At 37.1% G+C, this 60,948-nt stretch overlaps 1 pseudogene; it reads left to right on the top strand.

Moving 5' to 3' along the window:
• Positions 1 to 34,246: 34,246 nt before the first annotated feature.
• On the top strand, positions 34,247 to 60,496 carry LOC124022286 (annotated as a pseudogene).
• Positions 60,497 to 60,948: the final 452 nt, after the last annotated feature.

Below are 60,948 nucleotides of genomic sequence, written 5' to 3' on the forward strand. Positions count from 1 at the left end.
TACAGTATGTTAGAGGTAGAGTTTTACCCTCCTATATACAGTATGTTAGAGGTAGAGTTTTACTCTCCTATATACAGTATGTTAGAGGTAGAGTTTTCCTCTCCTATATACAGTATGTTAGAGGTAGAGTTTTACTCTCCTATATACAGTATGTTAGAGGTAGAGTTTTACTCTCCTATATACAGTATGTTAGAGGTAGAGTTTTACTCTCCTATATACAGTATGTTAGAGCTAGAGTTTTACTCTCCTATATACAGTATATTAGTGGTAGTTTTTACTCTCCTATATACAGTATGTTAGTATTTACTCTCCTATATACAGTATGTTAGTGGTAGAGTATTTACTCTCCTATATACAGTATGTTAGTGGTAGAATATTTACTCTCCTATATACAGTATGTTAGTGGTAGAGTATTTACTCTCCTATATACAGTATGTTAGTGGTAGAGTATTTACTCTCCTATATACAGTATGTTAGTGGTAGAGTATTTACTCTCCTATATACAGTATGTTAGTGGTAGAGTATTTACTCTCCTATATACAGTATGTTAGTGGTAGAGTATTTACTCTCCTATATACAGTATGTTAGTGGTAGAGTATTTACTCTCCTATATACAGTATGTTAGTGGTAGAGTATTTACTCTCCTATATACAGTATGTTAGTGGTAGAGTATTTACTCTCCTATATACAGTATGTTAGTGGTAGAGTATTTACTCTCCTATATACAGTATATTAGTGGTAGAGTATTTACTCTCCTATATACAGTATATTAGTGGTAGAGTATTTACTATCCTATATACAGTATATTAGTGGTAGAGTTTTTACTCTCCTATATACAGTATATTAGTGGTAGAGTATTTACTCTCCTATATACAGTATATTAGTGGTAGAGTATTTACTCTCCTATATACAGTATATTAGTGGTAGAGTATTTACTATCCTATATACAGTATATTAGTGGTAGAGTATTTACTCTCCTATATACAGTATGTTAGTGGTAGAGTATTTACTCTCCTATATACAGTATGTTAGTGGTAGAGTATTTACTCTCCTATATACAGTATGTTAGTGGTAGAGTATTTACTCTCCTATATACAGTATGTTAGTGGTAGAGTATTTATATTAGTATGTTAGTGGTAGAGTATTTACTCTCCTATATACAGTATGTTAGTGGTAGAGTATTTACTCTCCTATATACAGTATATTAGTGGTAGAGTATTTACTCTCCTATATACAGTATATTAGTGGTAGAGTATTTACTCTCCTATATACAGTATGTTAGTGGTAGAGTATTTACTCTCCTATATACAGTATATTAGTGGTAGAGTATTTACTCTCCTATATACAGTATATTAGTGGTAGAGTATTTACTATCCTATATACAGTATATTAGTGGTAGAGTATTTACTCTCCTATATACAGTATGTTAGTGGTAGAGTATTTACTCTCCTATATACAGTATGTTAGTGGTAGAGTATTTACTCTCCTATATACAGTATGTTAGTGGTAGAGTATTTACTCTCCTATATACAGTATGTTAGTGGTAGAGTATTTACTCTCCTATATACAGTATGTTAGTGGTAGAGTATTTACTCTCCTATATACAGTATGTTAGTGGTAGAGTATTTACTCTCCTATATACAGTATATTAGTGGTAGAGTATTTACTCTCCTATATACAGTATATTAGTGGTAGAGTATTTACTCTCCTATATACAGTATGTTAGTGGTAGAGTATTTACTCTCCTATATACAGTATGTTAGTGGTAAAGTATTTACTCTCCTATATACAGTATGTTAGTGGTAGAGTATTTACTCTCCTATATACAGTATGTTAGTGGTAGAGTATTTACTCTCCTATATACAGTATGTTAGTGGTAGAGTATTTACTCTCCTATATACAGTATGTTAGTGGTAGAGTATTTACTCTCCTATATACAGTATGTTAGTGGTAGAGTATTTACTCTCCTATATACAGTATGTTAGTGGTAGAGTATTTACTCTCCTATATACAGTATGTTAGTGGTAGAGTATTTACTCTCCTATATACAGTATGTTAGTGGTAGAGTATTTACTATCCTATATACAGTATATTAGTGGTAGAGTATTTACTCTCCTATATACAGTATGTTAGTGGTAGAGTATTTACTCTCCTATATACAGTATGTTAGTGGTAGAGTATTTACTCTCCTATATACAGTATGTTAGTGGTAGAGTATTTACTCTCCTATATACAGTATGTTAGTGGTAGAGTATTTACTCTCCTATATACAGTATGTTAGTGGTAGAGTATTTACTCTCCTATATACAGTATATTAGTGGTAGAGTATTTACTCTCCTATATACAGTATATTAGTGGTAGAGTATTTACTCTCCTATATACAGTATATTAGTGGTAGAGTATTTACTCTCCTATATACAGTATATTAGTGGTAGAGTATTTACTCTCCTATATACAGTATATTAGTGGTAGTTTTTACTCTCCTCCTATATACAGTATATTAGTGGTAGTTTTTACTCTCCTCCTATATACAGTATATTAGTGGTAGTTTTTACTCTCCTATATACAGTATATTAGTGGTAGTTTTTACTCTCCTATATACAGTATATTAGTGGTAGTTTTTACTCTCCTATATACAGTATATTAGTGGTAGTTTTTACTCTCCTATATACAGTATATTAGTGGTGGAGTATTTACTCTCCTATATACAGTATATTAGTGGTAGTTTCTACTCTCCTATATACAGTATGTTAGTGGTAGTTTTCACTCTCCTATATACAGTATATTAGTGGTAGTTTTTTCTCTCCTATATACAGTATATTAGTGGTGGAGTATTTACTCTCCTATATACAGTATATTAGTGGTAGTTTTTACTCTCCTATATACAGTATATTAGTGGTAGTTTCTACTCTCCTATATACAGTATATTAGTGGTAGTTTCTACTCTCCTATATACAGTATATTAGTGGTAGTTTTTACTCTCCTATATACAGTATGTTAGTGGTAGAGTATTTACTCTCCTATATACAGTATGTTAGTGGTAGAGTATTTACTCTCCTATATACAGTATGTTAGTGGTAGAGTATTTTCTCTCCTATATACAGTATGTTAGTGGTAGAGTATTTACTCTCCTATATACAGTATGTTAGTGGTAGAGTATTTACTCTCCTATATACAGTATGTTAGTGGTAGAGTATTTACTCTCCTATATACAGTATGTTAGTGGTAGAGTATTTACTCTCCTATATACAGTATGTTAGTGGTAGAGTATTTACTCTCCTATATACAGTATGTTAGTGGTAGAGTATTTACTCTCCTATATACAGTATGTTAGTGGTAGAGTATTTACTCTCCTATATACAGTATGTTAGTGGTAGAGTATTTACTCTCCTATATACAGTATATTAGTGGTAGAGTATTTACTCTCCTATATACAGTATATTAGTGGTAGAGTATTTACTCTCCTATATACAGTATATTAGTGGTAGAGTATTTACTCTCCTATATGCAGTATATTAGTGGTAGAGTATTTACTCTCCTATATACAGTATATTAGTGGTAGTTTTTACTCTCCTCCTATATACAGTATATTAGTGGTAGTTTTTACTCTCCTCCTATATACAGTATATTAGTGGTAGTTTTTACTCTCCTATATACAGTATATTAGTGGTAGTTTTTACCCTCCTATATACAGTATATTAGTGGTAGTTTTTACTCTCCTATATACAGTATATTAGTGGTAGAGTATTTACTCTCCTATATACAGTATATTAGTGGTAGTTTTTACTCTCCTATATACAGTATGTTAGAGGTAGAGTTTTACTCTCCTATATACAGTATGTTAGAGGTAGTTTCTACTCTCCTATATACAGTATGTTAGAGGTAGAGTTTTACTCTCCTATATACAGTATATTAGTGGTAGTTTTTACTCTCCTATATACAGTATATTAGTGGTGGAGTATTTACTCTCCTATATACAGTATATTAGTGGTAGTTTCTACTCTCCTATATACAGTATGTTAGTGGTAGTTTTCACTCTCCTATATACAGTATATTAGTGGTAGTTTTCACTCCCCTATATACAGTATATTAGTGGTAGTTTCTACTCTCCTATATACAGTATATTAGTGGTAGTTTTTACTCTCCTATATACAGTATGTTAGTGGTAGAGTATTTACTCTCCTATATACAGTATGTTAGTGGTAGAGTATTTACTCTCCTATATACTGTATGTTAGTGGTAGAGTATTTACTCTCCTATATACAGTATGTTAGTGGTAGAGTATTTACTCTCCTATATACAGTATGTTAGTGGTAGAGTATTTACTCTCCTATATACAGTATATTAGTGGTAGTTTTTACTCTCCTATATACAGTATATTAGTGGTAGAGTATTTACTCTCCTATATACAGTATGTTAGTGGTAGAGTATTTACTCTCCTATATACAGTATGTTAGTAGTAGAGTATTTACTCTCCTATATACAGTATGTTAGTGGTAGAGTATTTACTCTCCTATATACAGTATGTTAGTGGTAGAGTATTTACTCTCCTATATACAGTATATTAGTGGTAGAGTATTTACTCTCCTATATACAGTATATTAGTGGTAGAGTATTTACTCTCCTATATACAGTATGTTAGAGGTAGAGTTTTACTCTCCTATATACAGTATGTTAGAGGTAGTTTCTACTCTCCTATATACAGTATGTTAGAGGTAGAGTTTTACTCTCCTATATACAGTATATTAGTGGTAGTTTTTACTCTCCTATATACAGTATATTAGTGGTGGAGTATTTACTCTCCTATATACAGTATATTAGTGGTAGTTTCTACTCTCCTATATACAGTATGTTAGTGGTAGAGTATTTACTCTCCTATATACAGTATGTTAGTGGTAGAGTATTTACTCTCCTATATACAGTATATTGGTGGTAGTTTTTACTCTCCTCCTATATACAGTATATTAGTGGTAGTTTTTACTCTCCTCCTATATACAGTATATTAGTGGTAGTTTTTACTCTCCTATATACAGTATATTAGTGGTAGTTTTTACTCTCCTATATACAGTATATTAGTGGTAGTTTTTACTCTCCTATATACAGTATATTAGTGGTAGTTTTTACTCTCCTATATACAGTATATTAGTGGTGGAGTATTTCGCTCCTATATACAGTATATTAGTGGTAGTTTCTACTCTCCTATATACAGTATGTTAGTGGTAGTTTTCACTCTCCTATATACAGTATATTAGTGGTAGTTTTACTCTCCTATATACAGTATATTAGTGGTGGAGTATTTACTCTCCTATATACAGTATATTAGTGGTAGTTTTCACTCTCCTATATACAGTATATTAGTGGTAGTTTCTACTCTCCTATATACAGTATATTAGTGGTAGTTTCTACTCTCCTATATACAGTATATTAGTGGTAGTTTTTACTCTCCTATATACAGTATGTTAGTGGTAGAGTATTTACTCTCCTATATACAGTATATTAGTGGTAGTTTTACTCTCCTATATACAGTATGTTAGTGGTAGAGTATTTACTCTCCTATATACAGTATGTTAGTGGTAGAGTATTTACTCTCCTATATACAGTATGTTAGTGGTAGAGTATTTTCTCTCCTATATACAGTATGTTAGTGGTAGAGTATTTACTCTCCTATATACAGTATGTTAGTGGTAGAGTATTTACTCTCCTATATACAGTATGTTAGTGGTAGAGTATTTACTCTCCTATATACAGTATGTTAGTGGTAGAGTATTTACTCTCCTATATACAGTATGTTAGTGGTAGAGTATTTACTCTCCTATATACAGTATGTTAGTGGTAGAGTATTTACTCTAATATATATAGTATGTTAGTGGTAGAGTATTTACTCTCTATATACAGTATGTTAGTGGTAGAGTATTTACTCTCCTATATACAGTATATTAGTGGTAGAGTATTTACTCTCCTATATACAGTATATTAGTGGTAGAGTATTTACTCTCCTATATACAGTATATTAGTGGTAGAGTATTTACTCTCCTATATGCAGTATATTAGTGGTAGAGTATTTACTCTCCTATATACAGTATATTAGTGGTAGTTTTTACTCTCCTCCTATATACAGTATATTAGTGGTAGTTTTACTCTCCTCCTATATACAGTATATTAGTGGTAGTTTTTACTCTCCTATATACAGTATATTAGTGGTAGTTTTTACTCTCCTATATACAGTATATTAGTGGTAGTTTTACTCTCCTATATACAGTATATTAGTGGTAGAGTATTTACTCTCCTATATACAGTATATTAGTGGTAGTTTTTACTCTCCTATATACAGTATGTTAGAGGTAGAGTTTTACTCTCCTATATACAGTATGTTAGAGGTAGTTTCTACTCTCCTATATACAGTATGTTAGAGGTAGAGTTTTACTCTCCTATATACAGTATATTAGTGGTAGTTTTTACTCTCCTATATACAGTATATTAGTGGTGGAGTATTTACTCTCCTATATACAGTATATTAGTGGTAGTTTCTACTCTCCTATATACAGTATGTTAGTGGTAGTTTTCACTCTCCTATATACAGTATATTAGTGGTAGTTTTCACTCTCCTATATACAGTATATTAGTGGTAGTTTCTACTCTCCTATATACAGTATATTAGTGGTAGTTTTACTCTCCTATATACAGTATGTTAGTGGTAGAGTATTTACTCTCCTATATACAGTATGTTAGTGGTAGAGTATTTACTCTCCTATATACTGTATGTTAGTGGTAGAGTATTTACTCTCCTATATACAGTATGTTAGTGGTAGAGTATTTACTCTCCTATATACAGTATGCTAGTGGTAGAGTATTTACTCTCCTATATACAGTATGTTAGTGGTAGAGTATTTACTCTCCTATATACAGTATGTTAGTGGTAGAGTATTTACTCTCCTATATACAGTATGTTAGTGGTAGAGTATTTACTCTCCTATATACAGTATGTTAGTGGTAGAGTATTTACTCTCCTATATACAGTATGTTAGTGGTAGAGTATTTACTCTCCTATATACAGTATGTTAGTGGTAGAGTATTTACTCTCCTATATACAGTATGTTAGTGGTAGAGTATTTACTCTCCTATATACAGTATATTAGTGGTAGAGTATTTACTCTCCTATATACAGTATATTAGTGGTAGAGTATTTACTCTCCTATATACAGTATATTAGTGGTAGAGTATTTACTCTCCTATATGCAGTATATTAGTGGTAGAGTATTTACTCTCCTATATACAGTATATTAGTGGTAGTTTTTACTCTCCTCCTATATACAGTATATTAGTGGTAGTTTTACTCTCCTCCTATATACAGTATATTAGTGGTAGTTTTTACTCTCCTATATACAGTATATTAGTGGTAGTTTTACTCTCCTATATACAGTATATTAGTGGTAGTTTTTACTCTCCTATATACAGTATATTAGTGGTAGAGTATTTACTCTCCTATATACAGTATATTAGTGGTAGTTTTTACTCTCCTATATACAGTATGTTAGAGGTAGAGTTTTACTCTCCTATATACAGTATGTTAGAGGTAGTACTCTCCTATATACAGTATGTTAGAGGTAGAGTTTTACTCTCCTATATACAGTATATTAGTGGTAGTTTTACTCTCCTATATACAGTATATTAGTGGTGGAGTATTTACTCTCCTATATACAGTATATTAGTGGTAGTTTTACTCTCCTATATACAGTATGTTAGTGGTAGTTTTCACTCTCCTATATACAGTATATTAGTGGTAGTTTTCACTCTCCTATATACAGTATATTAGTGGTAGTTTCTACTCTCCTATATACAGTATATTAGTGGTAGTTTTTACTCTCCTATATACAGTATGTTAGTGGTAGAGTATTTACTCTCCTATATACAGTATGTTAGTGGTAGAGTATTTACTCTCCTATATACTGTATGTTAGTGGTAGAGTATTTACTCTCCTATATACAGTATGTTAGTGGTAGAGTATTTACTCTCCTATATACAGTATGCTAGTGGTAGAGTATTTACTCTCCTATATACAGTATATTAGTGGTAGTTTTTACTCTCCTATATACAGTATATTAGTGGTAGAGTATTTACTCTCCTATATACAGTATGTTAGTGGTAGAGTATTTACTCTCCTATATACAGTATGTTAGTGGTAGAGTATTTACTCTCCTATATACAGTATGTTAGAGGTAGAGTTTTACTCTACTATATACAGTATGTTAGTGGTAGAGTATTTACTCTCCTATATACAGTATGTTAGTGGTAGAGTATTTACTCTCCTATATACAGTATATTAGTGGTAATATTTACTCTCCTATATACAGTATGTTAGTGGTAGAGTATTTACTCTCCTGTATACAGTATGTTAGTGGTAGAGTATTTACTCTCCTATATACAGTATGTTAGTGGTAGAGTATTTACTCTCCTATATACAGTATGTTAGTGGTAGAGTATTTACTCTCCTATATACAGTATGTTAGTGGTAGAGTATTTACTCTCCTATATACAGTATGTTAGTGGTAGAGTATTTACTCTCCTATATACAGTATGTTAGTGGTAGAGTATTTACTCTCCTATATACAGTATGTTAGTGGTAGAGTATTTACTCTCCTATATACAGTATATTAGTGGTAGAGTATTTACTCTCCTATATACAGTATATTAGTGGTAGAGTATTTACTCTCCTATATACAGTATATTAGTGGTAGAGTATTTACTCTCCTATATGCAGTATGTTAGTGGTAGAGTATTTACTCTCCTATATACAGTATATTAGTGGTAGTTTTTACTCTCCTCCTATATACAGTATATTAGTGGTAGTTTTTACTCTCCTATATACAGTATGTTAGTGGTAGTTTCTACTCTCCTATATACAGTATATTAGTGGTAGTTTTTACTCTCATATATACAGTATATTAGTGGTGGAGTATTTACTCTCCTATATACAGTATATTAGTGGTAGTTTCTACTCTCCTATATACAGTATGTTAGTGGTAGTTTTCACTCTCTATATACAGTATATTATACAGTATGTATATTAGTGGTAGTTTCTACTCTCCTATATACAGTATATTAGTGGTAGTTTTTACTCTCCTATATACAGTATGTTAGTGGTAGAGTATTTACTCTCCTATATACAGTATGTTAGTGGTAGAGTATTTACTCTCCTATATACTGTATGTTAGTGGTAGAGTATTTACTCTCCTATATACAGTATGTTAGTGGTAGAGTATTTACTCTCCTATATACAGTATAGTGGTAGAGTATTTACTCTCCTATATACAGTATATTAGTGGTAGTTTTTACTCTCCTATATACAGTATATTAGTGGTAGAGTATTTACTCTCCTATATACAGTATGTTAGTGGTAGAGTATTTACTCTCCTATATACAGTATGTTAGTAGTAGAGTATTTACTCTCCTATATACAGTATGTTAGTGGTAGAGTATTTACTCTCCTATATACAGTATGTTAGTGGTAGAGTATTTACTCTCCTATATACAGTATATTAGTGGTAGAGTATTTACTCTCCTATATACAGTATATTAGTGGTAGAGTATTTACTCTCCTATATACAGTATGTTAGTTTTACTCTCCTATATACAGTATGTTAGAGGTAGTTTTACTCTCCTATATACAGTATGTTAGTGGTAGAGTTTTACTCTCCTATATACAGTATATTAGTGGTAGTTTTTACTCTCCTATATACAGTATATTAGTGGTAGTATTTACTCTCCTATATACAGTATATTAGTTAGTTTCTACTCTCCTATATACAGTATGTTAGTGGTAGAGTATTTACTCTCTATATACAGTATGTTAGTGGTAGAGTATTTACTCTCCTATATACAGTATATTGGTTAGTACTCTCCTCCTATATACAGTATATTAGTGGTAGTTTTACTCTCCTATATACAGTATATTAGTGGTAGTTTTTACTCTCCTATATACAGTATATTAGTGGTAGTTTTTACTCTCCTATATACAGTATATTAGTGGTAGTTTTACTCTCCTATATACAGTATATTAGTGGTAGTTTTTACTCTCCTATATACAGTATATTAGTGGTGGAGTATTTCGCTCCTATATACAGTATATTAGTGGTAGTTTCTACTCTCCTATATACAGTATGTTGGTGGTAGTTTTCACTCTCCTATATACAGTATATTAGTGGTAGTTTTTACTCTCCTATATACAGTATATTAGTGGTGGAGTATTTACTCTCCTATATACAGTATATTAGTGGTAGTTTTCACTCTCCTATATACAGTATATTAGTGGTAGTTTTACTCTCCTATATACAGTATATTAGTGGTAGTTTCTACTCTCCTATATACAGTATATTAGTGGTAGTTTTTACTCTCCTATATACAGTATGTTAGTGGTAGAGTATTTACTCTCCTATATACAGTATATTAGTGGTAGTTTTTACTCTCCTATATACAGTATGTTAGTGGTAGAGTATTTACTCTCCTATATACAGTATGTTAGTGGTAGAGTATTTACTCTCCTATATACAGTATGTTAGTGGTAGAGTATTTTCTCTCCTATATACAGTATGTTAGTGGTAGAGTATTTACTCTCCTATATACAGTATGTTAGTGGTAGAGTATTTACTCTCCTATATACAGTATGTTAGTGGTAGAGTATTTACTCTCCTATATACAGTATGTTAGTGGTAGAGTATTTACTCTCCTATATACAGTATGTTAGTGGTAGAGTATTTACTCTCCTATATACAGTATGTTAGTGGTAGAGTATTTACTCTCCTATATACAGTATGTTAGTGGTAGAGTATTTACTCTCCTATATACAGTATGTTAGTGGTAGAGTATTTACTCTCCTATATACAGTATATTAGTGGTAGAGTATTTACTCTCCTATATACAGTATATTAGTGGTAGAGTATTTACTCTCCTATATACAGTATATTAGTGGTAGAGTATTTACTCTCCTATATGCAGTATATTAGTGGTAGAGTATTTACTCTCCTATATACAGTATATTAGTGGTAGTTTTTACTCTCCTCCTATATACAGTATATTAGTGGTAGTTTTTACTCTCCTCCTATATACAGTATATTAGTGGTAGTTTTTACTCTCCTATATACAGTATATTAGTGGTAGTTTTTACTCTCCTATATACAGTATATTAGTGGTAGTTTTTACTCTCCTATATACAGTATATTAGTGGTAGAGTATTTACTCTCCTATATACAGTATATTAGTGGTAGTTTTTACTCTCCTATATACAGTATGTTAGAGGTAGAGTTTTACTCTCCTATATACAGTATGTTAGAGGTAGTTTCTACTCTCCTATATACAGTATGTTAGAGGTAGAGTTTTACTCTCCTATATACAGTATATTAGTGGTAGTTTTTACTCTCCTATATACAGTATATTAGTGGTGGAGTATTTACTCTCCTATATACAGTATATTAGTGGTAGTTTCTACTCTCCTATATACAGTATGTTAGTGGTAGTTTTCACTCTCCTATATACAGTATATTAGTGGTAGTTTTCACTCTCCTATATACAGTATATTAGTGGTAGTTTCTACTCTCCTATATACAGTATATTAGTGGTAGTTTTACTCTCCTATATACAGTATGTTAGTGGTAGAGTATTTACTCTCCTATATACAGTATGTTAGTGGTAGAGTATTTACTCTCCTATATACAGTATGTTAGTGGTAGAGTATTTACTCTCCTATATACAGTATGTTAGTGGTAGAGTATTTACTCTCCTATATACAGTATGTTAGTGGTAGAGTATTTACTCTCCTATATACAGTATGTTAGTGGTAGAGTATTTACTCTCCTATATACAGTATGTTAGTGGTAGAGTATTTACTCTCCTATATACAGTATGTTAGTGGTAGAGTATTTACTCTCCTATATACAGTATGTTAGTGGTAGAGTATTTACTCTCCTATATACAGTATGTTAGTGGTAGAGTATTTACTCTCCTATATACAGTATGTTAGTGGTAGAGTATTTACTCTCCTATATACAGTATGTTAGTGGTAGAGTATTTACTCTCCTATATACAGTATATTAGTGGTAGAGTATTTACTCTCCTATATACAGTATATTAGTGGTAGAGTATTTACTCTCCTATATACAGTATATTAGTGGTAGAGTATTTACTCTCCTATATGCAGTATATTAGTGGTAGAGTATTTACTCTCCTATATACAGTATATTAGTGGTAGTTTTTACTCTCCTCCTATATACAGTATATTAGTGGTAGTTTTTACTCTCCTCCTATATACAGTATATTAGTGGTAGTTTTACTCTCCTATATACAGTATATTAGTGGTAGTTTTTACTCTCCTATATACAGTATATTAGTGGTAGTTTTTACTCTCCTATATACAGTATATTAGTGGTAGAGTATTTACTCTCCTATATACAGTATATTAGTGGTAGTTTTTACTCTCCTATATACAGTATGTTAGAGGTAGAGTTTTACTCTCCTATATACAGTATGTTAGAGGTAGTTTCTACTCTCCTATATACAGTATGTTAGTGGTAGAGTTTTACTCTCCTATATACAGTATATTAGTGGTAGTTTTTACTCTCCTATATACAGTATATTAGTGGTGGAGTATTTACTCTCCTATATACAGTATATTAGTGGTAGTTTCTACTCTCCTATATACAGTATGTTAGTGGTAGTTTTCACTCTCCTATATACAGTATATTAGTGGTAGTTTTCACTCTCCTATATACAGTATATTAGTGGTAGTTTCTACTCTCCTATATACAGTATATTAGTGGTAGTTTTTACTCTCCTATATACAGTATGTTAGTGGTAGAGTATTTACTCTCCTATATACAGTATGTTAGTGGTAGAGTATTTACTCTCCTATATACTGTATGTTAGTGGTAGAGTATTTACTCTCCTATATACAGTATGTTAGTGGTAGAGTATTTACTCTCCTATATACAGTATGCTAGTGGTAGAGTATTTACTCTCCTATATACAGTATATTAGTGGTAGTTTTTACTCTCCTATATACAGTATATTAGTGGTAGTTTTTACTCTCCTATATACAGTATGTTAGTGGTAGAGTATTTACTCTCCTATATACAGTATGTTAGTGGTAGAGTATTTACTCTCCTATATACAGTATGTTAGTGGTAGAGTTTTACTCTCCTATATACAGTATGTTAGTGGTAGAGTATTTACTCTCCTATATACAGTATGTTAGTGGTAGAGTATTTACTCTCCTATATACAGTATGTTAGTGGTAGAGTATTTACTCTCCTATATACAGTATGTTAGTGGTAGAGTATATACAGTATGTTAGTGGTAGAGTATTTACTCTCCTATATACAGTATGTTAGTGGTAGAGTATTTACTCTCCTATATACAGTATGTTAGTGGTAGAGTATTTACTCTCCTATATACAGTATGTTAGTGGTAGAGTATTTACTCTCCTATATACAGTATGTTAGTGGTAGAGTATTTACTCTCCTATATACAGTATGTTAGTGGTAGAGTATTTACTCTCCTATATACAGTATATTAGTGGTAGAGTATTTACTCTCCTATATACAGTATATTAGTGGTAGAGTATTTACTCTCCTATATACAGTATATTAGTGGTAGAGTATTTACTCTCCTATATGCAGTATATTAGTGGTAGAGTATTTACTCTCCTATATACAGTATATTAGTGGTAGTTTTTACTCTCCTCCTATATACAGTATATTAGTGGTAGTTTTACTCTCCTCCTATATACAGTATATTAGTGGTAGTTTTTACTCTCCTATATACAGTATATTAGTGGTAGTTTTTACCCTCCTATATACAGTATATTAGTGGTAGTTTTTACTCTCCTATATACAGTATATTAGTGGTAGAGTATTTACTCTCCTATATACAGTATATTAGTGGTAGTTTTTACTCTCCTATATACAGTATGTTAGAGGTAGAGTTTTACTCTCCTATATACAGTATGTTAGAGGTAGTTTCTACTCTCCTATATACAGTATGTTAGAGGTAGAGTTTTACTCTCCTATATACAGTATATTAGTGGTAGTTTTTACTCTCCTATATACAGTATATTAGTGGTGGAGTATTTACTCTCCTATATACAGTATATTAGTGGTAGTTTCTACTCTCCTATATACAGTATGTTAGTGGTAGTTTTCACTCTCCTATATACAGTATATTAGTGGTAGTTTTCACTCCCCTATATACAGTATATTAGTGGTAGTTTCTACTCTCCTATATACAGTATATTAGTGGTAGTTTTTACTCTCCTATATACAGTATGTTAGTGGTAGAGTATTTACTCTCCTATATACAGTATGTTAGTGGTAGAGTATTTACTCTCCTATATACTGTATGTTAGTGGTAGAGTATTTACTCTCCTATATACAGTATGTTAGTGGTAGAGTATTTACTCTCCTATATACAGTATGCTAGTGGTAGAGTATTTACTCTCCTATATACAGTATATTAGTGGTAGTTTTTACTCTCCTATATACAGTATATTAGTGGTAGAGTATTTACTCTCCTATATACAGTATGTTAGTGGTAGAGTATTTACTCTCCTATATACAGTATGTTAGTAGTAGAGTATTTACTCTCCTATATACAGTATGTTAGTGGTAGAGTATTTACTCTCCTATATACAGTATGTTAGTGGTAGAGTATTTACTCTCCTATATACAGTATATTAGTGGTAGAGTATTTACTCTCCTATATACAGTATATTAGTGGTAGAGTATTTACTCTCCTATATACAGTATGTTAGAGGTAGAGTTTTACTCTCCTATATACAGTATGTTAGAGGTAGTTTCTACTCTCCTATATACAGTATGTTAGAGGTAGAGTTTTACTCTCCTATATACAGTATATTAGTGGTAGTTTTTACTCTCCTATATACAGTATATTAGTGGTGGAGTATTTACTCTCCTATATACAGTATATTAGTGGTAGTTTCTACTCTCCTATATACAGTATGTTAGTGGTAGAGTATTTACTCTCCTATATACAGTATGTTAGTGGTAGAGTATTTACTCTCCTATATACAGTATATTGGTGGTAGTTTTTACTCTCCTCCTATATACAGTATATTAGTGGTAGTTTTTACTCTCCTCCTATATACAGTATATTAGTGGTAGTTTTTACTCTCCTATATACAGTATATTAGTGGTAGTTTTTACTCTCCTATATACAGTATATTAGTGGTAGTTTCTACTCTCCTATATACAGTATATTAGTGGTAGTTTTTACTCTCCTATATACAGTATATTAGTGGTGGAGTATTTCGCTCCTATATACAGTATATTAGTGGTAGTTTCTACTCTCCTATATACAGTATGTTAGTGGTAGTTTTCACTCTCCTATATACAGTATATTAGTGGTAGTTTTTACTCTCCTATATACAGTATATTAGTGGTGGAGTATTTACTCTCCTATATACAGTATATTAGTGGTAGTTTTCACTCTCCTATATACAGTATATTAGTGGTAGTTTCTACTCTCCTATATACAGTATATTAGTGGTAGTTTCTACTCTCCTATATACAGTATATTAGTGGTAGTTTTTACTCTCCTATATACAGTATGTTAGTGGTAGAGTATTTACTCTCCTATATACAGTATATTAGTGGTAGTTTTTACTCTCCTATATACAGTATGTTAGTGGTAGAGTATTTACTCTCCTATATACAGTATGTTAGTGGTAGAGTATTTACTCTCCTATATACAGTATGTTAGTGGTAGAGTATTTTCTCTCCTATATACAGTATGTTAGTGGTAGAGTATTTACTCTCCTATATACAGTATGTTAGTGGTAGAGTATTTACTCTCCTATATACAGTATGTTAGTGGTAGAGTATTTACTCTCCTATATACAGTATGTTAGTGGTAGAGTATTTACTCTCCTATATACAGTATGTTAGTGGTAGAGTATTTACTCTCCTATATACAGTATGTTAGTGGTAGAGTATTTACTCTAATATATATAGTATGTTAGTGGTAGAGTATTTACTCTCCTATATACAGTATGTTAGTGGTAGAGTATTTACTCTCCTATATACAGTATATTAGTGGTAGAGTATTTACTCTCCTATATACAGTATATTAGTGGTAGAGTATTTACTCTCCTATATACAGTATATTAGTGGTAGAGTATTTACTCTCCTATATGCAGTATATTAGTGGTAGAGTATTTACTCTCCTATATACAGTATATTAGTGGTAGTTTTTACTCTCCTCCTATATACAGTATATTAGTGGTAGTTTTTACTCTCCTCCTATATACAGTATATTAGTGGTAGTTTTTACTCTCCTATATACAGTATATTAGTGGTAGTTTTTACTCTCCTATATACAGTATATTAGTGGTAGTTTTTACTCTCCTATATACAGTATATTAGTGGTAGAGTATTTACTCTCCTATATACAGTATATTAGTGGTAGTTTTTACTCTCCTATATACAGTATGTTAGAGGTAGAGTTTTACTCTCCTATATACAGTATGTTAGAGGTAGTTTCTACTCTCCTATATACAGTATGTTAGAGGTAGAGTTTTACTCTCCTATATACAGTATATTAGTGGTAGTTTTTACTCTCCTATATACAGTATATTAGTGGTGGAGTATTTACTCTCCTATATACAGTATATTAGTGGTAGTTTCTACTCTCCTATATACAGTATGTTAGTGGTAGTTTTCACTCTCCTATATACAGTATATTAGTGGTAGTTTTCACTCTCCTATATACAGTATATTAGTGGTAGTTTCTACTCTCCTATATACAGTATATTAGTGGTAGTTTTTACTCTCCTATATACAGTATGTTAGTGGTAGAGTATTTACTCTCCTATATACAGTATGTTAGTGGTAGAGTATTTACTCTCCTATATACTGTATGTTAGTGGTAGAGTATTTACTCTCCTATATACAGTATGTTAGTGGTAGAGTATTTACTCTCCTATATACAGTATGCTAGTGGTAGAGTATTTACTCTCCTATATACAGTATGTTAGTGGTAGAGTATTTACTCTCCTATATACAGTATGTTAGTGGTAGAGTATTTACTCTCCTATATACAGTATGTTAGTGGTAGAGTATTTACTCTCCTATATACAGTATGTTAGTGGTAGAGTATTTACTCTCCTATATACAGTATGTTAGTGGTAGAGTATTTACTCTCCTATATACAGTATGTTAGTGGTAGAGTATTTACTCTCCTATATACAGTATGTTAGTGGTAGAGTATTTACTCTCCTATATACAGTATATTAGTGGTAGAGTATTTACTCTCCTATATACAGTATATTAGTGGTAGAGTATTTACTCTCCTATATACAGTATATTAGTGGTAGAGTATTTACTCTCCTATATGCAGTATATTAGTGGTAGAGTATTTACTCTCCTATATACAGTATATTAGTGGTAGTTTTTACTCTCCTCCTATATACAGTATATTAGTGGTAGTTTTTACTCTCCTCCTATATACAGTATATTAGTGGTAGTTTTTACTCTCCTATATACAGTATATTAGTGGTAGTTTTTACTCTCCTATATACAGTATATTAGTGGTAGTTTTTACTCTCCTATATACAGTATATTAGTGGTAGAGTATTTACTCTCCTATATACAGTATATTAGTGGTAGTTTTACTCTCCTATATACAGTATGTTAGAGGTAGAGTTTACTCTCCTATATACAGTATGTTAGAGGTAGTTTCTACTCTCCTATATACAGTATGTTAGAGGTAGAGTTTTACTCTCCTATATACAGTATATTAGTGGTAGTTTTTACTCTCCTATATACAGTATATTAGTGGTGGAGTATTTACTCTCCTATATACAGTATATTAGTGGTAGTTTCTACTCTCCTATATACAGTATGTTAGTGGTAGTTTTCACTCTCCTATATACAGTATATTAGTGGTAGTTTTCTCTCCTATATACAGTATATTAGTGGTAGTTTTACTCTCCTATATACAGTATATTAGTGGTAGTTTTCACTCTCCTATATACAGTATATTAGTGGTAGTTTTACTCTCCTATATACAGTATATTAGTGGTAGTTTTACTCTCCTATATACAGTATATTAGTGGTAGTTTTTACTCTCCTATATACAGTATGTTAGTGGTAGAGTATTTACTCTCCTATATACAGTATGTTAGTGGTAGAGTATTTACTCTCCTATATACAGTATGTTAGTGGTAGAGTATTTTCTCTCCTATATACAGTATGTTAGTGGTAGAGTATTTACTCTCCTATATACAGTATGTTAGTGGTAGAGTATTTACTCTCCTATATACAGTATGTTAGTGGTAGAGTATTTACTCTCCTATATACAGTATGTTAGTGGTAGAGTATTTACTCTCCTATATACAGTATGTTAGTGGTAGAGTATTTACTCTCCTATATACAGTATGTTAGTGGTAGAGTATTTACTCTCCTATATACAGTATGTTAGTGGTAGAGTATTTACTCTCCTATATACAGTATGTTAGTGGTAGAGTATTTACTCTCCTATATACAGTATATTAGTGGTAGAGTATTTACTCTCCTATATACAGTATATTAGTGGTAGAGTATTTACTCTCCTATATACAGTATATTAGTGGTAGAGTATTTACTCTCCTATATGCAGTATATTAGTGGTAGAGTATTTACTCTCCTATATACAGTATATTAGTGGTAGTTTTACTCTCCTCCTATATACAGTATATTAGTGGTAGTTTTACTCTCCTCCTATATACAGTATATTAGTGGTAGTTTTTACTCTCCTATATACAGTATATTAGTGGTAGTTTTTACCCTCCTATATACAGTATATTAGTGGTAGTTTTTACTCTCCTATATACAGTATATTAGTGGTAGAGTATTTACTCTCCTATATACAGTATATTAGTGGTAGTTTTTACTCTCCTATATACAGTATGTTAGAGGTAGAGTTTTACTCTCTCCTATATACAGTATGTTAGAGGTAGTTTCTACTCTCCTATATACAGTATGTTAGAGGTAGAGTTTTACTCTCCTATATACAGTATATTAGTGGTAGTTTTTACTCTCCTATATACAGTATATTAGTGGTGGAGTATTTACTCTCCTATATACAGTATATTAGTGGTAGTTTCTACTCTCCTATATACAGTATGTTAGTGGTAGTTTTCACTCTCCTATATACAGTATATTAGTGGTAGTTTTCACTCCCTATATACAGTATATTAGTGGTAGTTTCTACTCTCCTATATACAGTATATTAGTGGTAGTTTTTACTCTCCTATATACAGTATGTTAGTGGTAGAGTATTTACTCTCCTATATACAGTATGTTAGTGGTAGAGTATTTACTCTCCTATATACTGTATGTTAGTGGTAGAGTATTTACTCTCCTATATACAGTATGTTAGTGGTAGAGTATTTACTCTCCTATATACAGTATGCTAGTGGTAGAGTATTTACTCTCCTATATACAGTATATTAGTGGTAGTTTTTACTCTCCTATATACAGTATATTAGTGGTAGAGTATTTACTCTCCTATATACAGTATGTTAGTGGTAGAGTATTTACTCTCCTATATACAGTATGTTAGTAGTAGAGTATTTACTCTCCTATATACAGTATGTTAGTGGTAGAGTATTTACTCTCCTATATACAGTATGTTAGTGGTAGAGTATTTACTCTCCTATATACAGTATATTAGTGGTAGAGTATTTACTCTCCTATATACAGTATATTAGTGGTAGAGTATTTACTCTCCTATATACAGTATGTTAGAGGTAGAGTTTTACTCTCCTATATACAGTATGTTAGAGGTAGTTTTACTCTCCTATATACAGTATGTTAGAGGTAGAGTTTACTCTCCTATATACAGTATATTAGTGGTAGTTTTTACTCTCCTATATACAGTATATTAGTGGTGGAGTATTTACTCTCCTATATACAGTATATTAGTGGTAGTTTCTACTCTCCTATATACAGTATGTTAGTGGTAGAGTATTTACTCTCCTATATACAGTATGTTAGTGGTAGAGTATTTACTCTCCTATATACAGTATATTGGTGGTAGTTTTTACTCTCCTCCTATATACAGTATATTAGTGGTAGTTTTTACTCTCCTCCTATATACAGTATATTAGTGGTAGTTTTTACTCTCCTATATACAGTATATTAGTGGTAGTTTTTACTCTCCTATATACAGTATATTAGTGGTAGTTTTTACTCTCCTATATACAGTATATTAGTGGTAGTTTTTACTCTCCTATATACAGTATATTAGTGGTGGAGTATTTCGCTCCTATATACAGTATATTAGTGGTAGTTTCTACTCTCCTATATACAGTATGTTAGTGGTAGTTTTCACTCTCCTATATACAGTATATTAGTGGTAGTTTTTACTCTCCTATATACAGTATATTAGTGGTGGAGTATTTACTCTCCTATATACAGTATATTAGTGGTAGTTTTCACTCTCCTATATACAGTATATTAGTGGTAGTTTCTACTCTCCTATATACAGTATATTAGTGGTAGTTTCTACTCTCCTATATACAGTATATTAGTGGTAGTTTTACTCTCCTATATACAGTATGTTAGTGGTAGAGTATTTACTCTCCTATATACAGTATATTAGTGGTAGTTTTACTCTCCTATATACAGTATGTTAGTGGTAGAGTATTTACTCTCCTATATACAGTATGTTAGTGGTAGAGTATTTACTCTCCTATATACAGTATGTTAGTGGTAGAGTATTTTCTCTCCTATATACAGTATGTTAGTGGTAGAGTATTTACTCTCCTATATACAGTATGTTAGTGGTAGAGTATTTACTCTCCTATATACAGTATGTTAGTGGTAGAGTATTTACTCTCCTATATACAGTATGTTAGTGGTAGAGTATTTACTCTCCTATATACAGTATGTTAGTGGTAGAGTATTTACTCTCCTATATACAGTATGTTAGTGGTAGAGTATTTACTCTAATATATATAGTATGTTAGTGGTAGAGTATTTACTCTCCTATATACAGTATGTTAGTGGTAGAGTATTTACTCTCCTATATACAGTATATTAGTGGTAGAGTATTTACTCTCCTATATACAGTATATTAGTGGTAGAGTATTTACTCTCCTATATACAGTATATTAGTGGTAGAGTATTTACTCTCCTATATGCAGTATATTAGTGGTAGAGTATTTACTCTCCTATATACAGTATATTAGTGGTAGTTTTTACTCTCCTCCTATATACAGTATATTAGTGGTAGTTTTTACTCTCCTCCTATATACAGTATATTAGTGGTAGTTTTTACTCTCCTATATACAGTATATTAGTGGTAGTTTTTACTCTCCTATATACAGTATATTAGTGGTAGTTTTTACTCTCCTATATACAGTATATTAGTGGTAGAGTATTTACTCTCCTATATACAGTATATTAGTGGTAGTTTTTACTCTCCTATATACAGTATGTTAGAGGTAGAGTTTTACTCTCCTATATACAGTATGTTAGAGGTAGTTTCTACTCTCCTATATACAGTATGTTAGAGGTAGAGTTTTACTCTCCTATATACAGTATATTAGTGGTAGTTTTTACTCTCCTATATACAGTATATTAGTGGTGGAGTATTTACTCTCCTATATACAGTATATTAGTGGTAGTTTCTACTCTCCTATATACAGTATGTTAGTGGTAGTTTTCACTCTCCTATATACAGTATATTAGTGGTAGTTTTCACTCTCCTATATACAGTATATTAGTGGTAGTTTCTACTCTCCTATATACAGTATATTAGTGGTAGTTTTTACTCTCCTATATACAGTATGTTAGTGGTAGAGTATTTACTCTCCTATATACAGTATGTTAGTGGTAGAGTATTTACTCTCCTATATACTGTATGTTAGTGGTAGAGTATTTACTCTCCTATATACAGTATGTTAGTGGTAGAGTATTTACTCTCCTATATACAGTATGCTAGTGGTAGAGTATTTACTCTCCTATATACAGTATGTTAGTGGTAGAGTATTTACTCTCCTATATACAGTATGTTAGTGGTAGAGTATTTACTCTCCTATATACAGTATGTTAGTGGTAGAGTATTTACTCTCCTATATACAGTATGTTAGTGGTAGAGTATTTACTCTCCTATATACAGTATGTTAGTGGTAGAGTATTTACTCTCCTATATACAGTATGTTAGTGGTAGAGTATTTACTCTCCTATATACAGTATGTTAGTGGTAGAGTATTTACTCTCCTATATACAGTATATTAGTGGTAGAGTATTTACTCTCCTATATACAGTATATTAGTGGTAGAGTATTTACTCTCCTATATACAGTATATTAGTGGTAGAGTATTTACTCTCCTATATGCAGTATATTAGTGGTAGAGTATTTACTCTCCTATATACAGTATATTAGTGGTAGTTTTTACTCTCCTCCTATATACAGTATATTAGTGGTAGTTTTTACTCTCCTCCTATATACAGTATATTAGTGGTAGTTTTTACTCTCCTATATACAGTATATTAGTGGTAGTTTTTACTCTCCTATATACAGTATATTAGTGGTAGTTTTTACTCTCCTATATACAGTATATTAGTGGTAGAGTATTTACTCTCCTATATACAGTATATTAGTGGTAGTTTTTACTCTCCTATATACAGTATGTTAGAGGTAGAGTTTTACTCTCCTATATACAGTATGTTAGAGGTAGTTTCTACTCTCCTATATACAGTATGTTAGAGGTAGAGTTTTACTCTCCTATATACAGTATATTAGTGGTAGTTTTTACTCTCCTATATACAGTATATTAGTGGTGGAGTATTTACTCTCCTATATACAGTATATTAGTGGTAGTTTTCACTCTCCTATATACAGTATGTTAGTGGTAGTTTTCACTCTCCTATATACAGTATATTAGTGGTAGTTTTCACTCTCCTATATACAGTATATTAGTGGTAGTTTCTACTCTCCTATATACAGTATATTAGTGGTAGTTTTTACTCTCCTATATACAGTATGTTAGTGGTAGAGTATTTACTCTCCTATATACAGTATGTTAGTGGTAGAGTATTTACTCTCCTATATACTGTATGTTAGTGGTAGAGTATTTACTCTCCTATATACAGTATGTTAGTGGTAGAGTTTTTACTCTCCTATATACAGTATGTTAGTGGTAGAGTATTTACTCTCCTATATACAGTATATTAGTGGTAGTTTTTACTCTCCTATATACAGTATATTAGTGGTAGAGTATTTACTCTCCTATATACAGTATGTTAGTGGTAGAGTATTTACTCTCCTATATACAGTATGTTAGTGGTAGAGTATTTACTCTCCTATATACAGTATGTTAGTGGTAGAGTTTTACTCACTATATACAGTATGTTAGTGGTAGAGTATTTACTCTCCTATATACAGTATGTTAGTGGTAGAGTATTTACTCTCCTATATACAGTATATTAGTGGTAAGTATTTACTCTCCTATATACAGTATGTTAGTGGTAGAGTATTTACTCTCCTATATACAGTATGTTAGTGGTAGAGTATTTACTCTCCTATATACAGTATGTTAGTGGTAGAGTATTTACTCTCCTATATACAGTATGTTAGTGGTAGAGTATTTACTCTCCTATATACAGTATGTTAGTGGTAGAGTATTTACTCTCCTATATACAGTATGTTAGTGGTAGAGTATTTACTCTCCTATATACAGTATATTAGTGGTAGAGTATTTACTCTCCTATATACAGTATGTTTAGAGTTTTACTCTCCTATATACAGTATGTTAGTAGTTTCTACTCTCCTATATACAGTATATTAGTGGTAGTTTTTACTCCTATATACAGTATATTAGTGGTAGAGTATTTACTCTCCTATATACAGTATATTAGTGGTAGTTTTTACTCTCCTATATACAGTATGTTAGTGGTAGTTTTCACTCTCCTATATACAGTATATTAGTGGTAGTTTTACTCTCCTATATACAGTATATTAGTGGTAGTTTTACTCTCCCAGTATATTAGTACAGTATACAGTATGTTAGTGGTAGAGTATTTACTCTCCTATATACAGTATATTAGTGGTAGAGTTTTACTCTCCTATATACAGTATGTTAGTGGTAGTATTTACTCTCCTATATGTATGTTAGTGGTAGAGTATTTACTCTCCTATATACAGTATGTTAGTGGTAGAGTATTTACTCTCCTATATACAGTATGTTAGTGGTAGAGTATTTACTCTCCTATACACAGTATATTAGTGGTAGTTTTTACTCCTATATACAGTATATTAGTGGTAGAGTATTTACTCTCCTATATACAGTATGTTAGTGGTAGAGTATTTACTCTCCTATATACAGTATGTTAGTGGTAGAGTATTTACTCTCCTATATACAGTATGTTAGTGGTAGAGTATTTACTCTCCTATATACAGTATGTTAGTGGTAGAGTATTTACTCTCCTATATACAGTATATTAGTGGTAGTTTTTACTCTCCTCCTATATACAGTATATTAGTGGTAGTTTTACTCTCCTATATACAGTATATTAGTGGTAGTTTTTACTCTCCTATATACAGTATATTAGTGGTAGTTTTTACTCTCCTATATACAGTATATTAGTGGTAGAGTATTTACTCTCCTATATACAGTATATTAGTGGTAGTTTTTACTCTCCTATATACAGTATGTTAGAGGTAGAGTTTTACTCTCCTATATACAGTATGTTGGTAGTTTCTACTCTCCTATATACAGTATGTTAGAGGTAGAGTTTTACTCTCCTATATACAGTATATTAGTGGTAGTTTTTACTCTCCTATATACAGTATATTAGTGGTAGTTTTCACTCTCCTATATACAGTATATTAGTGGTAGTTTCTACTCTCCTATATACAGTTTTCTACTCTCCTATATACAGTATATTAGTGGTAGTTTTTACTCTCCTATATACAGTATGTTAGTGGTAGAGTATTTACTCTCCTATATACAGTATATTAGTGGTAGTTTTTACTCTCCTATATACAGTATGTTAGTGGTAGAGTATTTACTCTCCTATATACAGTATGTTAGTGGTAGAGTATTTACTCTCCTATATACAGTATGTTAGTGGTAGAGTATTTACTCTCCTATATACAGTATGTTAGTGGTAGAGTATTTACTCTCCTATATACAGTATATTAGTGGTAGTTTTTACTCTCCTATATACAGTATATTAGTGGTAGAGTATTTACTCTCCTATATACAGTATGTTAGTGGTAGAGTATTTACTCTCCTATATACAGTATGTTAGTGGTAGAGTATTTACTCTCCTATATACAGTATGTTAGTGGTAGAGTATTTACTCTCCTATATACAGTATGTTAGTGGTAGAGTATTTACTCTCCTATATACAGTATGTTAGTGGTAGAGTATTTACTCTCCTATATACAGTATGTTAGTGGTAGAGTATTTACTCTCCTATATACAGTATGTTAGTGGTAGAGTATTTACTCTCCTATATACAGTATGTTAGTGGTAGAGTATTTACTCTCCTATATACAGTATATTAGTGGTAGAGTATTTTACAGTATATTAGTGGTAGAGTATTTACTCTCCTATATACAGTATGTTAGAGGTAGAGTTTTACTCTCCTATATACAGTATGTTAGAGGTAGTTTTACTCTCCTATATACAGTATGTTAGTGGTAGGTTTTACTCTCCTATATACAGTATATTAGTAGTTTTTACTCTCCTATATACAGTATATTAGTGGTAGAGTATTTACTCTCCTATATACAGTATATTAGTGGTAGTTTTTACTCTCCTATATACAGTATGTTAGTGGTAGTTTTTTACTCTCCTATATACAGTATATTAGTGGTAGTTTTTACTCTCCTATATACAGTATATTAGTGGTAGTTTTACTCTCCTATATACAGTATATTAGTGGTAGTTTTTACTCTCCTATATACAGTATATTAGTGGTAGTTTTTACTCTCCTATATACAGTATGTTAGTGGTAGTTTTACTCTCCTATATACAGTATATTAGTGGTAGTTTTTACTCTCCTATATACAGTATGTTAGTGGTTTTTACTCTCCTATATACAGTATATTAGTGGTAGTAGTTTTACTCTCCTATATACAGTATGTTAGTGGTAGAGTATTTACTCTCCTATATACAGTATATTAGTGGTAGTATATACAGTATATTAGTGGTAGAGTATTTACTCTCCTATATACAGTATATTAGTGGTAGTTTTTACTCTCCTATATACAGTATGTTAGTGGTAGAGTATTTACTCTCCTATATACAGTATGTTAGTGGTAGAGTATTTACTCTCCTATATACAGTATATTAGTGGTAGTTTTTACTCTCCTATATACAGTATGTTAGTGGTAGAGTATTTACTCTCCTATATACAGTATGTTAGTGGTAGAGTATTTACTCTCCTATATACAGTATGTTAGTGGTAGAGTATTTACTCTCCTATATACAGTATGTTAGTGGTAGTATTTACTCTCCTATATACAGTATGTTAGTGGTAGAGTATTTACTCTCCTATATACAGTATGTTAGTGGTAGTTTTTACTCTCCTATATACAGTATATTAGTGGTAGAGTATTTACTCTCCTATATACAGTATATTAGTGGTAGAGTTTTTACTCTCCTATATACTATATACAGTATATTAGTGGTAGTATTTACTCTCCTATATACAGTATGTTAGTGGTAGAGTTTTACTCTCCTATATACAGTATGTTAGTGGTAGAGTATTTACTCTCCTATATACAGTATGTTAGTGGTAGTATTTACTCTCCTATATACAGTATGTTAGTGGTAGTATTTACTCTCCTATATACAGTATGTTAGTGGTAGAGTATTTACTCTTTACAGTATGTTAGTGGTAGAGTATTTACTCTCCTATATACAGTATGTTAGTGGTAGAGTATTTACTCTCCTATATACAGTATGTTAGTGGTTATTTACTCTCCTATATACAGTATGTTAGTGGTAGAGTATTTACTCTCCTATATACAGTATGTTAGTGGTAGAGTTTTACAGTATGTTAGTGGTCTCCTATATACAGTATATTAGTGGTAGAGTATTTACTCTCCTATATACAGTATATTAGTGGTAGAGTATTTACTCTCCTATATACAGTATATTAGTGGTAGAGTATTTACTCTCCTATATACAGTATATTAGTGGTAGAGTATTTACTCTCCTATATACAGTATATTAGTGGTAGAGTATTACTCTCCTATATACAGTATATTAGTGGTAGAGTATTTACTCTCCTATATACAGTATATTAGTGGTAGAGTATTTACTTTTTACAGTATATTAGTGGTAGTTTTTCTCTCCTATATACAGTATATTAGTGGTAGTTTTACTCTCCTATATACAGTATATTAGTGGTATTTTTACTCTCCTATATACAGTATATTAGTGGTAGTTTTTACTCTCCTATATACAGTATATTAGTGGTAGTTTTACTCTCCTATATACAGTATATTAGTGGTAGTTTTTACTCTCCTATATACAGTATATTAGTGGTAGTTTTTACTCTCCTATATACAGTATATTAGTGGTAGTTTCTACTCTCCTATATACAGTATGTTAGAGGTAGAGTTTTACTCTCCTATATACAGTATATTAGTGGTAGTTTTTACTCTCCTATATACAGTATATTAGTGGTGGAGTATTTACTCTCCTATATACAGTATATTAGTGGTAGTTTTACTCTCCTATATACAGTATATTAGTGGTAGTTTTTACTCTCCTATATACAGTATATTAGTGGTAGTTTTTACTCTCCTATATACAGTATATTAGTGGTAGTTTCTACTCTCCTATATACAGTATATTAGTGGTAGTTTTTACTCTCCTATATACAGTATGTTAGTGGTAGAGTATTTACTCTCCTATATACAGTATATTAGTGGTAGAGTATTTACTCTCCTATATACAGTATGTTAGTGGTAGTTTTTACTCTCCTATATACAGTATGTTAGTGGTAGAGTATTTACTCTCCTATATACAGTATATTAGTGGTAGTTTTTACTCTCCTATATACAGTATATTAGTGGTAGAGTATTTACTCTCCTATATACAGTATGTTAGTGGTAGAGTATTTACTCTCCTATATACAGTATGTTAGAGGTAGAGTTTTACTCTACTATATACAGTATGTTAGTGGTAGAGTTTTACTCTCCTATATACAGTATATTAGTGGTAGTATTTACTCTCCTATATACGGTATATTAGTGGTAGTATTTACTCTCCTATATACAGTATGTTAGTGGTAGAGTATTTACTCTCCTATATACAGTATGTTAGTGGTAGAGTTTTACTCTCCTATATACAGTATGTTAGTGGTAGAGTTTTTACTCCTCCTATATACAGTATGTTAGTGGTAGTTTTACTCTCCTATATACAGTATGTTAGTGGTAGAGTATTTACTCTCCTATATACAGTATGTTAGTGGTAGAGTATTTACTCTCCTATATACAGTATGTTAGTGGTAGTTTTACTCTCCTATATACAGTATATTAGTGGTAGAGTTTTACTCTCCTATATACAGTATATTAGTGGTAGTTTTACTCTCCTATATACAGTATATTAGTGGTAGTTTTACTCTCCTATATACAGTATATTAGTGGTAGAGTTTTACTCTCCTATATACAGTATATTAGTGGTAGTATTTACTCTCCTATATACAGTATATTAGTGGTAGTTTTTACTCTCCTATATACAGTATATTAGTGGTAGAGTTTTTACTCTCCTATATACAGTATATTAGTGGTAGTTTTACTCTCCTATATACAGTATATTAGTGGTAGTTTTTACTCTCCTATATACAGTATATTAGTGGTAGTTTTTACTCTCCTCCTATATACAGTATATTAGTGGTAGTTTTTACTCTCCTATATACAGTATATTAGTGGTAGTTTTTACTCTCCTATATACAGTATATTAGTGGTAGTTTCTACTCTCCTATATACAGTATGTTAGAGGTAGAGTTTTACTCTCCTATATACAGTATATTAGTGGTAGTTTTTACTCTCCTATATACAGTATATTAGTGGTAATTTTACTCTCCTATATACAGTATATTAGTGGTAGTTTTTACTCTCCTATATACAGTATATTAGTGGTAGTTTTTACTCTCCTATATACAGTATATTAGTGGTAGTTTTTACTCTCCTATATACAGTATATTAGTGGTAGTTTTTACTCTCCTATATACAGTATATTAGTGGTAGTTTTTACTCTCCTATATACAGTATGTTAGTGGTAGTTTTTACTCTCCTATATACAGTATATTAGTGGTAGTTTTTACTCTCCTATATACAGTATGTTAGTGGTAGAGTATTTACTCTCCTATATACAGTATGTTAGTGGTAGTTTTTACTCTCCTATATACAGTATATTAGTGGTAGTTTCTACTCTCCTATATACAGTATGTTAGAGGTAGAGTTTTACTCTCCTATATACAGTATATTAGTGGTAGTTTTTACTCTCCTATATACAGTATATCAGTGGTGGAGTATTTACTCTCCTATATACAGTATGTTAGTGGTAGTTTTCACTCTCCTATATACAGTATATTAGTGGTAGTTTTTACTCTCCTCCTGTATACAGTATATTAGTGGTAGTTTTTACTCTCCTATATACAGTATATTAGTGGTAGTTTTTACTCTCCTATATACAGTATGTTATTAGTGGTAGTTTTTACTCTCCTATATACAGTATATTAGTGGTAGTTTTTACTCTCCTATATACAGTATGTTAGTGGTAGAGTTTTTACTCTCCTATATACAGTATATTAGTGGTAGTTTTTACTCTCCTATATACAGTATATTAGTGGTAGTTTTTACTCTCCTATATACAGTATGTTAGTGGTAGTTTTTACTCTCCTATATACAGTATGTTAGTGGTAGAGTATTTACTCTCCTATATACAGTATATTAGTGGTAGTTTTTACTCTCCTATATACAGTATGTTAGTGGTAGTTTTTACTCTCCTATATACAGTATGTTAGTGGTAGAGTATTTACTCTCCTATATACAGTATATTAGTGGTAGTTTTTACTCTCCTATATACAGTATGTTAGTGGTAGTTTTACTCTCCTATATACAGTATGTTAGTGGTAGTTTTACTCTCCTATATACAGTATATTAGTGGTAGTTTTTACTCTCCTATATACAGTATATTAGTGGTAGTTTTTACTCTCCTATATACAGTATGTTAGTGGTAGTTTTTACTCTCCTATATACAGTATATTAGTGGTAGTTTTTACTCTCCTATATACAGTATATTAGTGGTAGTTTTTACTCTCCTATATACAGTATGTTAGTGGTAGAGTTTTACTCTCCTATATACAGTATATTAGTGGTAGTTTTTACTCTCCTATATACAGTATATTAGTGGTAGAGTATTTACTCTCCTATATACAGTATATTAGTGGTAGTTTTTACTCTCCTATATACAGTATATTAGTGGTAGTTTTTACTCTCCTATATACAGTATATTAGTGGTAGTTTTTACTCTCCTATATACAGTATATTAGTGGTAGTTTTTACTCTCCTATATACAGTATATTAGTGGTAGTTTTTACTCTCCTATATACAGTATATTAGTGGTAGTTTTTACTCTCCTATATACAGTATGTTAGAGGTAGAGTTTTATCTGTGTCTGGCCAGAAATTAGTGATATGTAATGCTGGTTGCACTTTTATTATTTGACTTTATATGGGGCGGCAGGTAGCGTAGTGGTCAGAGCGTTGGACTAGTAACCGAATGGTTGCAAGAACATATCCCCTAGCTGACAATGTACAAATCTGTCGTTCTGCCCCTGAACAATGCAGGTAACCCACTGTTCCTAGGCCGTCATTGAAAATAAGAATTTGTTCTTAACTGATCTGCCTATTTAAATAAAGGTAAAAATATATATACACCACGGCCTAGGACAGGATAATGTCAACAGGTTTTGTTTGTTGCACAGACAGATGCATTGCTCAACTGATATTGCTCAGTTTTTGCAACCATTACAGGCCTGTGATATTGACAGTTATAGGGCAAAGGTATATTTACACATTAGACAGACGGGGTTTGGCATTCACCCGACTGGCATTCGTGTCATTACAGCAACAGACAAGTGAAAGTTTCCAGAGTTTGTCATTGGATGAATCACATAACCAAACCAGAGCAGATACACACTTGTTTTTAAATGTAATGGTATCGGGAATCTAAGAACACACATACTGTACCATACAAACAAAATAGCCTTAACTAACATAATTAACAGGATTGGCTTTTGATTCATGTAAATTGTAAGGTATTGTGAAATTTAATAAGAGAATATAAAACAAAACCCACCAAACTGTTGATCCTAAAAGTTCAACTCCACTGCTTTACTTTGCCACAGAGAATAGTATCATGCTGGCACTGACTAGACCACAGAGAATAGTATCATGCTGGCACTGACTAGAACACAGAGAATAGTACCATGCTGGCACTGACTAGAACACAGAGAATATTTATCACTGACTAACACAGAGAATAGTATCATGCTGGCACTGACTAGAACACAGAGAATAGTATCATGCTGGCACTGACTAGAACACAGAGAATAGTATCATGCTGGCACTGACTAGAACACAGAGAATATTATCATGCTGGCACTGACTAGAACACAGAGAATAGTATCATGCTGGCACTGACTAGACACACAGAGAATAGTATCATGCTGGCACTGACTAGAACACAGAGAATAGTATCATGCTGGCACTGACTAGAACACAGAGAATAGTATCATGCTGGCACTGACTAGAACACAGAGAATAGTATCATGCTGGCACTGACTAGAACACAGAGAATAGTATCATGCTGGCACTGACTAGAACACAGAGAATAGTATCATGCTGGCACTGACTAGAACACAGAGAACACAGAGAATAGTATCATGCTGGCACTGACTAGAACACAGAATAGAATAGAACACAGAGAATAGTATCATGCTGGCACTGACTAGAACACAGAGAATAGTATCATGCTGGCACTGACTAGAACACAGAGAATAGTATCATGCTGGCACTGACTAGAACACAGAGAATAGTATCATGCTGGCACTGACTAGAACACAGAGAATAGTATCATGCTGGCACTGACTAGAACACAGAGAATAGTATCATGCTGGCACTGACTAGAACACAGAGAATAGTATCATGCTGGCACTGACTAGAACACAGAGAATAGTATCATGCTGGCACTGACTAGAACACAGAGAATAGTATCATGCTGGCACTGACTAGAACACAGAGAATAGTATCATGCTGGCACTGACTAGAACACAGAGAATAGTATCATGCTGGCACTGACTAGAACACAGAGAATAGTATCATGCTGGCACTGACTAGAACACAGAGAATAGTATCATGCTGGCACTGACTAGAACACAGAGAATAGTATCATGCTGGCACTGACTAGAACACAGAGAATAGTATCATGCTGGCACTAGAACACAGAGAATAGTATCATGCTACTGACTAGAACACAGAGAATAGTATCATGCTGGCACTGACTAGAACACAGAGAATAGTATCATGCTGGCACTGACTAGAACACAGAGAATAGTATCACTGACTAGAACACTGTATCATGCTAGACCACAGAGAATAGTATCATGCTGGCATAGAACACAGAGAATGCTGGCACTGACTAGAACACAGAGAATAGTATCATGCTGGCACTGACTAGAACACAGAGAATAGTATCATGCTGGCACTGACTAGAACACAGAGAATAGTATCATGCTGGCACTGACTAGAGAGAATAGTATCATGCTGGCACTGACTAGAACACAGAGAATAGTATCATGCTGGCACTGACTAGAACACAGAGAATAGTATCATGCTGGCACTGACTAGAACACAGAGAATAGTATCATGCTGGCACTGACTAGAACACAGAGAATAGTATCATGCTGGCACTGATTAGAACACAGAGAATATTATCATGCTGGCACTGATTAGAACACAGAGAATATTATCATGCTGGCACTGATTAGACCACAGAGAATAGTATCATGCTGGCACTGATTAGACCACAGAGAATAGTATCATGCTGGCACTGATTAGAACACAGAGAATAGTATCATGCTGGCACTGACTAGACCACAGAGAATAGTATCATGCTGGCACTGATTAGAACACAGAGAATATTATCATGCTGGCACTGACTAGACCACAGAGAATAGTATCATGCTGGCACTGATTAGAACACAGAGAATATTATCATGCTGGCACTGATTAGCAGAGAATGATTGGCACTGACTAGAACACAGAGAATAGTATCATGCTGGCACTGATTAGAACACAGAGAATATTATCATGCTGGCACTGATTAGACCACAGAGAATAGTATCATGCTGGCACTGATTAGAACACAGAGAATATTATCATGCTGGCACTGATTAGAACACAGAGAATATTATCATGCTGGCACTGATTAGAACACAGAGAATATTATCATGCTGGCACTGACTAGAACACAGAGAATATTATCATGCTGGCACTGACTAGACCACAGAGAATAGTATCATGCTGGCACTGACTAGAACACAGAGAATATTATCATGCTGGCACTGACTAGAACACAGAGAATAGTATCATGCTGGCACTGACTAGAACACAGAGAATATTATCATGCTGGCACTGACTAGAACACAGAGAATATTATCATGCTGGCACTGATTAGACCACAGAGAATAGTATCATGCTGGCACTGACTAGAACAGGCCTCAGAAATCTAAGAAATCACATGATCTCTGGGAAAACCACAATTGCACTGACCAATGGGAGCATAGACTGTCATTGTGAAATGGAAGAATCCCTCTCCAAAGTTCCCCAGGTTTTGACCGCTTAAGCCAAACAGTTAAATAAACTGCTCTGTTTGTAACACCAGATCTAATCCCGTGAAGAGTATTTTGAATAATAATATCCCAAAGATGACTTTCTTATTTTAGTTGTAATCCTTTCTTGCCCATCTTGAACCAACCAGTTGAAGAGAACTATACAACAGTTGTCTTTTCAATGAAGTTGTGCCAATTTCTTGATTATTGATGGTTGACAGTAAGTGGCATCCTGCCTCAATCAGGCAGTGACTACAAATGACATAACTTTTGTCTCAGAGGGAGAGGGGAAGGGAGGAGCATAAGAGATTGACATGGGGATTGAGAAAGAGAGAAAAGGGAGAGATCTATATAAGCTGAGTGAATAAAACTGTGAAGACAGGGTCTGTGGACAGAGCAGGAGGAGAGACAGTGAACCAGAACCATGGGTTCTCCCGTCTGTCTTATGGTGCTCTTCATTTGGGCTGCTGAGTCTGTACATGGACAGGACAGGTAAATGTCTCAACAATATCTTCAGGAAACATTTCACCATGTAATATCAGTGTCTTCCTGTGTCCTGTATGTGCATGTAGCTTTAACTTCAACTGACTTGTACTTGTGTTTTAGCATGGTCACATGCACTGTAAAAAAAGGATTCAGGTGGTTAGTCAATTATACTTGAAAACATAATTATTGTGACATAAAAAAGCGTAGTTGTCATCTTTACTTGAATATAATTAGTACTTTACATTACTTGTTCAATCAACCTCAAACCCCCCAAAATAATGAATTCAGCATAAGATAAATGCAGCATCTACACAACTGTTTGTGTGTAAAAACAACTACAAGGAAAATTGTGTTTAACAATTATCATAGTCTTTCCTTTCAACTAAAGAATTTTAAGTTCTTCCAACAACTTGCCATGTGGTTCTTTAAAAAAAAACTTTACGATACTTTTACACAATGTTGTTTGCACGTTTGAAGAATGAAAAAATCCAATTATTAAACAGTTTGTTTATGCTATGAGGTGTAATGGATCAAGATGAACGGATATCCAAACCGTAGGGCAAATTGACATTCAATGATGTGACCACCCATTCTCACTATTAGTTAGATCATGTGCCCCACTCTTGACAGAGGCAAATACATACATCTCCAATGCTTGCAACTTTACCTCCAGTTAGTGGAATAAGCTCTGCTCTCAATCATTCCTGTTTCAGGGGATAAAGATGCCAAGCGATGAAATACACAAACACTGTTTAACACAAACACTGTTTAACACAATCAATGAAAGTAACTAAACAGAAAGATTAAGTAGATCAAATGAAGTTGTCTCTTAGTCACTAAGTCACTAAGTTGTCTCTTAGTCATTTTTATGCTGGACTTAATATATTAGTGTTTGTGAAACACTAAAATGGAAGTATATTAAACCTAAAAATACCTCATGTTGGAAATCCTCAAAAAGATGATGGAAATAGTTGCCTACATTTTTTAAAGTGGAACTAGCACAATATGTTTTACAGTGGAACTAGCACAATATGTTTTACAGTGGAACTAGCACAATATGTTTTACAGTGGAACTAGCACAATATGTTTTACAGTGGAACTAGCACAATATGTTTTACAGTGGAACTAGCACAATAGGTTTTACAGTGGAACTAGCACAATAGGTTTTACAGTGGAACTAGCACAATAGGTTTTACAGTGGAACTAGCACAATATGTTTTACAGTGGAACTAGCACAATATGTTTTACAGTGGAACTAGCACAATATGTTTTACAGTGGAACTAGCACAATATGTTTTACAGTGGAACTAGCACAGTATGTTTTACAGTGGAACTAGCACAATATGTTTTACAGTGGAACTAGCACAATAGGTTTTACAGTGGAACTAGTACAATATGTTTTACAGTGGAACTAGCACAATAGGTTTTACAGTGCGAGACGTTTATATTAGTTGTATTCTAATCTAATGTTTCAGATGAATCTGAGTACTTCAATGCCTCTGAATGACTTGCGCATTTAACCTTTTGATATACTGGTGTTCGACAAACATAAAACATCTTTAGGTTTTTATCTCTGAATGTGACATAAACCTCTGAATGTGATACTTTACATTCTAGACTGTTAAAAGTATTGGGTGGAAGATACAGTCTTCTAAATGCTACCTTCTCTTGGCTCAGGTTCTTTATCTCAGCTCCCAATGTGTTCCATGTGGGGGTGAAGGAGCGTGTTTATGTCCAGCTGGGTAAAGCCCTCCTGAATAAACGTGTTACCCTCTACCTGGAGCATGAGGGAACTACACATCTGATGTCTCAAAAGAGCAGCACTGTTTGTACTGAGGAGGGACAGATCCAATCTGTGGAACTAGAGGTATGACTTAGTGAGACTTGCCTTGATAAAATGAATGACCATACAGACTATATCACAAACCAGAAAAAGGAGAGACACTAGGTCTTATTGGTTTCATTTCAATGTTTTCCCACCTTGCAGGTAGAAAGGGACAAGCTGCCCACCTTTGTGGATATTCCCAATCTTCTGCTGGTGGCTGAGATGGATGGGGTGACAGGCAGAAAGATGGCGAGGGTCCTAGTCTCCCAACACAGAGGCTACATCTTCATTCAGACTGACCAGCCTATCTACAACCCTACACAGCAAGGTACATCTACAGTCTACATGAAATAGAACCCGATCTTAAAGGGATACTTGTGATTTTGGCAATGAGGCCCCTTATCTACTTCCCCCAGAGTCAGATGAACTGGTGGGTATCATTGTTATGTGTCTGTGTCCAGTATGAAGCAAGTTAGAGGTAGTTTCACAAGCCAATGCTAACTAGCGTATCTGCTAAGACACCTATAGACATCTGACTCTGAGGAAGTAGATAAAGGACCTCACTGTCAAAATCCCCAAGTACAACTTAAATATTGGTCAAAGGTTTAAGATATTTAAGATACAATTAAGATATTATATTAGGATTTTATTTTTACCAGTGAGATACAGGATATTTACCCTCAACCACTCAATGAAGCCCCATGATGACGTTTTTCAGATCTCTATTTTTGTGAGTACAAACTTGACATTTTTGACCACATTCCGTTGTTATATTTCATTTGATGAAGTGTTGAAATGTTTATCATTGTGGTGGAGATCTTTGATGCCACAAAAAGCTTGTTTTGATGTGTGAAAGAGTTGTGAAATAGTAACTGATTTGTATTGTAACTGATTTGTATCTCCTTGGTAGAATGCTGCGGGCAACCGGATAATGAAGACTCTTAAGAGAGCTACGGATGGAATATTCACCAATATCCCTTTTAATATCCCTGATGTCTCAGAGTACAGTCGTATATTATGTGCTATAGAAATTACACAATTATTCAACGTTAGCATCTATTAATTGACTGATATTGTGCAACTATCCTTATTTGACCAATTGATGACATGATTTACAATACATTACAATAAGACAACCTAATATCATACCTGGTGTGTTTTAATTTCAGAATGGGTGTGTGGAGGATCGTGGCTCATTACCAAGGAGATGAAAAGAATGCTGTTACTCGAGAATTTCAAGTCAAGAAATTTGGTTCATATTTTCTCTTTTTATCTCCTTTGCTCAACTTACTCTATTTACCATTTGAATATTTCAAGTTTAAAGCCAATCTTTCTTAAAGTATGTTACTGAAATTGTATTCATGCTATTATTTATACATTTTCTTACACATGGAGAAAGGATAAGAAATGTTTTGTTGTTCTGAACATGTTTTGTTTCAGTGCTGCCGAGCTTTGAGGTGACCGTCATACCTAAGCAAAGCTACTTTCTATTGAACACTGAACAGTTCAACTTCACAATTTTAGCCAAGTAAGATTTAATCCTGATATCAACTGTTTCCCCCTACAACATCTAGCTCCTTACAAAGTGCTGAAAATAAAATGTCTGGGTAGCCATTCAGGGTAGCCATTTGATTAAATGTTCAAGAGTCTTATGGCTTGGGGGTAGAAGCTGTTTAGAAGCCTTTTGGACATAGACTTCGTGCTCCGGTACCGCTTGCCGTGTGGTAGCAGAGAGAACAGTCTATGACTCGGGATTCTCTATTCTTTGGACATTTTCAGGGACTTCCTCTGACACCGTCTGGTATAGAGGTCCTGGATGGCAAGAAGCTTGGCACCGGTGATGTACTGGGCCGTATGCACTACCCTCTGTAGCGCTTTGTGGTCGGAGGCCGAGCAGTTGCCATACCAGGCAGTGATGCAACCCATCACGATGCTCTCGAGGGTGCAGCTGTAAAACATTTTGAGGATCTGAGGACCCATGCCAAATCTTTTCAGTCTCCTGAGGGAGATTAGGTTTTGTCATGCCCTCTTCATGACAGGCCTGGTGTACTTGGACCATGTTAGATTGTTGGTGATTTGGACGTCAAGGAACTTGAGGCTCTCAACCTGCTCCACTACAGCCCCATCGATGAGAATGGGGACGTGCTCGGTCCTCCTTTTCCTGTAGTCCACAATCATCTCCTTTGTCTTGATGACGTTGAGGGAAAGGTTACTGTCCTTGCACCACACGGCCAGGTCTCTGACCTCCTCCCTATAGGCTGTCTCGTCGTTGAGGGAGAGGTTGTTACCACACGGCCAGGTCTCTGACCTCCTCCCTATAGGCTGTCTCGTCGTTGAGGGAGAGGTTGTTACCACACGGCCAGGTCTCTGACCTCCTCCCTATAGGCTGTCTCGTCGTTGAGGGAGAGGTTGTTACCACACGGCCAGGTCTCTGACCTCCTCCCTATAGGCTGTCTCGTCGTTGAGGGAGAGGTTGTTACCACACGGCCAGGTCTCTGACCTCCTCCCTATAGGCTGTCTCTGACCTCCTCCCTATCGTTGAGGGAGAGGTTGTTACCACACGGCCAGGTCTCTGACCTCCTCCCTATAGGCTGTCTCTTCGTTGAGGGAGAGGTTGTTACCACACGGCCAGGTCTCTGACCTCCCTCCCTATAGGCTGTCTCTATCGTTGAGGGAGAGGTTGTTACCACACGGCCAGGTCTCTGACCTCCTCCCTATAGGCTGTCTCGTCGTTGAGGGAGAGGTTGTTACCACACGGCCAGGTCTCTGACCTCCTCCCTATAGGCTGTCTCGTCGTTGAGGGAGAGGTTGTTACCACACGGCCAGGTCTCTGACCTCCTCCCTATAGGCTGTCTCGTCGTTGAGGGAGAGGTTGTTACCACACGGCCAGGTCTCTGACCTCCTCCCTATAGGCTGTCTCGTCGTTGAGGGAGAGGTTGTTACCACACGGCCAGGTCTCTGACCTCCTCCCTATAGGCTGTCTCGTCGTTGAGGGAGAGGTTGTTACCACACGGCCAGGTCTCTGACCTCCTCCCTATAGGCTGTCTCGTCGTTGAGGGAGAGGTTGTTACCACACGGCCAGGTCTCTGACCTCCTCCCTATAGGCTGTCTCGTCGTTGAGGGAGAGGTTGTTACCACACGGCCAGGTCTCTGACCTCCTCCCTATAGGCTGTCTCGTCGTTGAGGGAGAGGTTGTTACCACACGGCCAGGTCTCTGACCTCCTCCCTATAGGCTGTCTCGTCGTTGAGGGAGAGGTCAGGTTACCACACGGCCAGGTCTCTGACCTCCTCCCTATAGGCTGTCTCGTCGTTGAGGGAGAGGTCGTTACCACACGGCCAGGTCTCTGACCTCCTCCCTATAGGCTGTCTCGTCGTTGAGGGAGAGGTCGTTACCACACGGCCAGGTCTCTGACCTCCTCCCTATAGGCTGTCTCGTCGTTGAGGGAGAGGTCGTTACCACACGGCCAGGTCTCTGACCTCCTCCCTATAGGCTGTCTCGTCGTTGAGGGAGAGGTACCACCACACGGCCAGGTCTCTGACCTCCTCCCTATAGGCTGTCTCGTCGTTGAGGGAGAGGTCGTTACCACACGGCCAGGTCTCTGACCTCCTCCCTATAGGCTGTCTCGTCGTTGAGGGAGAGGTCGTTACCACACGGCCAGGTCTCTGACCTCCTCCCTATAGGCTGTCTCGTTGAGGAGAGGTCCCACCACACGGCCAGGTTGAGGCTGGGAGAGGAGAGGTTACCACACGGCCAGGTCTCTGACCTCCTCCCTATAGGCTGTCTCGTCGTTGAGGGAGAGGTCGTTACCACACGGCCAGGTCTCTGACCTCCTCCCTATAGGCTGTCTCGTCGTTGAGGGAGAGGTCGTTACCACACGGCCAGGTCTCTGACCTCCTCCCTATAGGCTGTCTCGTCGTTGAGGGAGAGGTCGTTACCACACGGCCAGGTCTCTGACCTCCTCCCTATAGGCTGTCTAGGCTGTCTCGTCGTTGAGGGAGAGGTCGTTACCACACGGCCAGGTCTCTGACCTCCTCCCTATAGGCTGTCTCTGACCTCCTCCCTATAGGCTGTCTCGTCGTTGAGGGAGAGGTCGTTACCACACGGCCAGGTCTCTGACCTCCTCCCTATAGGCTGTCTCGTCGTTGAGGGAGAGGTCGTTACCACACGGCCAGGTCTCTGACCTCCTCCCTATAGGCTGTCTCGTCGTTGAGGGAGAGGTCGTTACCACACGGCCAGGTCTCTGACCTCCTCCCTATAGGCTGTCTCGTCGTTGAGGGAGAGGTCGTTACCACACGGCCAGGTCTCTGACCTCCTCCCTATAGGCTGTCTCGTCGTTGAGGGAGAGGTTACCACACCACACGGCCAGGTCTCTGACCTCCTCCCTATAGGCTGTCTCGTCGTTGAGGGAGAGGTCGTTACCACACGGCCAGGTCTCTGACCTCCTCCCTATAGGCTGTCTCGTCGTTGAGGGAGAGGTCGTTACCACACGGCCAGGTCTCTGACCTCCTCCCTATAGGCTGTCTCGTTGAGGGAGAGGTCGTTACCACACGGCCAGGTCTCTGACCTCCTCCCTATAGGCTGTCTCGTCGTTGAGGGAGAGGTCGTTACCACACGGCCAGGTCTCTGACCTCCTCCCTATAGGCTGTCTCGTCGTTGAGGGAGAGGTCGTTACCACACGGCCAGGTCTCTGACCTCCTCCCTATAGGCTGTCTCGTCGTTGAGGGAGAGGTCGTTACCACACGGCCAGGTCTCTGACCTCCTCCCTATAGGCTGTCTCGTCGTTGAGGGAGAGGTCGTTAGGCCACACGGCCAGGTCTCTGACCTCCTCCCTATAGGCTGTCTCGTCGTTGAGGGAGAGGTCGTTACCACACGGCCAGGTCTCTGACCTCCCTCCTCCCTATAGGCTGTCTCGTCGTTGAGGGAGAGGTCGTTACCACACGGCCAGGTCTCTGACCTCCTCCCTATAGGCTGTCTCGTCGTTGAGGGAGAGGTCGTTACCACACGGCCAGGTCTCTGACCTCCTCCCTATAGGCTGTCTCGTCGTTGAGGGAGAGGTCGTTACCACACGGCCAGGTCTCTGACCTCCTCCCTATAGGCTGTCTCGTCGTTGAGGGAGAGGTCGTTAGGTCGTTACCACACGGCCAGGTCTCTGACCTCCTCCCTATAGGCTGTCTCGTCGTTGAGGGAGAGGTCGTTACCACACGGCCAGGTCTCTGACCTCCTCCCTATAGGCTGTCTCGTTACCACACGGCCGTTGAGGGAGAGGTCGTTACCACACAGGGCCAGGTCTCTGACCTCCTCCCTATAGGCTGTCTCGTCGTTGAGGGGAGGTCTCTGAGGTCGTTACCACACGGCCAGGTCTCTGACCTCCTCCCTATAGGCTGTCTCGTCGTTGAGGGAGAGGTCGTTACCACACGGCCAGGTCTCTGACCTCCTCCCTATAGGCTGTCTCGTCGTTGAGGGAGAGGTCGTTACCACACGGCCAGGTCTCTGACCTCCTCCCTATAGGCTGTCTCGTCGTTGAGGGAGAGGTCGTTACCACACGGCCAGGTCTCTGACCTCCTCCCTATAGGCTGTCTCGTCGTTGAGGGAGGGAGAGGTCTGTTACCACACGGCCAGGTCTCTGACCTCCTCCCTATAGGCTGTCTCGTCGTTGAGGGAGAGGTCGTTACCACACGACCTCCTCCTATAGGCTGCTGTCGTTCGTTTACCACACGGCCAGGTCTCTGACCTCCTCCCTATAGGCTGTCTCGTCGTTGAGGGAGAGGTCGTTACCACACGGCCAGGTCTCTGACCTCCTCCCTATAGGCTGTCTCGTCGTTGAGGGAGAGGTTGTTACCACACGGCCAGGTCTCTGACCTCCTCCCTATAGGCTGTCTCGTCGTTGAGGGAGAGGTTGTTACCACACGGCCAGGTCTCTGACCTCCTCCCTATAGGCTGTCTCGTCGTTGAGGGAGAGGTTGTTACCACACGGCCAGGTCTCTGACCTCCTCCCTATAGGCTGTCTCGTCGTTGAGGGAGAGGTTGTTACCACACGGCCAGGTCTCTGACCTCCTCCCTATAGGCTGTCTCATCGTTGAGGGAGAGGTTGTTACCACACGGCCAGGTCTCTGACCTCCTCCCTATAGGCTGTCTCATCGTTGTCTGTGATCAGGCCTATCACTGTTGTGTCATCGGCAAACTTAATGATGGTGTTGGAGTCGTGCCTGGCCGTGCAGTCATGAGTGAACAGGGAGTACAGGAGGGGGCTGAGCACGCAAATGTAACTTTAGTTCGATCTATGTGGTTCTCATTGAGACATTCACCCAAGTACAAGTCCTCTAAATGTTTATCAAATGTATGAATATGTTATAGAACTCTGTGAGTTGGTCTGACCTCACTGTATTTCCCCCTCAGGTACTCCTATGGTGAGACTATAAAGGGAGCTTTCCACTGCCGGTTTGGACTGAAGGAGAAAACACAGGGGCCAGATGGTGAAAAAGACAAGATTGTCTTCATCAGAGGATTGGAGCTGACTGGATCGGTGAGAGGATAAATGTGTCATATTTCAATCAAAATATCTGTACTCTATGATCAGAGAAGAAGACTCACAAAGACTAAAGCTCTCGGAGCTCTGAAGGACAACTGACGTGGCGGCCAACCTATTTCTACATCAAGTTACAACATTTTGGTTTCAGCAAAGCTTGAGTTATGTTTTGACCAGAAACCTGTCGCTTGCCTTTTTCTCTCAGATACAAGATGGAGAGGGGTCGGCGGTTCTCCAGGAATCCAAGCTCCTAGAGCAACTCAAATCCAACCTCAACACCACCCTCTCAGACGTGGTCCAGAGCGAAGCACAGCTTTACATGGCCGTGTCTGTCACTGACATCATCAGTAAGGCATCAGTTGTTGTTCTTAGTTTGAACAAAAAGAGACTTTTGAAATGTGGTACAGTCATACAGTAGGTACAAGACAACTAAAGGATATTGGTAGTGTACTGACTTTATCCCTTCACCAGGTGGTGAGCTACAGGAAGCAGAGGTGTCTCTTCCTGTTGTTTCCCAGCGTTACACTGTAGACCTGTCCCGTACCCGCTCTCACTACATCCCTGGAGTTCCTCTCAGTGTAGTGGTAAGCCTCAATTTGGATGACAGAGATACGTTAGATTGAACAATGTCTATCTGTGAAATGATAAACTGTATATTGTTTTGTCCGGTGATCTGTTAGGTGGTGGTCCGTCTCCCAAATGGTTCCCCAGCTGTTGGAGAGCCAGTGAGAATGCATCTGCCAGAACTGCAGGATGGAGACCAAACTGTAAAGACTAACCAGCAGGGCGCAGTGTGGCACGATTTTAACCTTCCCAATCTTGATCGTGACATTACTGTGGAGGTAAGTATAACAAAATAGTCCAAATAAAACTGTAGCTTCAAGCAATACAGCAATAGGCTGTGAACTAAACACTGAAGGAATCATATGAAACTAAAGACTGTGGATTGGTTCTCTCTTCTTTTATCCCTGGTTTTCCCTTCTCTGTTTCCATCAGGTGACTGTAGATGACCAGAAAATGACCAAAGACGTCAAACGTACATGGTCTCCTGGCAACACCTATCTGAGCGTGAGCGTGAGCCAAACGATTCTGACGCTGGGTCAAACCCTTTCCGTTGTGTTCAAAGTCTTCAATGGGCCACCAGAGGATGGGTTTATTTACTACATGGTGAGAGATATATGCCCAACGTATGACCATATTAGAGACACATATTTCCCTCAGATTACACAGATCCACAAAAAAAAATGAAAACCAACCTGATTTTGATAAACTCTCATATCTACTGGGTGAAATACCACAGTGTGCATCACAGCAGCAAACTTTGTGACTTGTTGCCACAAGTAAAGGTCAACCAGTGAATAACAAACACCATTGTAAATACAACCCATATTTATGCTTATTTATTTTCCCTTTTGTACTTTAACCATTTGTACATCATTATAACACTGTATATATACATAATATGACAATTGTAATATCTTTATTCTTTTGGAAGTTCTGTGAGTGTAATGTTTACTGTTCATTTTATTGTTTATTTCACTTGTGTATATTATCTACTTCACTTGCTTTGGCAATGTTAACATGTTTCCCATGCCAATAAAGCCCCTTGCATTGAATTGAAATCACAAGGAACAGGACATGGTGGAAAAGTTCTATAACTGAAAAACAATCCCTTCTCTGTTTTTAATCGCCAGGTTTTCAGCCGTGGAGTGCTAACAAAACAGGGTTCTGTCAAATCAGGGGACTTAACAAAGGTTCAGCTTCCAATCACGCCTGATATGACCCCCTCCTTCCGTCTGATTGGCTACTACTATGATCAGAAAGGTGACATCATTACTGACTCTGTGTGGGTAGACGTCGACGATGCTTGTGAGGGGACAGTGAAGGTGAGTGAACTGTGACTGGAGTAGATCAGCATCAGCATTGACCGAGAGAGTTCTGGAGAATCAGACAGCAATGTGGCCAAAGCCTGTTAGAAACACAAAACAAAGAAAGAGAAATAAAGGGTTTAATCTATGCTGACTGTTAATAAGTTACAATTCAGTTCAGAGTCATTTACTAATGATACGTATTTGGTGTTTATCATCCTAATCTTTTCCTATGTATATGTATATGCTCTAGGTATATGTATATTTATATGCTCTAGGTATATGTATATTTATATGCTCTAGGTATATGTATATTTATATGCTCTAGGTATATGTATATTTATATGCTCTAGGTATATGTATATTTATATGCTCTAGGTATATGTATATTTATATGCTCTAGGTATATGTATATTTATATGCTCTAGGTATATGTATATTTATATGCTCTAGGTATATGTATATTTATATGCTCTAGGTATATGTGTATTTATATGCTCTAGGTATATGTAGGTATTTATATGCTCTAGGTATATGTATATGTATATGCTCTAGGTATATGTATATTTATATGCTCTAGGTATATGTATATTTATATGCTCTAGGTATATGTGTATATTTATATGCTCTAGGTATATGTATATTTATATGCTCTAGGTATATGTATATTTATATGCTCTAGGTATATGTATATTTATATGCTCTAGGTATATGTATATTTATATGCTCTAGGTATATGTATATTTATATGCTCTAGGTATATGTATATTTATATGCTCTAGGTATATGTATATTTATATGCTTAGGTATATGTATATTTATATGCTCTAGGTATATGTATATTTATATGCTCTAGGTATATGTATATTTATATGCTCTAGGTATATGTGTATTTATATGCTCTAGGTATATGTATATTTATATGCTCTAGGTATATGTATATTTATATGCTCTAGGTATATGTATATTTATATGCTCTAGGTATATGTATATTTATATGCTCTAGGTATATGTATATTTATATGCTCTAGGTATATGTATATTTATATGCTCTAGGTATATGTATATTTATATGCTCTAGGGTATATTTATATGCTCTAGGTATATGTATATTTATATGCTCTAGGTATATGTATATTTATATGCTCTAGGTATATGTATATTTATATGCTCTAGGTATATGTATATTTATATGCTCTAGGTATATGTATATTTATATGCTCTAGGTATATGTATATTTATATGCTCTAGGTATATGTATATTTATATGCTCTAGGTATATGTATATTTATATGCTCTAGGTATATGTATATTTATATGCTCTAGGTATATGTATATTTATATGCTCTAGGTATATGTATATTTATATGCTCTAGGTATATGTATATTTATATGCTCTAGGTATATGTATATTTATATGCTCTAGGTATATGTATATTTATATGCTCTAGTATATGTATATGGTATATTTATATGCTCTAGGTATATTTATATGCTCTAGGTATATGTATATTTATATGCTCTAGGTATATGTATATTTATATGCTCTAGGTATATTTATATGCTCTAGGTATATTTATATGCTCTAGGTATATGTATATTTATATGCTCTAGGTATATGTATATTTATATGCTCTAGGTATATGTATATTTATATGCTCTAGGTATATGTATATTTATATGCTCTAGGTATATGTATATTTATATGCTCTAGGTATATGTATATTTATATGCTCTAGGTATATGTATATTTATATGCTCTAGGTATATGTATATTTATATGCTCTAGGTATATGTATATTTATATGCTCTAGGTATATGTATATTTATATGCTCTAGGTATATGTAGGTATTTATATGCTCTAGGTATATGTATATTTATATGCTCTAGGTATATGTATATTTATATGCTCTAGGTATATGTATATTTATATGCTCTAGGTATATGTATATTTATATGCTCTAGGTATATGTATATTTATATGCTCTAGGTATATGTATATTTATATGCTCTAGGTATATGTGTATTTATATGCTCTAGGTATATGTATATTTATATGCTCTAGGTATATGTATATTTATATGCTCTAGGTATATGTATATTTATATGCTCTAGGTATATGTATATTTATATGCTCTAGGTATATGTATATTTATATGCTCTAGGTATATGTATATTTATATGCTCTAGGTATATGTATATTTATATGCTCTAGGTATATGTATATTTATATGCTCTAGGTATATGTATATTTATATGCTCTAGGTATATGTATATTTATATGCTCTAGGTATATGTATATTTATATGTCTTTATGTATATGTATATTTATATGCTCTAGGTATATGTATATTTATATGCTCTAGGCTCTAGGTATATGTATATTTATATGCTCTAGGTATATGTATATTTATATGCTCTAGGTATATGTATATTTATATGCTCTAGGTATATGTATATTTATATGCTCTAGGTATATGTTATTTATATGCTCTAGGTATATGTATATTTATATGCTCTAGGTATATGTATATTTATATGCTTTATGTATATGTATATTTATATGCTCTAGGTATATGTATATTTATATGCTCTAGGTATATGTATATTTATATGCTCTAGGTATATGTATATTTATATGCTCTAGGTATATGTATATTTATATGCTCTAGGTATATGTATATTTATATGCTTTATGTATATGTATATTTATATGCTTTATGTATATGTATATTTATATGCTCTAGGTATATGTATATTTATATGCTCTAGGTATATGTATATTTATATGCTCTAGGTAAAGTCAAAAGATGAATATCTACCTGGAAACATGGCGAAGCTGGAGATAGACTTAAATGGTCAGAGGGCCAAAGTTGCCTTGCTGGCTGTGGACAAGGCTATTTATGCTCTCAATGCCCACAACAAACTCACCCCCAAACAGGCAAGCTACTATTATTTTAATATTATTATTTCATTTGTTGGGTGGGGGCACATCAGCTTTAATATTGCAGAAATATTTTAGCTTCCATCAATGTAATTGTCTGCATAATTTCGAATCCCCTTATATATATTTTTTGAATATACAGTACCAGTCAGAAGTTTTAGAACACCTACTCATTCAAGGGTGTTCTTTATTTTTGCTATATTCAAATTATAGAATCAAGGTGAAGACATCAAATCTATGAAAAAACACATATGGAATCATATAGCAACCAAAAAAGTGTTAAACAGATTCTTCAAAGTAACCACCCTTTGCCTTTATGACAGCTTTGCACACTCTTAGCATTGTCTCAACCAGCTTCATGAGGAATGCTTTTCCAACAGTCTTGAAGGAGTTCCCACATATGCTGGGCACTTGTTGGCTGTTTTTCATTCACTCTGCTGTCCAACTCATCCCAAACCATCTCAATTGGGTTGAGGTTGGGTTATTGTGGAGGCCAGGTCATCTGATGCGCTCCATCACAAATAGCCCTTACACAGCCTGGAGGTGTGTTTTGGGCCATTGTCCTGTTGAAAAACAAATGATAGTCCCACTAAGCGCAAACCAGATGGGATGGCGTATCTTTGAAGAATGCTGTGGTAGCCATGCTGGTTAAGTATGCATTGAATTTTAAATAAATCATCAACAGTGTCACTAGCAAAGCACCCCCACCCCATCACACCTCCTCCTCCATGCTTCACGGTGGGAACCACACTTGTGGAGATCATCCGTTCACCTACTCTGCGTCTCACAAAAACACGGTGGTTAGAACCAAAAATCTCAACTTTGGATTCATTAAACCAAAAGACAGATTTCCATCTGGTCTAATGTCCATTGCTCATGTTTCTTTCCCCAAGCAAGTATCTTCTTCTTGTTGGTGTCCTTTAGTAATGGTTTCTTTGCAGCATTTGACCATGAAGGCCTGATCTCCTCTGAACAGTTGCTGTTTAGATGTCTGTTACTTGAACACTGCGAAGCATTTATTTGGGCTGCAGTCTGAGGCTGGTAACTTATCCTCTGCAGCAGAGGTAACTCTGGGTCTTCCTTTCCTGTGGCGGTCCTCATGAGAGCCAGTTTCATCATAGCACTTGATGGTTTTTGTGACTGCACTTGAAGAAGCTTTCAAAGTTCTTAAGATTTTGACTGACCTTCATGTCTTAAAGTAATGATGGACTGTCATTTCTCTTGGTTTATTTGAACTATTCTCGCCATAATATGGACTTGGTCTTGGCTATCTTCTGTATACCACCCCTACCTTGTCACAACACAACTAATTGGCTCAAACGCATTAAGAAGGAAAGAAATTCCAGAAATGAACTTTTTTAAATTGAAATACATTCCAGGTGAGTACCTCATGAATCTGGTTGAGAGAATGCCAAGAGTGTGCAAAGCTGTCATCAAGTCAAAGGGTTGCTACTTTGAAGAATATAAATATGAAATATAGAAAAGAAAAACCCTTGAATGAGTAGGTGTGTCCAAACTTTTGACTGGTACTGTATATACACATGTACAAGCTACTATTTACTAAATAATAATTATACATATTGTCTCCTCAACATTATTTCCTCTAAAACTCACTCCTTACCAAACGGCTCTTTTTGACTAATAGTGTGAATATTTTGTGTGCTGTTCACAGGTATTCTCGTCCATGCAGTCCTATGACCTCGGTTGCTCATACGGTGGCGGCTCAGATACAGCCTCTGTGTTGAATGACGCTGGCTTGTCATTCATCTCCAACTCTCATGTGCTATCTAGGATGAGGAAGGGTATGACGAACGTAGTGTGATTAAACAAAACATCTGTCTAGTGTCGACACTGCTTCTTCTTTGGTCCATAGTTTCTGAATGATGTTCTCTGGGATAGGGTTAAAACCCCTTTAGGAGGTAGACAACTTAACATTTCACAGACATGGATCCACTAAACTAGACATGACATTGGCTGGGACTTAAATCCCAACCTTCAGCATAAAGGAAAGAAAAATAGAACAAAAACCACCAACTCAGACGTACATTTCAACAAAGCATTAATGACATCATAGTTGCTCAAAACATACATGTTCCCACAATATGTTGATGTTTTGATGGTCTTCACCCTACTGTATGTGTGTTTGTCTTAGGGTTTAACTGTGAGTCAGGCTTCAGACGACAGAGGCGTTCCCTGGACCTCCAGGAGCAGATGGTGTCCATAAGTATTACAACGTTACTTTACTATTGACTGTCACTAACTGCTGCCTGAGGTGGTGGGAGAGACTGTTCATCAGTCCTGGCAGGTACGAACTAAAACCTTTTGTCACTACCTCACCATCTCCAACTCCCAGAATCCAGGTACTCAGACGCCAAGCTGCAGGAGTGTTGTTCTCATGGCTTGTCCCAGATCCCCATGCTGAGGACGTGTCAGCAGAGAGCCGAGAGAGTGGCACGAGCCAATAAGGACCATGTCTGTGTCAAGGCCTTCCTGGACTGCTGCATAGAGGGAGAGAAGTTGAGGGAGAAGAAGAAACGAGACGACGCCCAGAGAGGACATGGCAGGAGTGAGGATGACTTGATTGTTGGGGATATTACCATTCTAACATGTATAACATGATAACAGACACTATCCTTTAGACAGACATGTCTGACTTGTTATAACGTAAAAGGATTGGATGAGAATAGGATCTATAAAGGTTATTGTGACACCTTTAGTCGACACTCTCTCCTCTCAGCTGCGACTGCCACAGACATCGAAGACTTCTTTGACACAACCAATCAGCAAATACGCAGAAGTTTCCCCCCAAGCTTTGCATTCACAGTGGTCGATATAAACGGCAAAGGAAGGTGAGAAATGGACATTTAGATACACAGTATATCGGCGCCATGTGTCTGAAACACTATTGTAATTTGTCTCTCTCTCTCTGTCTCCCTTAGTCATACTGTGGCTCTGCCTGATTCCATCACCACCTGGGAGATACAGGCTGTCAGCTTGTCTGCTTCTCATGGTAACATCCTCCTCCTCTATTGGTTCATATTCCTGTACCTAGACAGTAAGGAACATGTGGTGTCATTCTGGAGAGTAATGGACCTGTCTGTGTGTGTCCCTCCTGCAGGCATCTGTGTGGCAGAACCACATGAGTTCCGTGTGTTTAAGAATGTTTTTGTCTCTCTGAGGCTGCCGTACTCAGTCAAAAGATTTGAGCAGATGTCTATTGCTCCTGTTGTCTACAACTATTGGGACCAGGCTGCACAGGTAGACTTGAATCACTTTCTGTAGTACTACAGTTGAACACTTCAGAAGCATATACAGAAATATGAAATGCCATACAGCTGATGGAGCACTTCCTCCTTCTCAGATTGCACTCCACATGGAGAGAAATGACAAGCTCTGTTCACCAGGCTCCAATTCCATCAAAACCTATGTCAACATCACCGTGGAGGCCCACTCCTCCAAAGCCGTCACATTCTCTGCAGTACCCATGGAAACCGGCCCCATACCCATCAAAATACGCCTTTATGACATAGAGAATGAGGACAGCAGTGATGCTATTGAAAAGATTCTGAATGTTAGAGTGAGTATACAAAAATATCGGAGGAAATTACTACTACAAAAAATTTAACTGAAGATCCATTACTGTAAAGCTACTGCATTTATGTAATATAATAGTTGCTCATATTTTAGACGGAGGGAATAGAGAAGAGAGTGGAGGAAACTCATTTTGTTGACCTGAATGGTAATATTGGTGAGATTGCTAACAGAATATCTATGATGACAGCATTTTATTCACGTAAATAGTTTATGGCATAAAAAGCACCAACCAGCTTCTCTCATTCTCTGTTGTCAGGGAAGAGTCGCAAATCTTTCACGATTGATGGAAAGTTACCAGACAACACAGTCCCTGGCTCCAGCACCAATATCTTCGTCAAGATGGAAGGTCTGACTCATTTTACCCTCCAATCATTTCTCTTCACAACATTATTTTCAGTTTAATATCCAATCTCGTCCATTCCCCAGGGAGCTGTTTGGCAAATCCACTTCCACGACCCTGCTCTCTCCCGATGGGGTTAGAAGCTTGCTCAATGCTCCTCATGGATGTGCAGAGCAGACAATGAAACGTATGGCCCCCACAGCCCTGGCCCTCCGCTATCTGGACCTTAGCCAGCGCTGGTATGAGCTGCCCGCTGGCACCAAAGACACGGCCCTCCAGTTCACAGAGCAAGGTGTGGGAGAACTGTAATGAAGATGTTTTATTTTCATTTATGGGAAGAAACACAAAATACAATCTCTCTCTCTGTCTCTCTCTCTCTCTCTCTCTCTCTCTCTCTCTCTCTGTCTCTCTCTCTCTCTCTCTCTCTCTCTCTCTCTCTCTCTCTCTCTCTCTCTCTCTCTCTCTCTCTCTGTCAGGCTATATGAGAATTTTGACATTTAAAAGGGTGATGGATCGTATGGAGCTTGGACGCACCATCCCACCAGTTACTGGTCAGTACATCTCTCTTTACGTTGCTTGTTTTTGTGGTACTGTAGTTTTCTGTCTGTCTGGAATAAAAGCCTGGAAACACTGCAACTCTTCAGGACTGGAGCTGGCCGATCCTATCACAGTGTTTGTTACCCTTCCTCTCTAGGCTGACGGGCCTTGTTGTGAAAGTGATGTCTCTGGTGGCAGAACGTCAGAATGCAGGCGGTGGAGAGAAGGGGAGATGGGCACAGGGTGTGTCTGAGCAGCATATCATTGATTCAGTCAGATACCTCCTGGTTAAACAGAAGGAGGATGGATCATTCTCGGACCCTAACCCAGTCATACACCGGGAAATGCAGGTAAACGATTATTCAAAACACTAGTTTTAACATGAAAATCACTTTATTGGGCAGTTTCACACAAGGTCCAACCGAAATTTGACTTCCGCACCCAACTCCTCCGAAAGACACACATAACATAGACAGGTTTTGGAGAGGTGTGGGAGGCTTCCACACTGGACGCCTGGGGAGCTGTTGTTGCGTGGGGGTTAAGTGCCTTGCTTAAAAGCACAACAGCAGGCAAAGGCATCTAGGATTTCATTCCAGCAACCCTCTGGTTGCCAACTCAGTCAGACGCAGGACTCGAACTGGCAACCCTCCTGTATTTTCTCTTTATCTGTTGAGTTGAGTTGTCTCTTTTTCTCTCTAGGGAGGCATTGGAGGGATAGAGGGAGATGTCTCCATGACTGCTTTCATAACTGTGGCTCTAAATCACTCCCTCCCTTTTCTGACAGACAACAAGGAGCGTAGCGATACGGTAAGACAGGTGGACATATTTCCTTATTAACTCACAAGTGTTTAGTATAGTGTACTTTTTCATTGTGTTACCAATTAACCGACTTCAACCGAATCATCCGTCTAAATCATCCATCCCTATCCTGGAGAAGAAGAAAAACAGAGACATCAAATGCTCCTATTTTTAACCAGAATGGCTGCTCTGTGTTTGTGTTTGTGTAGAAAGCCATTATCTCCAAAGCCACCGACTACCTGCTCTCACGTGTTGAGGGGCTACAGAGGCCCTACGCTGTGGCCATAACAGCCTACTGTCTGTCAGTCTGTCTGTCTGATCGGAAACAGGCTGAGCCTGCCTGGGAAAAACTCAAAGGACTGGCAACTGAAGGTATTGTCCTATTCCACTCCTGTTATAGGTCAGAATGGTGGGGCTGATGGGGGATTGCTGCTGACATTGATGTTCTTTGACTGCTCTTGACAGGGGAAGACCATTGCCGTGGGTGGTATGCTAACGCTGGCATGGTGAATGAGGAAAAGAAACATTATGTACCGACAACAGAGGCCATAACAGTAGAGACTACAGCCTATGCCCTGTTAACTGCAGTGGCTCATAAGGACGCAGAGTGGGCAGACTCTGCAGCCTGCTGGCTGACTTCACAGGAGAACTATGGAGGAGGTTTCAAGTCCACACAGGTGAGATATACTGTATTGATGGAGGAGACTTCAAGTCCTCACAGGTGAGATATACTGTATTGATGGAGGAGACTTCAAGTCCTCACAGGTGAGATATACTGTATTGATGGAGGAGACTTCAAGTCCTCACAGTTGAGATATACAGGTGAGATATACTGATGGAAGAGACTTCAAGTCCTCACAGGTGAGATATACTGTATTGATGGAGGAGACTTCAAGTCCTCACAGGTGAGATATACTGTATTGATGGAGGAGACTTCAAGTCCTCACAGGTGAGATATACTGTATTGATGGAGGAGACTTCAAGTCCTCACAGGTGAGATATACTGTATTGATGGAGGAGACTTCAAGTCCTCACAGGTGAGATATACTGTATTGATGGAGGAGACTTCAAGTCCTCACAGGTGAGATATACTGTATTGATGGAGGAGACTTCAAGTCCTCACAGGTGAGATATACTGTATTGATGGAGGAGACTTCAAGTCCTCACAGGTGAGATATACTGTATTGATGGAGGAGACTTCAAGTCCTCACAGGTGAGATATACTGTATTGATGGAGAGTCAAACAGGTGAGATAATGCTGAAAACATGATGTGGCTGCTTATTGATGCCAAGTCCTAGTGCATGTAGTTTCCTTGTTCCTAGTTAGCATGTTTTGCTAATTTTCTGCCTTCACATTCAGTCCAACAATACTGATATTCTACTGATACAGTGACCCAAGGGTGATAGTCCCACTCATTGAGAGTCGATGGACATTTTACATTCTACACCATTTGGTAGAAATAACATGCTTCAATTTGTATACAGTCTAAGCATTCATCTTAATGTCTTTAGGATACTATAGTGGCTTTGGAGGCTCTCTCTGAGTATGCACTGAGCAGGCCCCAACCTCCCAAGTGGAGGTACAGTTCACTATTCCAGGGAAGAGCGACATTCAGAAGCTGTCATTGGACAACAAGTGGGGATAAAGTAGAAACGGAGCTGAAGGTATATCACATTCAGGGAACACACACATGGACAACAAGGGGGATAAAGTAGAAACGGAGCTGAAGGTATACACACACACACACACACACACACACACACACACACACACACACACACACACACACACACACACACACACACACACACACACACACACACACACACACACACACACACACACACACACACACACACACACACACACACACACACACACACACACACACACACACACACACACACACACACACACACGTAACTCTCTCTCTCTCTGTCTCTACTTGGCCAGAGACTGATTGGTAATCCTATCATTAACGTAGCCCTAACGGGACAGGGAAAAGCCAAGATGAAGGTGAGTGTCTTTCTCATCAAAAAATATTTATTGATGTTCATTCAAACTGGTAATATATTGATCTGTCTGGCAGGTTACGAAAGCTTACCATCTACTGGACACCTCAGACGACTGTAACCTTCTGTCAATCACAGTCAAAGTAGAGGGGAGGGTAAAGTACACTGGTGAGCGCACAGCACTACTCTGATCCAGTGCTCCTTTTACTACAGGTTAGGATGTGTGTGACTGAGTTCCACGAGTACACCATGAAAACACTTTGTTTCATCAGCCCAGATTGTTGAAGACTACAATGACTATGAGGGTGACTATGGAGACGGAGAGAAAAGGGAGGAAGAGGATGTCCCCCGATCAGCGATTGAGTGGTTTGACGCTCGCAGCAGACACAGAAGAGATACTCAGCAAAGCCGGAATTCTGAAAACGATGTTGAATACGAAGTCTGTGTGAGGTATGTTAAACAGAGAGGTCTGTGTGAGGTCAGTTAAACAGAGAGGTCTGTGTGAGGTCAGTTAAACAGAGAGGTCTGTGTGAGGTCAGTTAAACAGAGAGGTCTGTGTGAGATCAGTTAAACAGAGAGGGAACTGATTCTGTCATGAATATACAAATAACAGAAGATTTGTGACTGGGAGGAATATTTTGTGACGGCCTAGGCGATAGGGCAGTGGTTTTTCAGTAAGCTAACTAACTTATATTCTTTAGTCATAGTCTGACCAGGAATCTCACAGGAATGTCCATAGCCGACATCACACTGCTCAGTGGCTTTGAGGCACAGACAGACGACCTGGACAAGGTGAGTCTTCATCATCATATAGAGTCTATATAAACACGTTACCAACCCCCTCCCTTTACTTTTCATTCCTTCCTCTATCCCTTCCCCCTTTTCATCCCCTGATCTTCCTCTATCCCTTCTCCCTTTTCATCCCCTGATCTTCCTCTATCCCTTCTCCCTTTTCATCCCCTGATCTTCCTCTCTCCCTTCCCCCTTTTCATCCCCTGATCTTCCTCTATCCCTTCTCCCTTTTCATCCCCTGATCTTCCTCTCTCCCTTCCCCCTTTTCATCCCCTGATCTTCCTCTATCCCTTCCCCCTTTTCATCCCCTGATCTTCCTCTATCCCTTCCCCCTTTTCATCCCCTGATCTTCCTCTATCCCTTCTCCATTTTCATCCCCTAATCTTCCTCTATGCCTTCTCCCTTTTCATCCCCTGATCTTCCTCTATCCCTTCCCCCTTTTCATCCCCTGATCTTCCTCTATCCCTTCTCCATTTTCATCCCCTAATCTTCCTCTATGCCTTCTCCCTTTTCATCCCCTGATCTTCCTCTATCCCTTCTCCCTTTTCATCCCCTGATCTTCCTCTATGCCTTCTCCCTTTTCATCCCCTGATCTTCCTCTATCCCTTCCCCCTTTTCATCCCCTTATCTTCCTCTATCCCTTCTCCCTTTTCATCCCCTGATCTTCCTCTATCCCTTCTCCCTTTTCATCCCCTGATCTTCCTCTCTCCCTTCCCCCTTTGCATCCCCTGATCTTCCTCTATCCCTTCTCCCTTTTCATCCCCTGATCTTCCTCTATCCCTTCCCCCTTTTCATCCCCTGATCTTCCTCTATCCCTTCTCCCTTTTCATCCCCTGATCTTCCTCTATCCCTTCTCCCTTTTCATCCCCTGATCTTCCTCTCTCCCTTCCCCCTTTTCATCCCCTGATCTTCCTCTATCCCTTCTCCCTTTTCATCCCCTGATCTTCCTCTCTCCCTTCCCCCTTTTCATCCCCTGATCTTCCTCTATCCCTTCCCCCTTTTCATCCCCTGAACTTCCTCTATCCCTTCCCCCTTTTCATCCCCTGATCTTCCTCTATCCCTTCCCCCTTTTCATCCCCTGATCTTCCTCTATCCCTTCCCCCTTTTCATCCCCTGATCTTCCTCTATCCCTTCTCCCTTTTCATCCTCTGATCTTCATCTATCCCTTCTCCCTTTTCATCCCCTGATCTTCCTCTATCCCTTCTCCCTTTCCATCCCCTGATCTTCCTCTATCCCTTCTCCCTTTTCATCCCCTGATCTTCCTCTATCCCTTCCCCCTTTTCATCCCCTGATCTTCCTCTATCCCTTCTCCCTTTTCATCCCCTGATCTTCCTCTATCCCTTCTCCCTTTTCATCCCCTGATCTTCCTCTATCCCTTCCCCCTTTTCATCCCCTGATCTTCCTCTATCCCTTCTCCCTTTTCATCTCCTGATCTTCCTCTATCCCTTCCCCCTTTTCATCCCCTGATCTTCCTCTATCCCTTCTCCCTTTTCATCCCCTGATCTTCCTCTCTCCCTTCCCCCTTTTCATCCCTCGATCATTCCTTCCTCTATCCCTTCTCCCTTTTCATCCCCTGATCTTCCTCTATCCCTTCTCCCTTTTCATCCCCTGATCTTCCTCTATCCCTTCCCCTTTTCATCCCCTGATCTTCCTCTATCCTTTCTCCCTTTTCATCCCCTGATCTTCCTCTCTCCCTTCCCCCTTTTCATCCCCTGATCTTCCTCTATCCCTTCCCCCTTTTCATCCCTCGATCATTCCTTCCTCTCTCCCTTCCCCTTTTCATCCCCTCGATCATTCCTTCCTCTCTCCCTTCCCCCTTTTCATCCCTCGATCATTCCTTCCTCTATCCCTTCCCCTTTTCATCCCCTGATCTTCCTCTATCCCTTCCCCCTTTTCATCCCCTGATCTTCCTCTATCCCTTCTCCCTTTTCATCCCTCCATCATTCCTTCCTCTCTCCTTCCCCCTTTTCATCCCTCCATCAATACTTCTCTCTCTCCTTCCCCCTTTTCATCCCTCCATCAATCCTTCCTCTCTCCTTCCCCCTTTTCATCCCTCCATCATTCCTTCCTCTCTCTTTTCCCCCTTTTCATCCCTTGATCATTCTTTCCTCTCTCCCTTCCCCCTTTTCATCCCTCCATCATTCCTTCCTCTCTCCTTTCCCCTTTTCATCCCTCGATCATTCCTTCCCCCTTCCTCTTTCTCTAACTGTTGTCTCTCCACAGCTAAAGAACCCTGATGAACAATACATCTCTCACTACGAGGTCTCACATGGCAAAGTGCTGTTGTACTTTAATGAGGTGAGACTCACACAGAAACAAATACACAAGCAACTCGGTGGAACAGTGTGAAATCGAAAATCCCAAAGGTGTTTTTTCTGTCTCTGTCCAGATTGAGGAAAGGGAGTGTGTAACTTTTAGGCTGTGCAGACAGTAACTATAGGTTTACTGCAGCCTGCTCCGGCCACATTCTATGACTACTATGAACCAGGTATACAAGGCTTTCTTATCACATTTATTCTCTACTTTTTTTTATCCTTGACAGATTTTTTTGTATCTGTCAAATAGTCTTCTGAATATATTAGCCATCACTAAAAATAATGCATCATTTAACTTATCTCTCTCCATCTGTCACTGTCTCTCTCTCTTCCTCCCCATCTGTCACTGTCTCTCTCTCTTCCTCCCGGTCTGTCTGTGCTAACATACACCTCCCTCCCCCTTCTCATCCCTCTCTCTCTCTCTCTCTCTCTCTCTCTCTCTCTCTCTCCTCTCTCTCTCTCTACTCTCTCTCTCTCTCTCTCTGTGAGACTCACACAGCAGAACTCTCTCTCTCTCTCTCTCTCTCTGGAACTGTCTCCTCTCTCTCTCTCTCTCTCTCCTCTCTCTCTCTCTCAGACAGTAACTATAGGTCTCTGCTCTCTCGGCCTCATTCTATGACTACTATGAACCAGGTATACAAGGCTTTCTTATCTCATTTATTCTCTACTTTTTTTACCTTGACAGATTTTTCTCTATCTGTCTCTCTTCTCTCTCTCTCACTAAAAAATAATGCATCATTTAACTTATCTCTCTCCATCTGTCTCTCTCTCTCTCTCTTCCTCTCTGTCCTCCTCTCCCTCTCTCTCTTCCGGTCTGTCCCTTCCTTCCTACACCTCTCTTTCTCTCTCTCTCACACACACACACACACACACACACACACACACACACACACACACACACACACACACACACACACACACACACACACACACACACACACACACACACACACACACACACACACACACACACACACACACACACACACACACACACACACACACTCACTATCACAGACAGAAAGTGTACTACTTTCTATGCTGCACCAAAAAGAAGCAAGATGGTTTCAACATTGTGTTCAGGGGATGTGTGCCAGTGTTCAGAGAGTAAGTTGTTATTTCTATCACTATCGCCAACATTCTCTCAGTTACCCTATAGAAGTATTCTCTCACTGTTATGGCACCAGACCTGGGTTCTAATAGTGTGGAGAATTTGATTGAGCCTGCCTGTAGGGCCTTAAAGGCGGGATTTTACCATTTTAGGACTATCCCATTGGTTCTGGTTCCATTGGTTAGGGTCTGTATGACACTAAAGAAAGTCCCATTGGTTTTTTAGGGCCCTGCCACAAAGAGAAGGACACTTTTGGACCACTGAAGCTAGAGAAGAAAGATCGTTTTGAACATGCTTGCTATTCCCCCACTGTGGATTACGGTCAGTAGACATTTTAGCTATGAGTATGACACAGGTCAATAATTGAACAGTTACAGTATGGGACAAATAAGGTGAAGCTAGTAATTCATTTTAAATCTGGTTGTTTTAGGTTTCATTGTCCAAGTCATCAGTATGTCTGTGAAGAGTAACTTTGAACTCTACACAACTAATGTGACTCAGGTACTCCGAGCCAGTAAGTGATAAAACCATTATTCCAATCCTGACTTGAGATCTCTGTCTGTGACTAGAATGTTATTGAACACGTAACCATGGATAGTACATGTACTTCTTTCTACGGTCATGGTAACGATGGTAACTCTGTGCCCTCTTTCTGCCAGCCGGAGATGTGAAGCTGGAGGAGAGCAAAGTGCGAGTGTTCGCCAAGAGGCTCCAGTGTAAAGGACAGCTAGAGACAGGGAAGACATACCTCATCATGGGCAAAGATGGCTCCACCACCGACTCGAATGGCCAGTAAGTTCTGGCTATGATGTCATAAGACAACTGAAGATGTTTATACCACTAAGGTCTTACTCTGTGAGAACTGGACTTCCCTGGTAAAAGTCTCACCATTTCTCTGTTTGACTTTTAGGATGCAATACCTTTTGGAATCAAATACCTGGATTGAACAAGTGCCTAATGAGAGAAAGTGCCAAGGATCAAAGAACAGACCTACATGCAAAAAATTTAAAGACTTTGTATCTGAGTACATGTTGAATGGCTGCACCCAGTAACTGGGTTACTGACACGTTAACATGCATCCTCAACACATCATCTAGAAAATTACATGTTTTATCTAGTCATGTCATTTAAAGACTTTGTATCTGAGTACATGTTGAATGGCTGCACCCAGTAACTGGGTTACTGACACGTTAACATGCATCCTCAACACATCATCTAGAAAATTACATGTTTTATCTAGTCATGTCATTTAAAGACTTTGTATCTGAGTACATGTTGAATGGCTGCACCCAGTAACTGGGTTACTGACACGTTAACATGCATCCTCAACACATCATCTAGAAAATTACATGTTTTATCTAGTCATGTAATTCAGTGTTTGTAACATCCACTTTCAATACTTATCAAGATCAATAAAATGGCATTTTAACGACAACATGTAATTCAGTCTTTGACCAACTTTACCAACAATATGAAGAAAATGAGAAACATAAAACATCCATAATGTTAACAGGTTTATTTAATAATTGTTTTTAAGCACATGGCAATAAATACAAGGAACATACACTGATGATATTTTTATTTTTATTTTGTATCACCTTTATTTAACCAGGTGGGCCAGTTGAGAACAAGTTCTCATTTACAACTACAACTTGGCCAAGATAAAGCAAAGCAGTGAAACAAAAATAACAACACAGAGTTACACATAAACAAACGTACAGTCAATAACACAATAGAAAATCTGTATACAGTATGTGCATATTAAGTAAGGAGGTAAGGCAATAAATCGGCCAAAAGTGGCGAAGTAATTACAATTTAGCAATTTACACTGGAGTGATATATGTGCAGATGAGGATGTGCAAGTAGAAATATTGGTGTGCAAAAGAG

The sequence above is a fragment of the Oncorhynchus gorbuscha genome, unplaced genomic scaffold, assembly GCF_021184085.1.
Source record: "Oncorhynchus gorbuscha isolate QuinsamMale2020 ecotype Even-year unplaced genomic scaffold, OgorEven_v1.0 Un_scaffold_1315, whole genome shotgun sequence".
In the NCBI taxonomy this organism is placed as follows: Eukaryota; Metazoa; Chordata; class Actinopteri; order Salmoniformes; family Salmonidae; genus Oncorhynchus; species Oncorhynchus gorbuscha.